This window comes from Chelon labrosus, assembly GCF_963514085.1.
Source record: "Chelon labrosus genome assembly, chromosome: 6".
Classification (NCBI taxonomy): Eukaryota; Metazoa; Chordata; class Actinopteri; order Mugiliformes; family Mugilidae; genus Chelon; species Chelon labrosus.
Genome location: NC_140342.1, coordinates 29650410 through 29720530, shown reverse-complemented (window position 1 = coordinate 29720530; position 70121 = coordinate 29650410). Strand labels below are relative to the sequence as shown.

Here is a 70121-nt window from a genome sequence, read left to right as displayed (position 1 = left end):
ACTCTTGCAGGAGAGGGCCCTTTGGCGGCGGCTGAAATCTACACTTAAATGAGGACACTCACAGGCGTCATAATTTGTGTAAGCTCTCTTGCTTATTTTATTTTTCAAATGTGGTCTGCTCAGTCAATGATGATGATGATCAGCGGACACAACTCCAACCACGTACCTTACTGTAAACGGCCTTTTTCAAAAGGCCGTTTTGGTCCCCTGCACTTTTTACCGTCCAAAAACAACGTTACCATAGTAACCAGAGACCCGTCAAGCACTAGGACCAAGCGGAAAACGGCCGCTCAAGCTGAAGCCTGTTTCCCTTAGTTTAGCCACGCCCACAAGCTCCTCCATTGGCTCTGCCGTCTCTTGTGTGATAGAGAGCCGAAGTCCCGCCCCCTCTACTTCCGGGTTATGGGACCTATCGTTCGAAAAAATATGAACGGCAGTCTATGGCGAAAGATAAATTATTTTCTGGTCCCGATCGACTTGTGCCTTGGATTATACATATGTTGTTTTTCAGAATAAAAAATGATTTTACATGTCAAGAATGTCACAGTTTGTCGCAAGATAGTTAAGTAAAACGCTATGGAAAATACGTAATTAAACGAACTACAAGTCCCGCATGCTGGCGCGTACAGAACCGACCAAAACTCCCTTCGTGTAACTACAGCTCTCGACATGACCCGATTTATAATGATTGTCACCTCGTTTGATGCTTCTGCCTTCGTCCTGGAAGAAGACGGTAAAGCTCAACAAGGAGACAGCCGTAGTTCTCAGACGAGAGATGTAGTTCACTAAGCGATCTCATACAAAACCTAATGTTGTTCAGCTTATTTACGTCAAATAATTTATCTCTTGACGTGAAAAATTATCTTTTAAATTCACACACATCATATGTGAAATTCATGCCACAATTCGATCGGGACCAGAAAATAATTATTATCTCTCCATAGACTGCCGTTCATATTTTTTCGAAAGATAGGTCCCATAACCCGGAAGTAGAGGGGCGGGACTTCGCCTCTCTATTGGCCGTCCCCGCTGTCACTCCACCTTGCTGTCACACCGGTCTGCTCGTCTGCGGAAAGGTTATAATAGTTTTGGATTTTTCATTTTAGTTTAGTTTTTATTTGGTTTTTACCTTTTCCCTCCAATTCAGTTAGTTTTAATTAGTTTTTAATGTGGGTTTGCTATTTTTTATTAGTTTTTATATTTCCAAAAACGCTTATTTTAGTTTAGTTTTTATTAGTTTTAGTATTAGTTTTAGTTTTTTCATGGTTTGGGATATTTGTGCAGGATTCAGAAAGGTCAGGGTGAGTATTGTATAATAAAATTCAACAAAAGATACGTTTAAAAAATGAGGGTGAGTTAATAATGACTGATCTATGATCACTAGATCACCTATAGATCTAGTGATCTATACATATTATATTAATTATATATCTTATATTAATATAATAACTATATTAATTGTTGATACAGTGTTAAAAGCTCTATCCATCTGTTTTTATTTTTAATCAAGAAAAGTTGGTGCACTGCACCTTTAGAACAATACGCTGTCTCTTTAATAAAGACGGTAGTGTAGAGTTGTTGAGTTGTTGAAGTTGTTCGTGGCTGTGGATGTGGATGTGGATGTGGATGTGGCCGCTGAACTGAGGGTATGTTGCAAATATCTTGCTGTTTGTGTTGGAGGTGCAACAGATAAATGTCAGACGAACATCTAAAACATTTTTTTCAATGGCACACGATCTATCCGCACTACCTTCGCGATCTACCGGTCGATCTCGATCGACGTAACGAGCCTCCTGCTTTAATCCTTCTCTGTCGCAGAGGCTAGCTTGCTCTGCTACTCCACATTAGCCGCCTTGTGCGAGCTTCTTAAACGGACTTTGAGATTCGTGGAGTTTCTCCCCTTGAGAAGCAAGACACATACTTTGTCACAGTCTGTTTCCACTACGAGACACTTGCTTTTAACTTTCTCGTCGTCATATTAAAAAAAAGTCCAGGTACACGTACAGGACTTTGCCCCTTCCTCCCAGCCTGTCCTGCCAGGTGACGTCACGGTCCGTGTGGTGCCGTAAAGTGCTGCTGCTGCTGCCAGCTGGCGTAAAACTGCCAGAGCGGAATAAATCGATCATCCAACCAGTTGAGGCTTAAAATTAAACTGACAGAGACGAAAACGAAGGAAATTATATCTATAATTTCAGTTCGTTTTCGTTCGTTTTCTAAACACGCAATACAGTTTCAGTTAGTTATCGTTTTTTTCTTTTAATTTTCGTTTTTATTTACTTCAGTTAACTAAATAGTTTTTTCAATTTTAGTTTTCGTTATTTCGTTCGTTTTCGCTATGATAACCTTGGTCTTTGGTCAGGAGTCCTTGTTAACCTGCTACTGTAAATGGTTCCTTTGTTCTGCCTGGGTCACGTCAGCTAGAAGGATTATAATATCAGAGCTTTCATTTACATTAACCTTTGAATCGGTGTCCATGTGTGTGAGCGTGCCGACATTTGATTCAGTTTCTCTCCACCTGTGATGTCAGTCTGACCTGCCCACCACTGGGTGCTGCTATGTAAATGAGCTCTGTTCACCATAAATCCCATAAATAAGTGTAACATTGGTGGTAGTGAGTTGGAGTGAGGTTGACTAACAAGGTGAAACAGAATGGGGTGATAATGTTTTGCTACATGCTTTACAACCAGTCAAACCAAAAAAGGAACATTAAACTTAAATTTTTGTAAATATTGTGTATAGATTTTTGTTCTTTTTTCAGTTCTCTATTTTTTATTGTTGGTTTTTAGCTTTTTGTTATATTTATGTTGGTGTTGAATGCCTGTACATTGCTGCTGCAACAGAGACATTTCCCAGTTTGGGATTAATTAAAAATTATCTATCTAAAAGTAGCAATAGAAAACTAGATGAACTACTAGAAAACACAGTGAACTGAAAGATTAGAGTTTTATTAAAAATACTCGTGTCCCCCCCACTTCTGAAATCAAGGTGAAGGTGAAGGTGACTGTATTGCGGTGAGCCTGGTCATCTGATGGCAGTCTGTTCTGTGCACTCAAGAGGCAGGGCATTAGTTAGTGGTGAGTCCAACTACTGTCTGAGAATCCAGACTGGAGGAGGAGAGCCATGACTGACTGGACTTTGTGTCTGCTGTGTTTCAGCTTCACTCAGAGACTAAATGGCTTCCAGATCAGAGGAGGATCTCTGCTGTCCAGTCTGTCAGGACGTCTTCAGAGATCCTGTTCTTCTGTCATGTAGCCACAGCTTCTGTAAAGTCTGTCTGAAGAACTGGTGGAGAGAGAAACCAACACACCAGTGTCCAGTTTGTAAGAGAAGATCTTCAAAGGAAAATCCACCTTTAAACTTGGCCTTGAGGAACCTGTGTGAGTCCTTCTTACAGGAGAGAGATCAGAGATCTTCAGAGTCTCTCTGCAGTCTGCACTCTGAGAAACTCAGACTCTTCTGTCTGGACCATCAGCAGCCAGTGTGTCTCGTCTGCAGAGATTCAGACAAACACTCCAACCACAGATTCAGACCCATCGATGAAGCTGCACGACAGCACAAGAAGAACCTTCAGGAAACTCTGGATCCCTTAAAGGAGAAGTTAAAGGTTTGTGAAGAAGTTAAAGTGAAGTTTGATGAAACAGAAAAACACATCAAGGTCCAGGCCCGACACACAGAGAGGCAGATTAAGGAGCAGTTCAAGAAGCTTCACCAGTTTCTAAACGAGGAAGAGGAGGCCAGGATGGCTGCACTGAGGGAGGAAGAGGAGCAGAAGAGTAAGATGATGAAGGAGAAGATGGAGACTCTGAGCAGAGAGATAGCAGCTCTTTCAGACACAGTCAGAGCCACAGAGGAGGAGCTGAGAGCTGAAGACGTCTCATTCCTGAACAACTTCAAGGCTGCAGTGGAAAGAGTCCAGCGCTGCCTCCTGCTGGATGATCCACAGCTGCCCTCAGGAGCTCTGATAGACCAGGCCAAACATCTGGGCAACCTGACCTTCAACATCTGGAACAACATGAAGGACATGGTCTCCTACACTCCTGTCATTCTGGATCCAAACACTGCTCATCCAGATCTGATCCTGTCTGAAGATCTGACCAGTGTGAGACTAGGAAATAAACAACATCTTCCTGATAATCCAGAGAGGTTTGATTATTACCTGTCTGTCCTGGGCTCTGAGGGCTTTAACTCAGGGACTCACAGCTGGGATGTTGAGGTTGGAGATAACAGAGTGTGGACACTGGGTGTGTTAGCAGAGTCTGACCAGAGGAAGGGAAGCATACGAACTGGATTGTGGCGAATAAGGTTAGATGAAGGTAAATACTCAGCACGTTCAGCACCAGATCTTCCCATTGATCTCTCAGTAAAGAAGAAGCTCCAGAGGATCAGAGTGAATCTGGACTGGAACAGAGGAAATCTGTCGTTCTCTGATCTTGATACTAACAAACACATACACACCTTCAGACACACTTTCACTGAGAGGATGTTTCCACATTTTGGAACTAGGGATAAAGTCCCACTGAAGATATTACCAGTGAATCAGATCAGTTAGAGATAAACAGGATGATTATAAATGTGTATTTGGCTGTAACAGGTAATCAATGTCAGTGATCATGAAAATTGTTGTTTTATCAACACAGTGGTAAAGAAGAACAAGATGAATGTTTAGGAACGGCCAAGTCAAAGTCCTGTACTACCACAAACTCCCAAAACATAATACAAGCCACTTTCAACAGAGATGGACACTTACAAAACAAATATTGCAGAACTATTTGTTTTTGTACAGTTTTAATACAAATATATTTTCAATATTTGCACCACGTGCATGTGTGGTATTTTGAACTTTAACCTCCTGAGACCTTCCATCCTCATATGAGAACATTAAGTTTTAGGTTTGTGGCAGTTTATTCTGCATTCTGTGTCATTTAGACCTGTTGTCATCATAAGAAGATACGTTTGTCTGCCATCTAGTGGTAGCAAACGGTCAATACACTAGTCACTGTAAGAACATGATAGCAGTCATTTCAGCAGATTCATTCTACAGCTGATCATGGGCCAAAAGTAGATAAGGTACAAAACCTCATCAAAATAACTTAACTTTTCTAGTTTGATATGACATGCAAATTTAACAAATTCTATCAATAGAAACGTGCTACAATGGCACTAATTAGTAAGTACTCGGACATTGGGATTTCATTGTTTGCAATTCTGGTTTTGCACAGCCATGTTAAGGTATTAAAATAAACCATTTTATATTGTGTTACACATTGGTGACTTTTTTATAATAAACAGTGAGATAATCCCCATGTCCACATATGAGGACATATTTTCTTTCAAAAACTACTTCCTATTCAAAGGCGATGCCTAGTTTTTATACGTCTTAGGTCATAATAATCCCAAATACCTTGGAGAAATTAAAAAATGTATACCAAACAAAAGTTAGTTTATTCCCAGATAGCAAAATCATTATGGCCCAAATTTGGCCCAAAACTGGCTTGCCATTTTGGCAGAGTTTTGGATGGATGTACGGCCCATAAATGGCCCAAATTTGGCATGCCAGAATCAAAACAAAAGTAGGCCAAAAGTAGGCCAAAACTCACCCAAAACCAATTGTGGCATTCCAAAATATGTCCATAACTGCCCCAAAAAGAGCCCAAAATCCCCCAAATCCAGCCAAAAAGGTGCCAAAAAGTAGCCACAAGTGGCCCAAAGTGAGGCCATAAGTATGCCAAATGATTGCTGCTACATTAAAATTCCTCTTAAAAAATATTTTTTTAAATGTTTTTAAAAAAACTTTTAATCTGTCAATGTGAGTTTATTGCTAATAATTATGAATTGCTATGTCCTAGTATCTAGGCTCATACGGTTTAATTATATTGTGTATGTCTATAGTTTGTAAAAAAAAAAAAACAAGAAGATCAAATGCATGTCATGGTAATTTGTATTTATTTATTCAATTATTATTATTATGGGGTTGGGGGAGGAGCGTGTGTGTGCGTGTGTGCGTGCGTGCGTGTGTGCATGAATACATGAATAGATATGTCTGTGCGTGTAAGTGTGTGTGACGAATGTTTTGAATTACATTTTTTTGATTACATTTAAATTAATTAATCGGCTGATTCCTGGTTGGCTGGTGGCAGGCGTTTTTTCCGCCCTCCTTCCCTATCCGCAGCCCAGTAGAACCATCGTTTGATGGACTGTGCAATGTCTGCGTCTGTGGCGGCAGAGCAGGCAGGGTTTCTTCTGACGGCATCTAAGAAAGAAATACAGACAACACACAAAGACAAAGGAAAAATAATTACTGTTTAGTGAAACCTGTTTAAGTCACTAAACAGGTTATCATTTTTAGAGATAGGAATTCAGAGTACATTTATGATCTCACATAACAACGTAAAGCATACCTGCAGGGGCCTTTGGTGTTACAGTGAAAAAAACTTACCCATTACAACTGCTTTAAAGTGCAGCTTTTCAAAGCTGACTTTGCCACTAATTCCCCGCCAGGTAACCATTTTGGCAAGGTCATTTTTGATGGCCGCCTTCAAAATCCTCCAAACTGTTTCCTTGACTGTGGTACCCCCTGACAGTCCGAGAGTGATTGTCTAAAAATAGAAACTGAAAATTACCTACATGGATTTAAATGGGTGGGGGTGAGGGAGGGAGAAGGCGATGGAAGCCAAATAAATAGTTATTGCATAATCAAAGATAGCTCACCAATTGTTTCTTTAATTCAGGAACAGTTTGGAGGTCTCTCTCCAAAGCCATTAGTGCCTGAAGATTTTCGACAGGAAAATAGGCTTGATGCCTGTCAGTGGTGGCGAAATTATTGCTGCCGCTGTTGCTGCCGCTGTTTATGGCAGCATATAGGTTTTGGATCATTCCGATCATGGTCCTTTGCTGTTCCATGATCATCTCCTGTTTCACCAAAACGTCGTGAAGAAGAGCTGAACCCCATTTCAAAGAGAACAAACAAGCGAGACACAAGTTAGTCATATAAGTCAGTTTAAAATCCTGTATGTATGTATTCATCCATCTATTTCACTTCTACTTAGTGTTAAATTGCAATGTGAACGCCAGCCATGGGGAAGACACGTCGGCAGGTTTTAAAAGGCAACTGTGACTACATTGGGCGTCTGCCCTAATTCTGATAGAGTGGGGTCAATAATTTTACTGTGGGGGGCCGCCATGGCAAAATCAGTGTAGAGGAAACACTGCTATTTCAGGACAGTATTTACCTATTCACCTGTTTATCTATTTAGCTATGCAAATCCATATGTAACAAGTAAAGGCTGGAGTGTAACATAATAAATCTTACATCCACACACGTTGCCACAGGTGGGCATGTTTCGTAACCTCTGCCCTGGTGAGACCTCAGGTTGCTCCCAGATGGATGGAGCTGCCTGGCTTGCCTCTACCTCCCTGACAGACTGGCCCTGGTACGGCACTGGCCCTGAGGAGCCCCTCACAGGTCCCTGGCTTCCTACCCCTGAAACCTCCTGATGGCCCATTTGCCCTGTGGTCCCGCTGCTCCTGGCCCCTAACTGTGCTGAACCATTTGTCACCTCAATGGCCTGGCGAAGGGAAGTCCCTATAGTCATTACATGCTAGAAATGGGTATGAAAAATATACATAACAGTCAGGATTTGAATCCTTACATTTGACCGATTTAAACATCTAACAATTATATTTATTTCACTTTTATACAATTATGATTTTACTGCTTATAAAGGACCATACCGATCAAATTGTTTAATTTGTAATTCAGTGAACGAAAACACAGCTGAATAAAGGACAACTTTTTACTTCACTACAAATTACTTATTAGTAAGGAATAGGTCTGAATATAATTCCAAATTTTCCACTACTACCTGATATTCTGGGCTATCCAAACAGCTATCTTTAGGTATCTCAATACATCCCCTGGTATCCTGGGATACCATGTATCTCCTGAAAGATGGCTGCTCTATTGTGGGGGCTTTTGGCAAAGGTCTTTTCACCACAGTGTCATCCTCGCTCTCATCCTCAAGCACGTATCTACTTGGCCTTTCGAGACAAACATATAATAAAAGACAAAGACATAAGTTTAAACAAAGACTGAGTTGAAACATGTTCAAACAACATGGATGCACGGATATGTAAGGATATATACAATATACAATAACTGGGAGAAAAGAAAAAAACACTTTTAGATTCACAAAATTCTTACTTGATCTTCCTCTTTTTGGGCCTTCCAACATCACACTCAGCCTCAGACTGCAGATCGGTCTGCTGCTCTGCGAGGGGCAACTTCCGTCGACACTCATGATAATCATCTGTAACAGAGCTCAATTTTAATATTATGTTACTGACCTTATAACTGTGATCGGTTTATTATTGAAGTATATTTACACATACTTGATGTGTACAACACCCTGGCATTGTACTCCACCCAGGTGTTGTCTGGTGCCTCCATCGTTTTGATGGCCTTCTGCATACAATCCCTCTTGTATGGGGGCCACCGGCAGACCCCATCTCTCACCCACAAGGCTGGCACCACCTCTACCTCCGCTGTATCTTCGAAACTTACGATATGGTACATCCTAATATCTAAACATAACCAACATTAAAAAATGAAAATGGTATAAAGTTTGTGAGTAGAATGAATGGTCTAGGGGTGCTGTGATACACTGCAGAGTCCACACCACATGAAATAACATCACTGATGAAAGCAAGACCTGTTTAGTTGTAAGCCCACTCACCACGTCAAGGTACAGGCTACGAGTGGGGTGTTAGTATGACGAAGACAAGGTTAAGACATTTATGATAATCGGTAAATGTAGGCCTATTAAATGATAATCGGTAAATGTAGGCCTATTAACAATATTTAAGGTAGTAAAGCTTTAGGAACAATATGAGATAAATCTATGAAAATCACTTTTTTTTTTCAATAAACTATTTTACAAATAATAGGCAACAGACCAAACCAGTGGGGTGTTAGTATGACGAAGACAAGGTTAAGACATTTTTTTTCTTTTTGTTTTTTGTGTGTTTTTTCAATAAACTATTTTACAAATAATAGACAACAGACAGTCAAAAAACAAACCAGACAGCACTAGGCTTCACTAGCAAAATACTCTTATCATCTCAATACTCTTATGGTCTAGCTAGACCATGCCATGGTTAGGTTGGTCCGTCCCGTTGATGCGGACTGAACCATAACCCTAAAAACCCTAACCAACCACCGTCGACCCAGGCACGGTCCGTCACAAACACAAAACAAATGAGCCAGTTATCAAATACTCTTAACCAACCTAGGCATGGTCTCTAAGCAAAACTAAAGCCTAATCACCGAGAGAAAAGAACCAAACCAGGAACAAACAACATCACCACCAGAACAGCCATCAAGAGCATTTCACTCTACCAACACATACCAACAACACAGTATGGGAGGTCTAATGAACAAATATATATACTAAAATTGAGGATTAAAGTCAGTTAATAATTAAGGTGTAGTAGAGGTAAAACAACAAAGCTGTCCCTAATCTCAAGTGGAATTCTAACATATTTTCTGATATTCCTGTCAAGCCTTGCACATTTAAAGTGTGGTGACAGACCTGAAACAACCAGGATGCCTAGTTCAGAAGAGTCCACAGGATAACTAAAAAAACTCTCTGTTTTTGTGTACTGCTTATACATCACATAATAAAACCCTTCATGCAGAAGAATGTTTTGCACTAAAGCAACATCATTGTCAATTCTAAGGCAGTTATCACCATATGACGTTCTGATTGTCACACCATCAATAATTACGTGTTTAAATTGTGTGACAGTGCTGTCCATTGACTGAGGCACAGGTCCATCTCTGTGCTGCCTTTTGGCTACGTTTCTGGGTTTTTCATTAATGCTCTCAGCACTAATCCTGTCAATTTCGGAGACACGTCTAATTACTTGAGTCAGAGGACTGTGTGGTTTCCTAACCATTTTCTTTAATGTCTGTAAATAATTTTCAAAAGGAAATCCCGATATGAGGTCTACGTGACCATGAACTTTGACGTCATCACTAAGGTGAACTAGACCATGTATGTTGTATACTACAAACTGGGCACCATACAACTGACTGAAATGGTCCACAAATGAGTACAGTAATGTCTTAGCAAAATCGTTCCACACTAAACATAACGAAGGACTAGCTAAAACATGAATGGCAACGGAAAGCAGCATGAAGTTATTGTAAACCTCCTCAGATAACACACCCCTTAAAACAACTGGACCTGTATACAACAGAAATTGTCTCAGTTCAGTTGCTTTCCACCTCAGTCTCTCTGTAAGCGCTCTTGGTTTCCTGGCAAACTCAGCAGGTACAAAGGCTTTCAAACTAGTCAGTTTGTCAGATACAACACTGCACTGACCAGCAGAAATGCGACAACGTCGAGGCCCAGCAGTACCCATCCATAAATCTAAAAGCTTGCGTACCACACCAAGACAAACCAAATGCATATAATCATGGGGAAAACAGCTGACCATGCCAATATTCAATTCAGAAAAAGGAGAGTGCCCATGATGGTGATCTTCATCACTACATCCCTTGAAAAACTCGTCAGTCCTATGAACAGCATGCATATCAGGGAAAGTCATACGATGGTCAATGTAAACACCTGGCTGAACACATTTATCACATCCGGAATACCCAGTGTGACCCTTAATGGCTTTGACGTAAGCTCTAGCTGGAGCGTCACATATAACTGAACTCACTTGAACAAAAACAGTCTTTCCACCTATGACAACTCCCTCTGCCAACGTTTTCAGCTCATTTATAAGAGCCCCGAGGTACTCTGGCAAGGATGTAGGCTTGGATCTACCACAGAACAGCGCAATCAATACAGGTCTTTTCATGTCTTGTAACATACCCAAGACAGGCCAGAACTGCACAGAGGAACTTTTAAAAAGTGGTAAACCATCAATATTCAGCTGTATTTTAAATAAGTGTCTATCTTGGACTTTGCTTGACAATTTCTCAAAAGTTGTCCTGAGTGTATTCAGAATTCCAAAATAATAGAAAGAGCCACCTGCTAAGTTTTCCACCACATAATGTGTCTGAGTTTTCAGCAAAGACCGACCATCCTTTGGAAGGCAAGGGTGGAAAACTCTGAGTATAGAAAGAAGTGCTGAAAGAGCAACTAAAGAAACATCAAACCTAATGGCCCAGTCTGATAACACAGATGTCAAGTCGGGCTGGGAATCACTGTCATCATCATCATCATCATCATCAGAAGTTTCAGTGCTAAAACCCTCTTCAGCCATAACCAGATCACGGAACTGAGAACTATCAGCACTACTGTTTGCCACATCATTATCCTGAGCTAGCCCTATCTCAGAATTGCCAGATATTTCAGTCTCCAAAGAGCCAAGCATGGCATTTACTCTTTTAAGGGCTCTTTTGCGAATGTTACTCCGCTGACTGTAAGCCATTATGCTCTGAAAATAAAAGAGAAAAATGGAAAACATAATTACTTCTACTGCAGAATGAATAAACAAAAAGAAATTCAACAATAAACAATGCCATAGGCTATAGGTTACATGTGCCATGTTGACAGCCTTAATATTATTGCACTCCATGTACAACTCATATTGGTAAAGTAGCCTATAGGGTTATGTTGTGTAGCCTATAGGCATTTGTGTTAATTTGATATGAAAGTTGGACCGTGATGAGTGTCATATAATCCCCTCCGTGTTTAGGCCTACTGTCGAGTGAGTTTTCCCATGATTCTATGCGAGTGTGACTATGAGTAGAATAATTTTGGATTGTCTCGTAATGAATGTTTCATTGTCTTTCATGGGATTGGCTACCAATTAATGTCGTGTTTCCTTTAGTAATAAATCCCCTACTGCTGTCAATATATCTGCACACCCTTACTGTGTATTGCATGTGTATTAGTGACTACCTCCGAGTTTCACCGTGTATTAACATAAGCCACCTGTCGGACACGAGAGGTAGTTGATAGTCATTTCTCTTTGGCTGAATTATGAATGAAATACGCATGCGAAAGCGATGGAAAGATAAGTGTTAAGTCCTGAACGTGTCAGAAAGGATAGTACCGCTCCAGGATAATTACACCGGCAGCGGTAATTGAAGCTTACACAGGAGAAACACGCTGGCAGCGGTAACTGAAAGTCACACGAACTAATAGGTAAGATACTCAGAATTTTTTAAAGTAAGCGTGACTGACCATCGGATCCGTACTTAATCCTAATTTATTAAATCTGCCCGTTTCATTACTTTGCTTCCATTTAGCTTGCTAACGTTACCTAGGAGCTAACTCACTAGCACACTCAAAACATCATTAATAACGGTATTGTTTGCATAGGGGATCGGTACAAAGCGATTTCTCAAAACGAAGCTATACACATACATTTTCTGTAATGTTTAATGTGTAGATAAAGGCTATTTGTATACAAGTCTAAAGAATATTTAGAGAACGAAAAATGTACTTACCTTCAGTGTTGTTAACGCTGGAAGAGTGATGTAGGCGGGCTCTTCTCTGGGTAGTAATTCTGAAAATTCCCGGTCTTTGCTCCATCTTTTGGCTAACCACAAAGATGCCAAAACGAGCCCATATACGTCAGTAGACGCTGTCCCGCTCTAGACTGTATGGTCCCGCTCTTCACCCAGTGTTATGGCTACCCAGACATATGCCATAACTCACCCGTATAGTTATCTATTCGCTGGCGCCTTTTTATCTTTTATGGCAAACCATAATCATGCCAAAGTTAATACGAAAGCTTTACCTTGCTTACTTTTATGCCAAAACAAAGCCAAAAACACCACATATATGCCAAACTACAGCCAGAATGTTTGCTATCTGGGTTTGTACAGTTGTTAATTTCATTCATCGTATAGGCAGACCTGAAACATACAGTTATCCTGTGTAGTTGTACATATCAATAACAATGTAGAGGTTTTTTTAAATACAGTATACAGTTGTACATGTCGACATCAAAGTACATTCACTGTGTTGTTAAAAGTTAATGTCACAGGGCAGGAAGATAGTTTTAGCTTGGTTGTACTTTTTTTACTTGGGTTTTGTATTTTATTGAGTTTTTATAATTGCATGCTTTTACTTGTGTTGTGCTTTTCATTGTTTTATCGTGTTGAATTTTTAGTGCATGTGTGTGTTTTTATTTACTACTGCCTGTGAACACACCATTTTATTGTTGAGTAGCTGCACCCGGGAGGTTCCGCCCTTTTCCCTAACGGACAGCCACCAACGCAATCAGCAGCAGCGAGAGGGTCTGGCCCGGGTAGTAACAGTGGCTTCAGGGGACATATAGTGGAGAGAGGCACAGACTTGGACAGACCTATCATGTGAGAAGAGGGCTAACAAGAGAAAGCTAACACGTGAAGGCAGCTAATATGGGAGAAGGATGCCAGAGAGTCGCCAGGATGGCACGAGGAGACGAGACTATGAGAACGGAAGACGCCGAGTGGGCTGGAGACAAGGCAAGACAGTGTCAGGACCAACCGAAGGAAGGAAAAACCCAGAACTTTGCAACGTGATGTACTCGCAGCGGCCGAGCATAGCGCTCTGCCTGGTGGGTAAGTATCTCCCTTTGGACCTTAATAATGCTCTGGTGTGTGTTTGTGCAGCAGCACCATAACTCGCGTGTTGTGTGGACACCCGTATTGACCGTGTGTTTTTATTTCCAGGTGACTCCCAGGACGCTCACTGCAAGTAGCCGACTGCTAAGAGACTGAACTCCCATCAGGCCCAATGGCAATCATTCTTCAACTGTTTCAACTTCACCCTGAGTCACTGTCTTGGTACCTGGAATACCAAACCTGACACCCTCTCGCCAATTCTCTCCACAGGACTCCCCTTCTGAGCCCAAGACCGTCCTTCCTCTGTCCTGTCTGGTTGCAGCTGTTACCTGGGGGATTGAGATCAAAGTCAGGGATGCCCAGCGATCTGAACCCAACTCAGGTAACAGTCCTGTCACCCCAGTGTGGGGCGTACACTAGCCCTCGCTTCTGGTGGCCAGCAATGGAGGACATCACCAGGAAGTTTATAGCAGCCTGTTCTGTTTGTTCTCATGGCAAGGCAACTCACTGTCCACCTGCTGGTCAACTTCTCCCACTGCCTGTTCATGTCCCTGGTCACACATCACCCTCAACTTTGTCACAGGTTTGCACCTTTCTGCAGATAGCACAGCCATTCTCACAATTGTTGACAGGTTCTGCAAAGCCGTGCACTTTGTTCCTCTACCCAAACTTCCCTCAGCTCTAGAGGCTGCTCAGCTCCTGGTCCAGAACACGTTCCGCCTCCATGGGATCCCCTGGGACCCGACGAGCCCTTCTACGCACTACTGAGCACAATCGTTGCCTTACAGACCATCACAGGACTCCTGCCCCGCAGTACAAAGTAGGTCAGTCTGTTTTCCACAACAAATATTTCCTTCAAGATTGACTCCAGCAAGCTCAGTGGCCTCTGTCTCATACTAAAGATCATTAATCCCATGACTGTCCAGACGTCTCTCTCTTTGTCCATGAGACCACCCAGTGTTTCATGTGTCACAGTCGAAGCCGGTTGCCAGCAGCCCTCTCTCGTTTGTTGTGGTCAATGTTTTGAGACATTTTAATAAAGAAATCTAGAAAACGCTGAAGGATGCAAAAACTTTTAAGCAGCTCTGTTTATCTCAATACACAACTTAAATACCTTCAACTGACGTTTCATCTAAGATAAAATACTTTGGTCTGAACCACTCCCCTCACCAGCCGGCCCAACAACATTTATCAGATGAGTTCGGATAAACCTCCGCCCCCACACCTGATTTATCTGAGACAAACCAGGAAACAGTTTATTATTGAGTGAGACTAAAGAGAGACACAGACGATCAGATTCACCTTCAGACCAAACTAACACCTTCCTCTGAGTGAGTCAAGCTACAGGAGAGAAAAGTGGAAAACTACAACACTGCTGCTTCAAGCTGCTGACTCTCCACACACTGAAGGTGAGTTTGACCAAAAACAGGACTCAAAGTCAAAGGAAGTTTCAGGGAAGTTAGTAGAAGATGGAGGAGAGCCATGGCTGACTGTACTTTGTGTCTGCTGTGTTTCAGCTTCACTCAGAGACTAAATGGCTTCCAGATCTTCCAGATCTTCCAGATCAGAGGAGGATCTCTGCTGCCCGGTCTGTCAGGAGGTCTTCAGAGATCCCGTTCTTCTGTCATGTAGCCACAGCTTCTGTAAAGTCTGTCTGAAGAACTGGTGGAGAGAGAAACCAACACACCAGTGTCCAGTTTGTAACAGAAGATCTTCAAGAGATGATCCACCTTTAAACTTGGTGTTGCGGAACCTGTGTGAGTCCTTCTTAACTGTAGAGGGTCCTCAGCGATGAGTTCTGTTCAGCTGCAAGAGCTCTGGGGAGTCAGGCTCGGAGGATGAGGGAGACATCGGAAGAGTCAAACCGGGAAGTGAGGTGGGATGCTATATTCTCTTTAACAGGAGAGAGATCAGAGATCTTCAGAGTCTCTCTGCAGTCTGCACTCTGAGAAACTCAGACTCTTCTGTCTGGACCATCTCCAGCCAGTGTGTGTCGTCTGCAGAGATTCAGAAAAACACTTCAACCACAGATTCAAACCCATCGATGAAGCTGCACGACAGCACAAGAAGAACCTTCAGGAAACTCTGAAGCCCTTAAAAAAGAAGTTAAAGGTTTGTGAAGAAGTTAAAGTGAAGTTTGATGAAACAGAAAAACACATCAAGGTCCAGGCCCGACACACAGAGAGGCAGATTAAGGAGCAGTTCAAGAAGCTTCACCAGTTTCTAGCAGAGGAAGAGGAGGCCAGGATGGCTGCACTGAGGGAGGAAGAGGAGCAGAAGAGTCAGATGATGAAGGAGAAGATGGAGACTCTGAGCAGAGAGATAGCAGCTCTTTCAGACACAGTCAGAGCCACAGAGGAGGAGCTGAGAGCTGAAGACGTCTCATTCCTGAACAACTACAAGGCTGCAGTGGAAAGAGTCCAGCGCTGCCCCCTGCTGGATGATCCACAGCTGCCCTCAGGAGCTCTGATAGACCAGGCCAAACATCTGGGCAACCTGACCTTCAACATCTGGAACAACATGAAGGACATGGTCTCCTACACTTCTGTCATTTTGGATCCAAACACTGTTCATCCAGAACTGATCCTGTCTGAAGATCTGACCAGTGTGAGACGAGAAGATGAACAACATCTTCCTGATAATCCTGAGAGGTTTGATCAGTACCTGTCTGTCCTGGGATCTGAGGGCTTTAACTCAGGGACTCACAGCTGGGATGTTGATGTTGGAGATAACACATGGTGGGTACTAGGTGTGTTAGCAGAGTCTGTCCACAGGAAGGGAGATCAGAGTGAATCTGGACTGGAACAGAGGAAATCTGTCGTTCTCTAATCTTGATACTAACAAACACATAAAAACCTTCAGAAACACTTTCACTGAGAGGATGTTTCCATACATTAACAATGGGGATAAAGTCCCACTGAAGATATTACCAGTGAATCAGATCAGTTAGAGATAAACAGGATCATTATAGATGTGTACTGGGCTGTATTGTGATCATAAAAATTGTTGTTTTGTCGACATGAATGTTAAAGAAGAACAAGATGAATGTTTAGGAACGGCCAAGTCAAAGTCCTGACCTTAATCCAATAGAAATGTTGTGGAAGGACCTGAAGCAAGCAGTTGATGTGAGGAAACCCACCAACATCTCAGAACTGAAGTGGTTCTGTTCTGAGGAATGGGCTAAAATTCCTCCAAGCTGCTGTAGACCACTGATCAGCAGTTACCAGAAATGTTTAGTCTCGTTCAAGACAATATTTTATATCAGAATTGGCCCGCGGGTGTTTTGTGTGCGTACTTTTGGCAATAGGCTGGTACGTCAGTTAGCTCCCCCTAACAACTTTATTGACAAACTAATCAGAATCTCATGATTGCCTCGGCAACAGTTCAGCATGTGGCTAGAGTACGAGTACGGCAGCTACATCAGTCCATACGGCTGACCCATAAAAGCTCTATTTATCTCACAGTGTCTTGAAAAATAGCATCGTATTGGCCACAGTTGGTCAAACAGTCAAGGGAAAAGTTTTTGAAACAGACCAGCAGGTCTTTACCTGTTGATGTGGTTGATGTGCTGAAACTAAATGTGTCTTCGCTAGCGTTGTCTCTACCTATGTACAAGGAATGAGGAGGCAGTCTGAAGCCATGTTGGGACCATTGACTGATAGGACAGAGCAAACTAGTTACATCAATAATTAGTCAAATTTAAAATGGCTCACGGAAGGACTCATTTTCATTTTCAGACCGCTCATAATGTGTGCATGGCTCACAGACATGTCACACACGCTGGTAAAAGAAGGAAAAGCTCAAAAAGTGAGATTTGTATCCCCTTTACCTTCATGTCCCCCTTAAATCTGAAAAATACATTTTCATTTGAAATAGGTCATTGGAATTCTCCACTGTTTAATCAGTGAGCTTGGTTTTATTCTAAATTCTTTATTATGACATGGAAAAAGTTGAATTCATATTTCTGTATGAATGTTTTCTGATAATACATCTGAGACAAATTGTGTCTCATTGTAAATAAATATCCATTCAGTTTTACCTGTACGGTGACCTTGGGTGTTCTGAAATGCGCCTATAAATAAAATGTATTATTATTATTATTATTATTCTGGTTGGGCTCTGATTCAGATTGTGGTTTAAATTTAAATTCATTGTTTTCTTTGTGAATTCTTATTGTTTTAATTTAACTTCTCTCAGTTAATAAACTGTTTTTTATTTCTGCCTCTATTCAGCTGCTGCATCAGAACATCAGAACATACTGGGATCTTAATTAGTTAAAGTCAAAGTCAAAGTCAGCTTTATTGTCAATTCTGACATGTGCAACATATAACCGGATTGAAATTACATTCCTCAAAGGCCTACAGTGCAGCAACTTAAACACAAAATGTACAAGTAAAAGGAAGATATATATGTCTATGTATCTATATATGCATACATACACACACCCATATACATATACACATATATACTACACGCACACATACCTAAAAAAAAGTCATTAAAAAAATGTGAAACATGTAAATAAAAGACAGAATAATTAAACTAATCAATAGAGGACATTTTAAAGATGTAAAATACATTTATAATTTAATGGTTGATCAATAAACTCATTAATAAATGTGTTCATGCTCCTGTTTCCTCTGAGTTGCTGCCCTCTGGTGGCTGATCCTAAAAACTACAACATCCAAGGTTCTAAAATGACTTCTATGAAAAACACTTCAGAGGATGTTAACAAGAAAAGGTTCCAGAACCATCTCTAAAGAGTTTGGAACCCACAAATAATCCACAGTCAGACAGATTGAAGACGACTGTTCCCTTCCACAGGAGTGGTCCACCAACAAAGATCACTCCATAATAGTCTGAGAGGTCCCAGAGGAACCCAGGGGAACTTCTAAGCAGCTAAAGGCCTCTCTCTCATTGGCTAATGTTAATGTTGATGAATCCACTGAACAACCATGGTGTGATGGACAAAGACACTGCTCTCCAAGAAGAACATTTCTAAACATCATGTGGACAAGACAGAAGACTATTGGGACAATGTTTAGTGGACAGATGAGACCAAAGTAGAATAGTTTGGTTTAAATGAGATGAAACAACACTGCATCATTCCAGCATCAGAACCTCATCCCTCCATCAAACATGGGGGTGCTAATGTCCTGGTTTGGGCCTGTTCTGCTGCATCTGGACCAGGACGGCTTGTCCTCATTGATGGAGTGATGAGGTTCTGAATTCTACCAGTGAACTCTAAAAGAAAATGTCAGGACATCTGTCCATGAGCTGAATGTGAAGAGCAACTGGGTCATGCAGCAAGACAACGAGCCCAAGAACACAAGTGGTTCTACAAAAGAACGGTTAAAGAAGAACAAGATGAATGTTTAGGAACGGCCAAGTCAAAGTCCTGACCTTAATCCAATAGAAATGTTGTGGAAGGACCTGAAGCAAGCAGTTGATGTGAGGAAACCCACCAACATCTCAGAACTGAAGTAGTTCTGTTTTGACAGACAACCATTTACATTCACACCTACGGTCAATTTAGAATCACCAATGAACCTAACCAGCATGTCTTTGGACGGTGCGAGGAAGCTGGAGTACCTGGAGAGAACCCACGAAGACGATGGAATGGCTTCGCCTCTCATGGATCTGACCACCAAGCCGTTCAATACTCCCCAGTCATGTGAAGTGATTATGGTTTTCGGCGTGTCAGGGCCGAAGGTTTGTCCTGACAGAGGTGATACATACATAGTTCATCGGTGTGGTAGTTGAAAGAATTTCTCAACCGTCTCAAAAACCCACTCTTCCAGGAGAGGGCCCTTCGGCGGCGGCTGAAATCTACACTCAAGTGATGACGCTCACAGGCGTCATAATTTGTGTAAGCTCTCTTGCTTATTTTATTTTTGAAATCTGGTCTGCTCAGTCAATGATGTACTGAAACCAGCTGAGAGCATGGGTGGTACAACGTATAGAAACATGTCCGGACATGTCCACATGGTGAACTTATTAAAGTCCTGTCCTTGTGCCTGAACCCTTGAGTCCTGCAGCAGGATCCATTTCCTTGAGTTGTCCACATCATAACAGAAAGAACTGGCCAAGCAACATAGACCCAGTGGACACAACTCCAACCACGTACCTTAGTGACACCGTCTCACACCAGGGCATTCTCCTCCGGTACCAACAGTCGCTAGAACAAATTCACCTGGTTAGATCTTAATTCAACCAACTAACCAACCAACTAGTCTCCTCCACAGTTCCAGCTCAGCCACCTGCCAAACCCCCATCTACATCTGCTCGTCATTCCCATGTGGCCGATCCTGAGGCAGTGCTGTGGGTTTTTTCTTCAGTGCTCAAATGTCTTCACGCTCAAGCCTCAGGCCTTCCATGTTTTAAGGGGGTGTTTGACCACCCTATCCATTCTGGCAGTGTGGCTCAGCGCCTTTTACACCTATAATTTCACAGAGTTCCATACTCTAACAGAAGATGTGGGTTGGAACGAGAAAGCATCGATGGAGGCTTTTGTTAGGGGATTAAATGAATTGCTGAAGGACAGGCGTGCCAGCAGGGTGAACCAACTATCTAGACTCTCTCATTTCACTAGCCACCAGGCTCAATGATTGCCTGCGAGAGAGGCTTTCTCGCTCCCGGGAGACTACTTCATTGATAGCATCCCACCTCACTTCCCGGTTTGACTCTTCCGATGTCTCCCTCATCCTCCGAGCCTGACTCCCCAGAGCTCTTGCAGCTGAACAGAACTCATCGCTGAGGACCCTCTACAGTTTGCCTACCGGGCAGAGGTTGGTGTAGAGGACGCCGTCCTCTACCTCTTGCACAGAGCCCACTCGCATCTGGACAAGGGAAAAAGCATTGTCAGGATTACCTTCGTGGACTTTTCGAGTGCCTTCAACACGATCCAGCCCCTTGTACTCCAGGAAAAACTTTTCAGAATGCGAGTGGACCCCTGCCCTTAAGGTTATCTCTTCCCCCTGGTCACCCATTGTTGGGTGGCTATCCCTGGTTAAAAATCCATAATCCTTGTATAGGCAAACGTGATCCATCTCTGACTTGAGTTCTCATTGTCACGCTCACTGCTGTTCAACAACTTCCTGTGCAAATTAAGACCTTCGCTGTGTCGGCTGATGTCTCCAACGTGCCAAAGACCTATCATGATTCGGCTGGTGCTTTCAGCAAGTCAAAACCCCTGTCTTTGCCTCCACACCGTCCTTACGACTATGCCATCGACCTTCTCCCGGGCTCGGGTGCAACCCTACTATCTAGAGATATCCATTAGCAAGTCGTTTGCAGCAGAGATTATCAAGCACTCCTCATCTGCTGTTGGTGCCAGATTTTTCTTTGCTGATAAGAAGGATCATACTCTATGCCCTTTCGTTGATTTCAAAGGCCTTAACAACATAATCATTAATAACAAATACCCACCGCCACTGAGATAAAGATAAAGGCAGACCCCAAAATAGTGAGAGCAGTAGTCATGTGGTCTAGAGGCCTCTCTGGGATACCTGCCACCCTTATTCTCTTCTCAGGAAGTTGTCGTTGTCGCCGCATCTGGAAGATGCTGAGCAAAATCGTTGCCTTGCAGACCATCACAGGACTCCTGCCCCACAGTACAAAGTAGATCAGTCTGTTTTCTACGAGAAATATTTCCCTCAAGACTGACTCCAGCAAGCTCTCCCCTCGTTTCATTGCCCCCGTCCCATAGTAAAGATCATTAATCCCATGACTGTCAAGATGTCTCTAACTCCTTTTAAGAGACCACCCAGTGTTTCATGTGTCACAATTGAAGCCGATTGCCAGCAGCCCTCTCTTGTTTGTTGTGGTCAATGTTTTGAGACATTTTAATAAAGAAATCTAAAAAATGCTAAAGGACGCAAAAACTTTTAAGCAGCTCTGTTTATCTCAATACACAATTTAAATACCTTCAACTGATGTTTCCTCTAAGATAAAATACTTTCGACTGAACCACTCCCCTGACCAACTGGTCCAACTACATTTATCAGATGAGTTCTGGTGAAGCTCCACCCCCACATCTGATTTAACTGAGACACAGAAGATCAGATTCACCTTCAGACCAAACTAACACCTTCCTCTGAGTGAGTCCAGCTACAGGAGAGAAAAGTGGAAAACTACAACACTGCTGCTTCAAGCTGCTGACTCTCCACACACTGAAGGTGAGTTTGACCAAAAACAGGACTCAAAGTCAAAGGAAGTTTCAGGGAATTTAGTAGAAGATGGAGGAGAGCCATGACTGACTGTACTTTGTGTCTGCTGTGTTTCAGCTTCACTCAGAGACTAAATGGCTTCCAGATCAGAGGAGGATCTCTGCTGTCCAGTCTGTCAGGACGTCTTCAGAGATCCTGTTCATCTGTCATGTAGCCACAGCTTCTGTAAAGTCTGTCTGAAGAACTGGTGGACAGAGAAACCAACGCACCAGTGTCCAGTTTGTAAGAGAAGATCTTCTAGAGATGATCCACCTTTAAACTTGGTGTTGAGGAACCTGTGTGAGTCCTTCCTACAGGAGAGAGATCAGAGATCTCCAGAGTCTCTCTGCAGTCTGCACTCTGAGAAACTCAGACTCTTCTGTCTGGACCATCAGCAGCCAGTGTGTCTCGTCTGCAGAGATTCAGAAAAACACTTCAACCACAAATTCAGACCCATCGATGAAGCTGCAACAGAACTCAAGAAGAACCTTCAGGAAACTCTGGAGCCCTTAAAGGAGAAGCTAAAGGTTTGTGAAGAAGTTAAAGTGAAGTTTGATGAAACAGAAAAACACATCAAGGTCCAGGCCCGACACACAGAGAGGCAGATTAAGGAGCAGTTCAAGAAGCTTCACCAGTTTCTAGCAGAGGAAGAGGAGGCCAGGATGGCTGCACTGAGGGAGGAAGAGGAGCAGAAGAGTCAGATGATGAAGGAGAAGATGGAGACTCTGAGCAGAGAGATAGCAGCTCTTTCAGACACAGTCAGAGCCACAGAGGAGGAGCTGAGAGCTGAAGACGTCTCATTCCTGGACAACTTCAAGGCTGCAGTGGAAAGAGTCCAGCGCTGCCTCCTGCTGGATGATCCACAGCTGCCCTCAGGAGCTCTGATAGACCAGGCCAAACATCTGGGCAACCTGACCTTCAACATTTGGAACAACATGAAGGACATGGTCTCCTACACTCCTGTCATTCTGGATCCAAACACTACTTATCCAAAACTGATTCTGTCTGAAGATCTGACCAGTGTGAGACGAGAAGATGAACAACATCTTCCTGATAATCCAGAGAGGTTTGATTATAACTGTGGTGTCCTGGGCTCTGAGGGTTTTAACTCAGGGACTCACAGTTGGGATGTTGATGTTGGAGATAACAGAGTGTGGGCACTAGGTGTGTTAGCAGAGTCTGTCCACAGAAAGGGAGACATAGAGTCTGGATTGTGGGGAATAATGTTCATTGAAGGTAAATACTCAGCATGGTCACCACCATCTCCTCCCACTGATCTCTCAGTAAATAAGAAGTTCCAGAGGATCAGAGTGAATCTGGACTGGAACAGAGGAAATCTGTCGTTCTCTGATCTTGATACTAACACAGACATTAAAACCTTCAGGCACACTTTCACTGAGAGGATGTTTCCATTTATTGACACAGGGGATAAAGTCCCACTGAAGATATTACCAGTGAATCAAATCAGTTAGAGATAAACAGGATCATTATAAATGTGTACTGGGCTGTATTGTGATCATAAAAATTGTTGTTAAAGAAGAACAAGATGAATGTTTAGGAATGGCCAAGTCAAAGTCCCATACTACCACGAAGTCCCAAGCAACTTTCAGTTGAGATGGACACTTACACAGCAAAATTGCGATTTGTTTTTGTACAGTTTTAATATAAAAACATTTACAATATTTGCACCATGTTTATCTGTTGTATTTTGAACTTTAACCTCCTGATACCCAGCATCCCCACATGGGGACATTAAGTTTTAGGTTTGTGGCAGCTAATTTTGCATTCTGCTTCATTTAGACCTGTTGTCATCATAAGAAGATATGTTTATGTCTGTGAAGGTTCTCAGTCATCCAGCTCATGGTATGTCCAACAAAGGTTCAAAAAAGGCAACTGGACTTGTAGAGTTTTTTGAGAAGACGTTTCACCACTCATCCGAGTAGCTTCTTCAGTTCTAGGGGACTGGTGGGAAGTCTGAGGTTTAAATAGGAACTCCTCCTTAAACCTCAGACTTCCCATCAGTCCCCTAGAACTGAAGAAGCTACTCAGATGAGTGGTGAAACGTCTTCTCAAAAAACTCCAGTTGCCTTTTTTGAACCTTTGTTGAAGATACTTTTATCTGCCATCTAGTGGTAGCAAATGGTCAATACACTAGTCACTGTAAGAACATGATAGCAGTCATTTCAGTGGATTCATTCTACAGCCGATCACGGGCCAAAAGTAGATAAGATACAAAACCTCATCAAATTTTAAGGTTGAAACGTGTTTATTCACGCTTATTAATTTTACTAGTTTGATATGACATGCTAAGCTAAGCATAGAACTAGAAACTTTGATTTGATGTGATATTTGTTTTTACTGACTTGTTGGGATCGTAAGGTTATAGTATATTTGGCTCTGCCACATTGTTAATAGATAGTAGATAGATAGATAGTTTCTTTATTAATCCCAAACTGGGACATTTCTCGATGTTGATGTTAGTTTAGATTATGCAACACATAGACTCAGGGTCTCTTGCATGCTAAGCTAACCATCCTTCCTCTAACCTGGCACCTCATAAAACACGCACTCTTATTACATTCCACACATACACTCAGCCAGCTCATGGTCTGAGTGTCCCTGCTCAGCAGCCATCTTGTTACCTTTGTTCACACACACACCTGTATAAAGAACACTGTAGTTATATTATATGTTTTTACTTTTATTCATGTTAATAAATGTTTCCTGTTGTCTGTTTAATGTAGCACAAGAAAGAATTTTGCAAACCTCTACACTGTCAAAAACTCCTCGAGGAGTGCCCCGAGGTGGTCTGGTAATTTAGATCCAATTATTTGATAATAAATAATTATTTTTGATAATTATTAATTATTCATGATAGCCAAACCCAAATATTTAGTGTCCTTAGCACAGAGGACACAACATTTTATTATAATAAACAGTGAGATAATCCCCATGTCCACATATGGGGACATATTCTCTTTCAAAAACTACTTCCTATTCAAAGGTGATGCCTAGTTTTTGTACATCTTCGGTCATAATAATCCCAAATACCTTGGAGAAATTAAAAATGTATACCAAACAAAAGCTCGGTTCTCAGGAGGGTATAACTGTCATGTACTCATTCTGTATACACAATATGACAATAATGATGTGCACTCTAGTTAATTTTTTTGTACAGTTGTTCATTTCATTCATCATATAGGCAGCCCTGAAACATACAGTTATCCTGTGTAGTTGTACATATCAATAACAATGTAGAGTTGTTTTTAAATACAGTGCAGTCGTACATGTCAATATCAAAGTACATTCACTGTGTTGTTAAAAGTTACCACTTGACAATAATTTATGCTAAACTAATGTTTTTATTACGTTTTTTCATGCCAACAGGGTTTTAAAATGTTTTTAAGAGAATATTAGGATCTTTATGTCAACTTTAATGTCTATTTATTTCTATTTCACTTAATGTTCAAGCTAAGTTTAATTTTTTGATTGCTAACATTATTTATAATTAGACTGTGTTTGTTGCTGACTTTAACAACATCTACGTTTGCCCCTATTTAATGTTATTTAATGTCACATTTTTATGTTTTGTATTTTTTGTTTGTATTTATTTGTTTATTAGTATTTAAAACCTGTCGTAAACAGTCTGATCCTGGTTATCTGCCCCCTGCTGGATTTATCCAGGCTCTGCAGTCACTAGCTTTTGGCAGCCATTTCCAAAATGGCCACCGTCATGGACTCCCTAGTTTTTTTTTCTTTGCCAGTTTAGAAAAGTTTACGTTAAGAATATAATTTACGTTGTTACTGATGTTTAAGAATGAATATTTACTGTGTTGAATCAACCTATAATGAATTCATACTTTATATATTATGTTAGAGTAAAATTAGATGATACAGCAGCTATATGTGTGGTTATTTACCTCTTTACTTTCAACTTCAGATTGTATTAATTTATTCTTTACCATTCGTCACTGTTTCCTAATGTTTAAAGAGGTGGGGCCCAGGAATGAGGCCTGTAGCTGCAGATGATTTCAAATAGTTGGAAAATGTTCAAAAATGTATAAAAGTAAAGTGTAAAGTAGATTCACTGCAGGAAACTCAGCTGTAGCAGAAGTTATTATCAATATCTGTCCGCTAAACCAGAAAATATTCCTGGTCATTGATGTTTAATCTGATCCAGCAGCATGGAAAATCTCAGAAAACTAAACCAAAGAATATTTTAAACACAGAAGTCAAAGTTCAAGTATTTAGAAGTTGTTCTCAGGTGGGATTTTTATTTATTTTTATTTATTTTTTACTGTGTCTACATAACTCTCTGTTCACCTGTAGAAAGTGAAGTCAAGGAATGTGTTTTTAAAACCGAGCCTGACCGATCAGCATTGTGTGTTTAGGTGTGGCATCGGCACGGCAACTGGCCGGGCGTGGCTCGGTCTGTGTGTGTGTGAACAGGTAGAGGAAAGGTGTGAGTGTGGTGTGTGAGTGTGTGTCTGAGGTTCAGGGTGTGTCGTCTGCCGTCATATCTGCAGCCTGAGGATACGGAAAAATTAAAAGGAGTCAGACCATAAAACTAATAATAAAACTGAGACGGAGCGGTGTCCTCCAGGTCTGCAGCTCTAATCACTGCTGGAGAGTTTATAAATATATAAAAGAGATTTCTATTTCGTCTTCAGCTGAAGAACCTGAAAATATTTAGCTGCACATTTAAGATAAAAAAAAAAAACTAAACTGACAGCAGGTCATTGATCCTCAGCACAAACACTGCAACTGATTTCATTCATTAGAGGTTCAGATATTTTTGTTTCAGCTTGTTTCTCAATTTAGATCATAACCTGAACCACTGAGAACCTCCACAAACATGCAGAACAACATGAACATGAGTCCTTTCCTCTGAGGAATGTGTTTGTTTTGATGCTTTAAATGCAGATTGTATTTTTCTTCAACATCTGGGATTGACTTCCTGTCCACAGAAAAGGGATTTTTAGGTTCTCGGCCTTGTGTTTGTGAGCTGAAAATGTAAATGTGCAAGTCCAGAACAACGCCCTGCTCTGTCTCAGTACACGCCGTCATATCCTCTGACTGAGCGCGCTCAGTGAATCACCCGTGAGCAAGTGTGGCCAGTATGTTGCAGCGAGTTCAGACCTGCAGCAGCAGAGGAGCTAAAAGGCTTCAGCGTCTGAGGACCTGGACTAGATCAGTTTCTGCTGCAGCTCAAGAGCTTCAGCTCAGGATTCAAACATGAGGAACGTCTGCTGGATTTTACTTTTCACGGCGCTCTGTGGCGTCCAGGCGACCTACACCTACCACTGTGAGTGTCTTCTTCTTTGGTTGTTTTCATCCTGAGCATCTTTCAGCTCTATCCACAACTAAGCTGAGACAAAGACAACTGGACTTGTTATGTTTGTAGACGATGTTTCCTCCAAGTGTTCTGCTCTAAATGTCTGGTGGAGAGTTTGGGTCACATGGCTAAAGTCAGATAATGACCTAGACCTGGACCTGGACCTGGACCTGGACATGCAGGAATCATGGATGAAACGTATTCAACAAACCCTAAGAGTCCAGATGTCTTTGTTTCAGCTTGTTCCTTCATTTATATCATGACCTGAACCAATGAGAACCTTATAACAGATGAAGAACTAATCTGCTTATTTCCCAGAAAAACCTTAAATATTTTACTGTTAACTGTTGATTTAATCTTGTAATCATTTCCAGAAAAGTTCTGATATCTGTAGCTTTCTGTTGTTCCCTGCTGCTGTACCAAAGTCCTTTCTTATCTTATCATTCATAAGATAAACAGCTGCAGCCAGTTAAAGAGGAAACTCATTTAATTCTCATTCACATGTGTGACTCACAGCATTCATTCAGATTTAATTCTATTTATTTTATTGTGTCTTCATGCTCGATTTAAACCAGAGTTCATGAAAATATAGAAAAGATATAAATGAATGCGCAGAATAAAGAAGAAGAGACAGAAGGTTAAATAACAGACAGTGATGGGTGAGGCTGCCTCACCTCTGAGGCGTGAGCTGGGAGGAGTCCTCCCCTCAGGGAGAGAAGTTATTATCTGTTAGATCTAATGATATATAGTTTTATACGAAAAAACAGAAGGTAGGAGTGCTGCCTGGAACTATTTTTCTTATTTCTTATCTATTTCTTTTCTAAACGATGGTGCTCCTTGGTTAAGGGCTGTGTCCATAGGTAACAAAAGAAAAAAGTACCAAGGCACTCATCTAGAAATAATATTAAAAAGCCTTTATTAAATCACATGGCTTGGAAAGGTAAAAAAATGCTCCTACGCGTTTCGGCTAGGGGCCTTCATCAGGGAGTGTGTCCTGAATAGTAAAGGAACAAACAATTAAAAGAACTGGTGAGACTGGTACCAGGTGCTGGCACTCAATTCATCAGCACAACAGACAAAGGAAGTCATATTCAAAGTCCAACAGGAGGGGGCCTCGCAGCCTAAAGAAGATTCAAAAAGTATAATATCATAATCCAATATTCCCCAAAAGGGTCACAAGCATATATACCAGCCCATCCATCATAAACATAAAGCTATCAAAGAGTTACAAATGAACAGTTCTTACAAAAAATGATAAAATTCTAAATCCTCATTGAGTCCTGGATATTGTGTTGCTTTTAGCTTAAATATCCAAAAACTCTCCCGTTGGTTGAGTTGCTTTTGTCTATCACCTCCCCTTAAGGTGTGGGGTATATGATCAATACCTATAGCCCTAAGGATGGAGGGATCGCTGTTGTGTTTTTCTCTGAAATGGCGAGCCATTGGGTAGTTATCATTTTCTGTTCTGATTGCATATTTATGTTCAGAAATTCTGTCTTGTAATCTCCGTTTGGTTCTGCCAACATAAAACACCTCACATAGAGGGCATTCCAGCTTGTATATTACAAAAGTGGTTTTACAATTGATAAAGTGTTTGATTTCATAGGTTCTGTTACCATGTATATCTTGAAAGTTTTTGCATTTGGTCACGGTGGAACAGTGATTACACTGGCCACACTGAAAACTGCCTTGAGGTTTAACTGATAACCATGTAGATTTAGGAGATGCTGGTAAGTAGCTATGGACCAGTTTGTCACTCAGAGTAGGTGAACGTTTAAAGCTAAAAATAGGAGGCTCTGAAAAAATCTTTCTTAGAGAGACATCAGAGTCTGAACTATTAGCTTTTCATGAATTTCTTAATAAGACGAATGAAAACATCAAATTGTCTCTGGAATTAGATAAACACAGGATTTGTTTTTTGGATTTGGAAATTTTCAAAGACAAGGAAGGTTTTCTACATTCCACTATATATAGAAAATCTACCTCTCGCAATACCATACTGCATGCTACAAGCTGTCACCCAAAATATCTGAAAGAAAATATCCCCTTTGGTCAATTTCAGAGACTTAGAAGAATTTGTGATCAAACTGATGATTTTGATGAAAAAGCCATAAAGATGGAAGAACGGTTTATACAGAGAGACTACAGTAAAAGTGTTGTCCATACTGCCAAAAATAAAGCAAGAAATCTTGAACGACAGCCACTCCTGAAAAATAGAGCTACTAGGCGGTGCTCAGAAAGAGTTTTCTTCTCTACGAGATTCAGCACAGAGGCCAATCACATTAAAAATATAATTAAAAGAAACTGGAACCTATTACAATGTGATGTCTCTCTAAGAAAGATTTTTTCAGAGCCTCCTATTTTTAGCTTTAAACGTTCACCTACTCTGAGTGACAAACTGGTCCATAGCTACTTACCAGCATCTCCTAAATCTACATGGTTATCAGTTAAACCTCAAGGCAGTTTTCAGTGTGGCCAGTGTAATCACTGTTCCACCGTGACCAAATGCAAAAACTTTCAAGATATACATGGTAACAGAACCTATGAAATCAAACACTTTATCAATTGTAAAACCACTTTTGTAATATACAAGCTGGAATGCCCTCTATGTGAGGTGTTTTATGTTGGCAGAACCAAACGGAGATTACAAGACAGAATTTCTGAACATAAATATGCAATCAGAACAGAAAATGATAACTACCCAATGGCTCGCCATTTCAGAGAAAAACACAACAGCGATCCCTCCATCCTTAGGGCTATAGGTATTGATCATATACCCCACACCTTAAGGGGAGGTGATAGACAAAAGCAACTCAACCAACGGGAGAGTTTTTGGATATTTAAGCTAAAAGCAACACAATATCCAGGACTCAATGAGGATTTAGAATTTTATCATTTTTTGTAAGAACTGTTCATTTGTAACTCTTTGATAGCTTTATGTTTATGATGGATGGGCTGGTATATATGCTTGTGACCCTTTTGGGGAATATTGGATCATGATATTATACTTTTTGAATCTTCTTTAGGCTGCGAGGCCCCCTCCTGTTGGACTTTGAATATGACTTCCTTTGTCTGTTGTGCTGATGAATTGAGTGCCAGCACCTGGTACCAGTCTCACCAGTTCTTTTAATTGTTTGTTTCTTTACTATTCAGGACACACTCCCTGATGAAGGCCCCTAGCCGAAACGCGTAGGAGCATTTTTTTACCTTTCCAAGCCATGTGATTTAATAAAGGCTTTTTAATATTATTTCTAGATGAGTGCCTTGGTACTTTTTTCTTTTGTTACCTATGGACACAGCCCTTAACCAAGGAGCACCATCGTTTAGAAAAGAAATAGATAAGAAATAAGAAAAATAGTTCCAGGCAGCACTCCTACCTTCTGTTTTTTCGTATAAAACTATATATCATTAGATCTAACAGATAATAACTTCTCTCCCTGAGGGGAGGACTCCTCCCAGCTCACGCCTCAGAGGTGAGGCAGCCTCACCCATCACTGTCTGTTATTTAACCTTCTGTCTCTTCTTCTTTATTCTGCGCATTCATTTATATCTTTTCTATATTTACATGAACTCTGGTTTAAATCGAGCATGAAGACACAATAAAATAAATAGAATTAAATCTGAATGAATGCTGTGAGTCACACATGTGAATGAGAATTAAATGAGTTTCCTCTTTAACTGGCTGCAGCTGTTTATCTTATGAATGATAAGATAAGAAAGGACTTTGGTACAGCAGCAGGGAACAACAGAAAGCTGCAGATATCAGAACTTTTCTGGAAATGATTACAAGATTAAATCAACAGTTAACAGTAAAATATTTAAGGTTTTTCTGGGAAATAAGCAGATTAGTTCTTCATCTGTTATAAGGTTCTCATTGGTTCAGGTCACTATTTACTATTCAGGACACACTGCCTGATGAAGGCCCCTAGCCGAAACGCGTAGGAGCATTTTTTTACCTTTCCAAGCCATGTGATTTAATAAAGGCTTTTTAATATTATTTCTAGATGAGTGCCTTGGTACTTTTTTCTTTTGTTACATATAGTTTTATACGCTGACGTCACACAGACTGGAGAATATTACAGAATATCAGCTGTGTGGTCCAGAGTTCATACATATATGCTAACTTTAACTTTTATTTATATCTGCTTCATTTAAGTTTCATGTTTCAGTTTTTATGACAAATACATTTCAAGCTAATGTCAGGATCTTTAACACGTTAATGCTAAACTGAATTTTCTTGTGTGAAGAAGTTTTGGACGCTAAGAAGCTTTTAATGCTAAAGTTTTTATGTTATCGTTCTTCACACCTATTGCTCACGCTAATGCTAACGTTGCTTAAAATGTTAAAACTTCCTAATGCTAACCTTCATTTTTTCGCGTTATGATCATTTATAATTCTAAAATAACTTCCAATGCTAACATTGTTATGCTAACATTCTTCATGTTTCCAAGCTAATGTTGGAGTCTTTATAGTGTTATTTATAATGCTAAAATAGTTTGTAATGCTAATGATGCTAACATTATATTTTGTGCTAGTTTTAATTCTAAAGTCTTTCAATACTTGCGCCATTAGCTACATTAGTGTTTTTAATGTTAACGCGAGTTAAACACTAGTTTTTACTTTAGTTTTTTTATGCTAATGTTTATGCTAAATGTTTAAATCCATACAAGTTACTACTTCTTTAATTAAACCAGCTCCTGTTTTTATTTGATGCATGACGAAAAAGGTTTGACTCCAGAAAGATGGAACGTTTTCTGACAGAAGAGGTTTCACAATCATTAATCTGAGTAAAGTTGTTTTAAAACCTTTCAAAGTCCGGGATCAACAGTTTGTACGTACGGCTATGGAAGACAAACTCTCTCTGGGTGTGTCTGTTATTAGTCGTTCCCTTGGGGGAAAAGAAAAGCTCTGAGTTATGAAACTGTCTCTGATTAGAGACACGACACCTGAACTCATCGCTCCAGGTGAACATTACCTGAGTCACGGTTTATGAAGCTGAATCAGCGGCTGAGTGACCGATGACCAACAAACCAACAAACCTCACCCTCCTCTCAATGAGTCAGAGCCGAGGACCAATCCAAATCTTTTCTTCATCATTTTAAAGAAAAAGGAATCAGTTGCTCATGAATCAGTGGAGCTAAGTCGTCCTCCAACATAATAGAGAAAAAAAAATTAAACTTTTAAATTAAAACTTAAAAAGCTGAAGCTCAAAAATGTAAAAAAAAAAAAAAAGAATTTTAAATAAGTTATAAAATATTAAATTTATTGTAAAATGAGGTGTAAGTTGGAGTTAATTTGTTAAAAGCCGCTGACGTGATAATGTGTAAGATCAACTAAATGTTTGAAAGATCTGATTCATGCTCCCCAGAGGATGAACCCTCAAGATCTGAGAGGCCCGGGTTTGTGTCCTCTAGCGCCACCTTCAAGGTTTACCCACATTTATAAGTTTTAAGTTAACAACTGCACCCAAAGCTCCCCAGAGGACGAACCCTGTTCATATATTTTTTGTGTGTTTTAGTTTTAGTGTCATCAGGATCAGACTCCTTAGAGGATATTTGTTGGAGACTTAAGCTTGTCTTTAAACCAACACAAACCAGTAGAGCTACCTTAAAATGTCTTTATTTAATTCCTGCTCTTCAGAGGTTGAACCCTTCAGAGTTTATCCACCCTCAGGTTAAAGTTTAGCTCCAACACTGGAGTCACTTTAAGAATGGAGGACTTAAAAAAAAAAATGTAGTTTATTTAAGTTTTTAGGATCAGATTCATGATCTTCAGAGGATGAACCCTGAAGATCTGTAGGAGCAGATACCTCCCCAGGATGTGATGCAGCCTGTAGGGGGCGCTAGCCGCTAACTGACTTCCTGTTTCCTCCTGCAGCGACACTGCGCTGCCGCTGTAACGGCAGATCTCGGTACTGCCTGCGGGACGCCTGGGGCCTGCACTGCCTCGACTGCCAGGGAAACACCGAGGGCCGCCACTGCGAGCGCTGCAAGGACGGCTTCTTCCTGCAGGGGGCGGGGCCAAGCTGCACACCTTGTCGCTGCAACTCCACAGGTGAGACCTTACCTGTCTCTGAGGACACAAAGAGAAGCCGCTGTGTGAATTGTGAATGACTGTGAACGTGCTGCTTGACCTCCAGGTTCTGTCGGGGCGTCCTGCGACAGGACGGGGCGCTGCAGCTGTAAAGACGGAGTCACCGGAGACAAATGTGACCGATGTCCTGAAGGAGCCATCGGCCCCAACGGCTGCTCCTCCAGGTGAGACAGGAAGTAGAATAATCTGAGATGAATGTAATCTGATAGATAGATAGATAGATAGATAGATGTCTCTTATTTTGAAGTCTGGACTAACTTCCTGTCCTGTTCCTGTGTTTTCAGTCGTCAGACCAGAGAGGATTCTGGGAGTTTGAGTCTGCCGTGTTTCTGTTATGGTCACAGCAGCAGGTGTTCAGCACAGTCCGGTTACTCTGTCCACAACATCACCTCCACCTTTACCTACGGTAACCTCTCACCCATCCCTTCACAATAAAAGCCCGTCCGTGGGCTGTGTTTCAGAATAAAAGCATACTGACAGACTGTGCTGGGTTTCAGGTAAAGACGGCTGGAGGGCAGCGACGGCGAAGGGCGTGACTCCGCGTGATGCTGACTTCCGCTGGTCGCCCAAACACCAGGATCTGGAGGTGATCTCCAGAAACAGTCTTCCTGTTTACCTGTACGCCCCAGGTGAGACAAGCCCCGCCCCCCTGACTCCTCAAGGCTCCTCCTCTCTCCTCTCCTCCTCCTAACCAACCCCTCCCTCTCTCCTCTCAGACTCTTTCCTGGGGAACCAGCTGTTGAGTTACGGTCAGATCTTTTCCTTCTCGTTGCGTCTGGACCGAGGCGTCCGTCATCCGTCCACCAGTGACGTTGTCCTGGAAGGAGGAGGTTTGTCAGTGTCGTCGTCTCTGGGCGACCTGAGGTCCATCGTCCCGTGTGGACAGAAGATCAGCTACAGCTTCAGGTGAGTCCGGTTTTTACCTGATCTCAGATCAAGTTCAGACATGATGGACGTCGTTTAACCACTTCCTGTTTCCTGTGTCTGATGAGCAGACTGGACGAGCGTCCCGGCGTCTGGAGGCCTCATCTGTCCTCCTTCCAGTTCCAGACTCTCCTCCAGAACCTCAGCGCCGTCAAGATCCGAGCGACGTTTGGTGAAAACGGTGACTTCCTGTTTTATCTTTTATTCCTTCAGCTGAGTCTTCAGTCTGTTGTTCGTCTTTAGGGATTTTATTCTGTCCATGTGAGACGTTTGTCCGTCCCTGCAGCTAAATAAACCAGTAGTTGAACTTCTGTTTGTTCCGTCTCTTCAGGACGTGGTTACCTTGACAACGTGGTGCTGACATCGGCGAGGCGTGGAGACGGCGTCCCGGCCGGTTGGGTCCAGACCTGCATCTGTCCTCAGGGATACGAGGGCGAGTTCTGCGAACGCTGCTCGTCCGGGTTCAGACGCAGCGTCCCGGCGGACGGGGCCTTCAGCGCGTGCGTCCCCTGCAGCTGCAGAGGAGGAAGCTGCGACCCTCAGACCGGAGACTGCTACTCGGCCGACGAGACGCCGGGAGAGAGGAGCTGCTCAGAGGGGTTCTACTCCGACCCCCGGCAGCCTGGCACCTGTGTCAGGTGTCCATGTCCACAGGGAGAGTCCTGCTCTCTGGACGCTGGGTCGGTGGAGCCTCGATGTGAATGTCCTGCAGGAACTAGCGGTGAGTCCAAGACGAACTCCAGAGACACGGGAGGAGGAACAGGAGACAAGAAAACTGGGGGGTTTAATTTAGACGCTGCATCGATGAGACAGCGGGACGCAAACCAAACAAACAGAGAGACGAGAAAAGACAAAAACCTAGAGAAAACCAAACGTCCAGGGAAAGACAGGAGGAGTCAAAGACAGGACGACATGTAGACATGAGGTGACGTTAGATACAACGAGGAAACAGGAAACAGGAAACCAAGCAACTGAAACATGACACAGAGAGTTCAGACGTCTCCTTCTGACTAGATATGAATCCAGATGAAACGACTGATGTTTCATCTGGATTCAAGTTATTAGAAATAAGATTCTTCATTGTTTCTGGGACATTTCTGGTGTTTAATGTCTCTATTTAATCATTTATTTGCCTTTTTGTTTTGGTGGTGACTTGTTATTTGGCCAGGCAGTGTATTTTCTTTGTGCATGTTTTGTGTCACGTTGTGTTTGGTTTGTGAGTTTAAAACCTCCTGTAGTGTCTTCATGTCTTCTCCAGGTTTATAATCAATGAACTAAACTCATGTCTGTGCTCAGGTCGTCGCTGTGACGTCTGTCAGGAAGGTTTTTATTCCGACCCGTCTGGAAGCTGCCGGCCGTGCCAGTGTAACGGTCACATCGACGTCAGCGTGGCGGGAAGCTGCGACGGCGCCACCGGCAAATGTCTGAAGTGTCTGAACAACACGAAGGGCTGGAGCTGTGAGGACTGTGTGAGAGGCTTCTACCACAGCAGAGCCAGCGACGCCTGCAAACGTAAGAATAAACCAGACCTCTTCAACGCTCTGATTTTCACTGAGGACTAAATGTTTAAATGACGTCTTTTCTCTGAGCAGCCTGTAGCTGTGACCTCCAGGGATCTGAGTCTGAACAGTGCGATGACGCCGGTCAGTGTCGGTGCAGACCGGGCTTCGAGGGTCTGAGGTGTCAACGGTCCGACTGTCCCGCCTGTTTCAGCCCCATCAAAGCCAAGGTACGACCGCGAAGACAGAAACGTATCCGGCTCATTAGAGTTGAGGTTGTGCAGCGCCCCCTGCTGTGATGATGCAGACATCCATGGTTTCTATAATCCAAGTTGCTCATGAACCTAAACTGAACTCTGTATCCAGATCCTAGAGTCTGTCGAGGTCTTCACCAACGATACAGAAAAAAGTCCAAAGGATCTTAATGTCTCCTCTCGTGTTGTTGTTGTTACGTCCCTGAGTTGCTGGGATCTCTAAGTTGCCAAAGACAGCAACATCGCAACCAACAATTCAACCGAGTCAAAATGCTGGAACAAATACAACACGTCTTTTATTTCTACAGTTGAACCTGAAATGAACAGATTTAAATTATATACGATGACAAGAGAAACCCTACCGTTTGTTTCAGCAACAGTTCCTGAGTGATTATTGATGTGCTTATTGAGGGTTGATACTTTAACCAGTAGCTGATTCATATACTCTCAGCCTCCAAGCTAAGCTAATAAGTCGACTGGTGGCATCCAAACTACCACTGGTCCAACAGAGCTGGACACACTGCTCTGCTAGCTAAGCTAACTAAAGCTAACGTCAGTGGTCTAGTGGAAGTTATTTTAGATAAGGCTAGGTTAGCAACAATAAGTCAGCTTGTTACTATGAATCCTCATTATGTGCGACAGGCAACAACTCATCACCACAAGAGTTCCTGTTATAAACTAGTCTAAACATGTTTCCTGTGTCTCAGATGGAGGTGTACGGCACCAAGCTGAAGGAGCTGGAGTCACTTTTCTCGGACATGGACGGAGGTTTGAAACCGACCAACGGCGCTGAGATGGAGGCCACTCTGAGAGCCATCGAGGCCCTGGTGGTCAACCTGCAGGACGACACCGAGGAGCTCACAGGTGAGACGATGCTTCATCCACACACCTCCACGTTGACATTCAGTCATCAGGACCAGAAGCCTCGGTCTGTTCTCAGTCACTTCTCAATTTCACTCAAATGAAAATCTTAAAATGATGACATTAGAGACGCTGGACATTGTTTGTTATTAAAATCTGTTGTTTGACGTCTCTTTTCTGCTAAAGACCACGTCACTGTGCCCTGCCCCAAAAAGTTTATTCTGAAAAGAACATACCACAGATTTATACATGACTGCATTATTTAGCACCGTCTAGTGGACATAAGTGGAACTGCAGCTCCTCCTCAGGATGTTAACAGCTCATACAAAGACAGAAACAGATGAACTGAAAAAATAAAGTTTTGTTCTGACGATGTTGCGCTGTGCTCGTCCAATAGAGGTGGAGAAGCAACTGCAGCAACGTCTGTCGTTCATCAGCAGCAGTCAGCTACAGCATGACCGGGACGTCCAGATCCTTGCAGACGCCACCGACGACATCAAACAACAGCAGCGCAAGTACAAGACAGAGATGACAAAGGTCCAGACGCTGATAGAGGAGATGAAATTCAAACTGGAGGACGCCAAAATCCTGCTAGGATCAGTTGTAAGACTTCACACTGATGGACATACAAACATCTGGAATTCACAGGTTTTAGTAAAAAATAGAAACAGGACGACAAAACATTTTCTGATTCTTGTTTTCAGGAGGTTCCAGCTGGAGATGCTCCTCTTGGTTCAGACAACTTCTCTTCTCTGGTGAAGACGGCAACGAGTCTGGCTGACAAGTAAGTCCATCGGGTTGATTTCAGACGTCTTCGTCCTCTTCCACAGACTGATGCGTCTTCACCATCGTCACCGGTTCTCATTCCTTTCCTTCCACCTTTCAGACACGAGACGGATGCAGATGCTGTGGAGCAAACCGCCGACGAGGCTCTGACCGACTCCAAGAAGAGTCTGGCTCTCGTCAGGACCCTCATGAACCGAGAGAACAAAGTCAAAGAACTGATCGGAGATCTGAAGAACATGTGAGTGGCTTCAGCCTTCACCAGCGTTTCAAATGATTCTGATTCACTCCAGTAAGTTCATTGGTTTTAACCTCTGTGTTTACCGTGTCCAGGTACGATCAGGCCTCTGCTCAGGTGAAGGCCATGGAGAAGCAGGCGACACGTCTGAGCGGCGAGGCCAGAGACGAGAGCAAAATGTCCAACAACTTGTTGAAAGACATCGACAACATAGAACGAAACTTCCCATCACCCCCAGAGGTAACGGTCCCGACATTAGAGATGATTAATCTGGAACATGATCCAACGGTTCAGGGAGTCTAACCTCACATGTTGTGCCGTGATTCGAAGGAGGAGATGGACGACATGGTTTCCAGGCTGGCTGTAGTGAAGAAGGCGGTGGACGAGGACGTCTCAGACCTCGAGGATCTGCAGGACGGCGTGCAGCAAGACAAGGTGGCCACGGAGAACATGCTGGCGAAGGGCAAAGCCGCCCAGAAGGTACAGAAGGATTAGAAGACATTTGGTGTCTAAAACCAGTAAACCCAGAGCTAGCGGGGTGAGCTAGCTGTCGGTGGATACACTGGTTTAAATCTCTGTCTAACAGAACTCGTCTCCTGTCTGCAGGTCTTCAACCAACTGGTGGACAGAGTCAACGTTGCCAAAGCCGACACAGAGGACGCCCTTAAACGCATCAACAGCAACGGCAACGAGCTCGAAGACGCCCTCGACACCCTGAGAGGTAAATGAATCAGAACAAATCAGGGAGCAGAGACATTTATTTCATTTCACGTCATCAGACTGAATGTGACTCTTCCTCAACCACAGGCTTCGACCAGCAGGTCAGCGGCGCCAAAGCTCTGGCTAATGACGCCAACAAGCGTCTGCCCGCCATCGACGCCACCATCCAGCAGGCTGTTAGCAACAATGCAGAGACCAACTCAGTCCTGGGAGACGTGTCTGAAGACTACAGCAGTGCTCTGGGAACCATCAGCGCCCTGGAGAACCTGGTCAACGGTTTTCAGGTAATAACCACAAGACCGTTAGCTTAGCACCATCTAAACACGTGACTGTGTTGTAGATGTGTTGAACTAAGAAAACAGGTTAAGGTTCTTTCTTGTTTCTAGTTTTATTCATGATCTTTCAGGAGTTGGTTGTAATTGTTTTTTTGGTTTTATGCTGATGACATCGTCCTTTATTCACCAACTATCTGCAGAGTTTAAGTTTGATATTAGTTTTAACTTTTTAGCTTCTCCCCCTAAGATGAGCATTGATCTTTCCCAACATGCTACAGCGACCACATCTCTGCTCTGCCGTAACTTAATGTTCTGTCGTCTTTCTTCAGGGAACATTTGCTTCATTGCCGCCTCATTCCGGTTTGGTGAATGAAGCCAACAGGCTGAACGGGGAGGCGCTGGACTTGAAGACAAAGGCGAACGCAATGAATGACGACCTGACGGCTGAGCTGGAATACGCCCGGACTCTGGCAACTGATGCTGAGGAGGTAAACTGTCCACACAGACAGATGTCTCAGGGATAAGAGGCACTAATGAAGATGGACACCAGTTAAAAGGTTGTATGTTTTGTCTCTGCAGGCGTCAGTCGGAGCGGAGGCAGCTTTTAACAAAGCCAGAAAAACCAGCGATGCTGTTAGAAAGACACTGAGAGATATCAACAACATGCTGGCTAACATGAGTAAGTGTCTGGTTTTTATATTTGTTAAAATGTCAATGTTTTAGAGGGTGTCCTCTCACCCTGTCTGTCCTCCGTATCCTTCTTCTCAGACCAGTCAAGTATTGATGAAAACCAGCTGAAGAGGCTGGAGGACTCCCTGGCCGACTCTCAGAGGGAGGTGGAGGGCCAGCTGAGGCCCCGGTTCCGGGACATGGAGGAGCAGGAGGCCGCCCAGCGCCGCCAGCTGGACCAGATCAACCTGGACATCGACACCATCATAGCGGACATCGCTAACCTGGAGGACATCCTGAGGGTCGTCCCCAAGAACAAATGCTTCAACACGCAGGTGGAGAAGGCCTAAGGGCCGCCGGCCTGCTAACGCTCGTTAACATGCTAACGCTCGTTAACATGCTAACGCTTGTTAACTTACAGAGGCTCATTAGCCTCCTGAGACTTGTTAGGTTAAAGAAACTCGATGAGACTCGTTAAGGTGACGAGACTTGATGCAACCTGTCCCTCTGTACCAGCTGACACCTGATTAGCCTTGTTAGCTTAACAACACTCGTTAACCTCCTGAGTCTCCTGATAAGACTCGTTAACTTCCTGAGACCTGCTAACCTGCTCTGATTTGTTGACCTGATGAGACTCGTTAACACTCGTTAGCTGCATCCACACCACTATGAACTTTTGCTTTTTTAACACAGAGAAAACGTCCTCATGTAAAATCATCTTTTTTACCAAACACCATGAACCATCCTCTAATTTAAATCTGTTTTTCCTCATTAACAGAACAATTAAGGGACTGTCGTTTGGTATTGTTTCTATAAATATATATATTTTTAGTGATGTGTTTGAATGTAATAGTATTTATAACTAAACATGTAGTCAGATCAGTTTTTTTCATACTTTTTAAATGTCAGTATTTTTATTTGTTTTGTCTGATTTTCTTGATTCCAATAAAAACTGCAGCACTTTCCTCTGATTCACCACAAGTTTCCTTTTTGTTTCACTTAATAATCTGAAACTGATGTTCAGATACTGAGTTCATGACTTTAAGTTTCTTTTTTAATAAAGTCACCAGTTATTCTTTTTAATCTGCGCAGGCTCTGTTCACCATTAGCACCGATAACTAATAAAATATTCAGATATTTGTTACCAAATCCAACAAAACAGGAAAACAAAAGAGAAATAAAAACTAAAACACATGGAATAAAACAAGAGGACAGACGCAAGGGCTGATGGGAAACAGGTGGAAGAAGCAGGTGGACTAACGAGGGCTGAGCTAAAACAGAAATACACCCGAGTTACTCTAGAAATAAAAGAAGAGAACCAGAAGTTACCTGATGATTCATATTTGTAGATGTTTATTCATTTATTTATCAATTTTTTGCAAACACGTTCACAACAGATCAAATCTACTGAGTGAGAAACATTCATGCCAGAACCCGACGGTCTACGCATGCAGTCTACGAACAGGAAAGAAACTCCACAACTACACGGCTGCTTTACAAAAAGGTAACGCCTTCATCGTCATCATCATCATCATCATCATCATCATCATCATCATCACCATCATTATCATCATCTTCATCATCATCATCATCATCATCATCACTTTTCTTCAGTGTTTAAACCTCCTATATGTTTTGTTCTCACCACGGCCTGAAGCGGTCGCTATGGTAACAGTTTTCTGTTTAAACGGCTGGATCAGAGTTTCCCCATCGACAGGTTGCCGTGACAACGCTCTCTAAAAAGAAAGAAAGCGTGACTAAAGATGGACACCTGCCTCCAGAGACCCTCCCGCCGCTCACACGAGGCTAACCGTTAGCTGCTGTCGCTACATCATGCTAACAGCTAATCGAGAACAAATTCTAGACGGAATAAATGAAAATAGAGCACAGCTTTTCACTGTGATGCTGAACTGGAGAAAATTTTAATTTATTTTTCTTTAAGAGAAACTTTACCTCTGGGTCTAATTCATTGTCTTAAATAAAATCCCCCCTTCATCACCTGGATAGTCCTCCAACCAATCAGAGACATTTAAACTAATCAGATGACGTCTATCACTACTGTTCCTCTTCTGTCCATCACCACATTAAGCCCCGCCCACACCATCTGATTGGCCCAGCAGATGTTTGCTGGAGCAGAACCAGTTGGTCTGGAGTCCATGCTAGCTCTGCAGGTTCTCCAGGTTCTGGTTTTACTGGTCTCTGGACTCTAGAGGTTTATCACAGGAGACGTGGAAGAGGTTTGAAGCGAGGGGAAAATGTAGATTATATTTTTGTCTTTACAACGAGGAGGTCGGGAGGTAACTTGTTTGGTCTCGATGCAGCCAGGTATCCCAGAATGCATTTCAAACTCTGCTGTTCCAATTCCAGAGTGACCATCTTCTTGTCCTCCAGAGTTTCTACTTCAGAATCATTAAACTACCAAGGACAGAAACCCAAGGTTCTACTTGATATTGATGAACGAAAGGAAATGAGGAGGAGTTAAAGGAAAAGGAGGTAAAACCTGCAGGAACCTGGTTTCACTTTCAAAGTCAATGATAATCTGTGTTTTCCATCTTTCTCCAACCAAGTAAAGCAGCAGTCAGGATGGAAACAGAAGATAAATAAAACCTCATTTCATTTTTAGATCTAAATCACAGTTTAAATAAACACAGGTGATATTCAGGGACTTTAAATAGTTTTGATCTTTTGGGCTAGAGAAACCTTTTCGCTGCACATTATCAGAGTTTCATCATTTCCTCCGTCACCCTGTCGCTGGTCGGTCTGATACAGAAGAAGAGTTTCACACTGAGCATGCCCGGCTGAGTGTCATGCATCCTGAACTTTAACAAAGAAACTGAGAGAGAAAACGCTGCTGTCACCTCTTTACGTCCCCCCACCCCCACCCCCACTCCCACCCCACCCCACCTGATGGTCACATGACACAGACAGAAGGAGGAAATGCTCCAGCTCAAAGAAGAGTAAATGTTTGACACAGAAGACAGACGAGGATGTTTTAGTTTGAAGGAGGAGGAGAGGTTATATTATTTATATAGATGATGGTTGTAGGTAACCCCCACCCTCCCCCCAACACCCAAACTCTCCCTGTTTTCATGCGACCAGGTGCGACTCTATCCTGATGCGTTGATGTACAGCTGACTCTGCAGGATGTAGTCGATGACGGGCTGACTCAGGTAGTCCACCACGTGGCCGTCACCGTGCTGCAGGGCCAGTCTGAAGGAGGAGAGAGTTTAAACCACAACATTATACATATGTTCATCTGATACCAGCAGTACAAACACCACAGTCTGTCTGGATGTTTACTAATTATGTTTTTTTTCCAAATACATGAAGGAGGCTGAAGGAATGAAAGAGGAGTTAAGACCGTCCACACAAACCTTGACTTTCTCAGTCGTCATGTCAGAGTTTTTTCTTTTGTCTCAATATTTCATCAACAAATGTAACTGATCTAGTTTTATTATCTTCTGTCCTTTAGAGTCTATCCTCATGATTCTACATCAACCATGAACCACATGGTGACTGGACTGATAGAATCTGATAATCGATTTCAAACATGGTCCTTTGTCTCCATCTAGTTGACTCATGGTGGTACTACACATGACTAGGTCAGTGTCACTGTTCTGTACTCAGTTATAGCTTTATAAAAATAATTAGCATGTCCTGGTGACTGGTTTCCCTGTCATACCAAGGTCATATAGACCAGGGTCCATAGAGACCAGGATCATGGAGACCAGGGTCATAGAGACCAGGGTCCATGGAGACCAGGGTCCATTGAGACCAGGGTCATAGAGACCAGGGTCCATGGAGACCAGGGTCAGGAACATGGACCTGATGGTTCTGGAGATGTTCCTGATTGATTTGGTGTTTTCAGGTGATGTTCACCTCCCTTACAGTGGAGAACCAACACTCGCGACTACAGATACAGGACCAACATGGAGGGAAATATCGTCTGTGTTTAATATCTTTAATCCCACCTGCTCTTGGTGGAGCTAACGATGGCCATTGGATGGTTCGTCGCATCTTTCACCACGATGATGTTGTCCTGAAACCAAGAGCAGAGATCAGCTGACGTTATTTGCCCTGGTTGACCAGGAGCTGAGCGGTGAAACGCAGCGCTGACCTTGAACTTGCGGAGAATGGACGAGTGATTCATGATCTTCTCTGTGTCGACGCCGTCACGAGGAACCACCACGATCCCAAAATCCCCCACGATCACCTCCATCTGAAAGAAGAAACGCGACGGTCAGGACTTCAGCTTCAGATCATGAGCTCAACGACTAGTGGCTCAGTCTGACGTCAACGTTTTCAGATCAAACTCCAGTTGATGAATCAGGGAACGTTTCCATCCAGACATTTTTAATGAATGTTGGTTCGTCAAGACAATTGACTCTTTGTCAGGCTTCTGATTGGTCTGCTGTCCACCAATCAGAGGCCTCCAACGCTTTGACTTCCTGTGTTAGTGTTGCTAGGTTACACAAACAAACACTGAAACCCTGTAATCACAGAGTCCAGAGGAAAAATGGAGGTGAGACAGCTAATGTTAGCAGTCATGCTAACAGTTATAGCCACACGTTTCTTTTTCTTTTACTCATAATATGAAGCTTAATGTCTTTTATTTTGAACAAATTCAAAATGTCATGAACAGGACGTGGAACAGGAGTTGTATGGTCATTAAAAACTCAGCACATTACCACTGCTGTGGTTTAAAGCTGTAGTGTAGTAGTTGTTGTTGTGTCTAACCTAGCAACAGTAACACAGGAAGTCAGCAGACCAATCAGACGGCCAACAAAGGGTCAACACTCAGAGTTTTTATGTCCCAACATAAAAACATGTGGATGGAGAAACACCTGCAGTCAGTTAAAGTCTGATCACCTGATCACAGGTGAAACAGGAAGTCACTCTGCGTTCACCGCTGCAGTTGTTGACGCAGGAAAGTTTGCTGCAACGTCTCAATCATCAACGACCAGAACCAAAACAACTTTAGACTGTTGTGTTAAAGTGTTTTACACCTTTAAATCATGACGAGCTAATGCTAACGTAGCTAACTGGCGGTTAGATGATTAACGCTGCAGCTGCTTCCTTTGTCAACAACGTGTTGATCTTTACGCCAGGGAGATAGGTAAAGGGGGCGGGGCTACATGTTGGGGTGGGCGGGGTAAACAGGTCAAAGGGGCGGGGTCACGGTGAGCTTACATCACTGTCCTTCCACAGGCCAGGGATGCAGAAGGACTCCAGGAGGTCACTGCCACACAGGAGCAAGATGCGTAACTCTACAGACAACGAACAGGCAGGAGGAGAGAGACGAGCTCAGTAAACGACAGGTTTACCGGAAACACCGAGGAGAACCAGACGACGCCGTTGGGTCTGACCAACCAACACTCACCGATCTCCTCGTATCGCATCGCTGTCCCCAGGTTAGCGTTTTCATCTGAGACCAGACAGACACAGTTACACATTAAGGTTTAGTTCAGCTTCAGTAAATATCAGATTAAAACCTCAGACTGATGGAGGAGGAGGAGAGGTAGTGGTGGTGGTAACCATGGTAACCTCTACTAATCATCATCAGGTGAGGGACAGAAACATGGAGGTAGAAAAACAAGATGAACCAAGATGGAATCTATGTGGACAGAGACAATGGAGACGTGGAGGCATCTTGGTCGTCTTCTAAGACTCTATAGGAGGACATGGAGGAGGACATGGAGGAGGAAGAGGAGGAGGACATGGAGGAGGAAGAGGAGGAGATACTACTACTACTACTACTACTACTACTTATTCTCTTCCTGCTCCTTCTTCTTCTTCTCTTTTGATTCCAGTAGATGTGATGCTCCTCTTCATTGTCTTCATCAGTAAAGTTCTACAGTGATTGATGTTGTGATGTAAACACGTGTTGCCATGGAAACATTTGATTGATCGATTTCTTACCGACGAAGGTGAAGCGTTCGATGTGTGGATGGACGCAGCAGATTTTACCCAAACTCTCACTGATCTTCCCCCAGAGTTTAACTGAGGACAGAGAAGATCTTCATCATCATCATCATCATCACCATCATCATCATCATCATCATCATCACCATCATCATCATGGTGTGGGCGGAGCTTGAGTCTGACTCACCAGCTGTGGGCTTGTGATTCATGTTGTTGTGGTTCTGGTAAATGGGCGGGGCCTGGTTCTGTGGCTGACCAATCACAGGAGTGGTAGACGGTGTGTTGACGTTGGATAGGATGCAGCCGGTGACTCTCTGAGGGACGGACACAGGATTTAAAGGTTTTTATATTTGGACACATGAGTCTTTGTCTCTTAGTCTAAGCGTGTTCAAACTCACCTTCATGAGGTCGCGGTGATGCTCCAGGACGCTGCAGGTGGGCTGCCAGGTGTCCTGGTAACACTCCCAGGGGTCCACCCTGCACCAGCACCACCACATTAACAGCCACCCAATACAACTTCCTGCTGCCCTTTCACATTAAGAGCCTGATGCCCGAGTTTATTTTCAAGTTAACATTTTGTTTTTATTTTGTATCATGTTTGAAATTTACTGATCACATTTACTTCATATTATTTTAGAACTGATAAGTTTTTATGACCTTTATATTTCTGTCCTTGTTCAAACTAAAAAAACAAATGTCTTCTCTGAAATATTAAATATATTCTGTAGGTTATGATAATTTATTGTGTTACAGCTAAAGATTAATCACATATAAATATCTAAACATTCCACTAATATGAAAGATGACATTTTAAATGAATTATTGTTTGTCTTGTACAGCTGCTGTATCATATCTGATTTTACCATATTACTTGTATGAAGTAATCATATGTTGCTTCAATGAATATAACATCTACCTTTTCAACATTCACAAAGAATTCCCTGAAAAAAAATGGAAAGATCATGTAGGCGGACATTTTGGAAATGGCCGCCAAAAGGCAGACTTGGTGTTAATCAGCTCTGTGAGGATGTAAATCATTTCATCTACCAATAAACTGTCTTTTAATTTAAGTTAAATCTCTGACCTTCACCGACCTTTTAAAAAATCAGAGAATAAAGAAAATAAGATGAAAAACTCAAACACAGAACCCTGGGAGGCTTTTAATGTGAAACACTCAGCAGGAAGTGACGTCTCTATTAATAGATTCTCTGAAGGACGATCTCACCTGATCCAGTCAGATGACTGGACGGCCAGCTGACACATGGTGAGACGATGTCTGCTGGGAACCAGACCCTGGAGACACAGAAAGATCTGGACTCAAACATCTGGACTCAAACATCTGGACTCAAATATTAAGAATTGTGCTTCAGAACCGATAAACTGAGTCTAGTGCTGCCTCCGTGTGAAGTCATGTTCACATCGGGGGGAAAAAAAACACACGTTTGGAACGAACAAAGATTCCTGATGCTGCTGAAAGTAGATTTGTGGAGCATCTATTATTCATGTGTTTCTATGGAGGCAGAGAAAAAGTAGGACAAGACCTTCATTAATTCCAGCAGGAAGCTGCCGAGGGCTGCAGCTGCAAACACTGTCATGTGATCTGAAAGATATATCAGTGAGCTGCTGCACCAAGCAGAACCAGGCAGAACCAGGCAGAACCAGGCAGAACCAAGCAGAACCAAGCAGAACCAGGCAGAACCAGGCAGAACCAAGCAGAACCAGGCAGAACCAGGCAGAACCAGGCAGAACCAAGCAGAACCAGGCAGAACCAGGCAGAACCAAGCAGAACCAAGCAGAACCAGGCAGAACCAGGCAGAACCAAGCAGAACCAGGCAGAACCAGGCAAGACCAGGCAGAACCAGGCAGAACCAAGCAGAACCAAGCAGAACCAGACAGAACCAAGCAGAACCAGGCAGAACCAGGCAGAACCAAGCAGAACCAGGCAGAACCAGGCAGAACCAGACAGAACCAGGCAGAACCAAGCAGAACCAAGCAGAACCAGGCAGAACCAGGCAGAACCAAGCAGAACCAGGCAGAACCAGGCAAGACCAGGCAGAACCAGGCAGAACCAAGCAGAACCAAGCAGAACCAGACAGAACCAAGCAGAACCAGGCAGAACCAGGCAGAACCAAGCAGAACCAGGAAGAACCAGGCAAGACCAGGCAGAACCAGGCAGAACCAAGCAGAACCAGACAGAACCAAGCAGAACCAGGCAGAACCAGGCAGAACCAAGCAGAACCAGTCAGAACCAACCAGAACCAGACAGAACCAGGCAGAACCAAGCAGAACCAGGCAGAACCAAGCAGAACCAGGCAGAACCAGACAGAACCAGACAGAACCAGGCAGAACCAAGCAGAACCAAGCAGAACCAGGCAGAACCAGACAGAACCAGGGAGAACCAGACAGAACCAGGCAGAACCAAGCAGAACCAGGCAGAACCAGGTCGAACCAGACAGAACCAGACATAACCAGGCAGAACCAAGCAGAACCAGGCAGAACCAACCAGAACCAGGCAGAACCAAGCAGAACCAAGCAGAACCAGACAGAACCAGGCAGTCACTCATCATCTGTGTCCAGAATCAGTTCTTCTCAGAATCAGAAACACCTCTACAGTCCTCCAACTAATCAGATGACCTGTATGACTAGTGTTCCTCTTCTGTCCACCACCACATTAAGCCCCGCCCACACTATCTGATTGGCCGGATCAGCATCAGGTCCCATCAGAGAGACTCCAGATCAACTTTCCTTCACTATTACCGTGTAGATGAGGAGGTCAGTCAGTCTTCTAGTCCTGTAACGTTGTTGATCCCACCCTCAGTCGTCATCTTCATCAGCTCGGCTGTAATGTCGACTTTTAGAAGAACCCTCCAGTAAAGGTTCTCCAGGTAAAGTTTTGTTCTAGACCGATGTTCCTCCATCTCGTCTTTGCTTCTCTGCAGCTGAGCTCCTCTGATGCTGATCTGATGCAGACCAGAGTGGAGATACCGTGACAGCTACCAGCTGCTTCTGATGTCTCCCATGATTCCAGAGAAACCTTCTCTTTGTCTCTTTGTGTTGTCTCCATGTCTCCATGTCTCCATGTCTCCATGTTTCCATGTCTCCATGTTTCCAGGTGTCCATGTCGCCAGGTGTCCATGTCTCCATGTCTCCATGTCTCCATGTTTCCATGTCTCCATGTTTCCATGTCTCCATGTCTCCAGGTGTCCATGTCTCCATGTTTCCATGTCTCCATGTTTCCATGTGTCCATGTCTCCAGGTGTCCATGTCCCCATGTCTCCATGTCTCCAGGTGTCTAGCTCGTATGATTCTCATCAGTTCACCTGTTTCTTCAGACGTTCTCTCAGTAGAGTCTGTGTTCAACTGTTCCTGTTGTTTCCTGTCGACTTCATGCTCTGCTTTACTTGTTGCTCTTCGACCTGAACATTTATCTGGAGTCTCTCTGTTGGGAACTGACTCTGCTCCAGCAAAGATCTGCTGGACCAATCAGATCATGTGGGCGGGGCTTAATGTGGTGATGGACAGAAGAGTCACAGCAGTCATGCAGGTCATCTGATTGGTTGGAGGAGGTGATGCTTTAAGGGTTAAATAAACAGTGTGAACGTCGTCGTCTCTACTCACAGGTTTCCCGTAGGAGTCGTGCACCGGTGAAATGATTCCTCCGATCACGATGAAACGACCGGTTTTATGCAGATATTCTCTGGCTCTTTCTGGAGAGACAAGAAACGAAGGTGAGACCAATGAAACATCTGGAATACTATAAACTACAGCAGTGGCAATGAGCCCCCTCCCACCCCCATCAACCCCCCCCCCCCCCCACACACACCCCCACCTCCAGGATCAGGAACACAGTCTGTCAGGAGTCAACGTGGCAGTAAATCCCAGAGTTTTGTCTTCAGGCTATGGTTCCTTCTAACACACAGAGCATTTTGTTGCCACGGCGACAGAGACGCTAACGAGACAGTTACTGTTTCAGTCTGACTCATGATCTGTAATGATCTCCGTTTTATTTTCACTTTTAACGATTAATAATCCAAAATGGCTGCCGTTCCTTTCCTGTCTGATCATTTCCATTTCAGATTTAGAGACGATGAAAGTTGAACAAGTAGATTTAGTTTTTACTTTTAAACTCATCTGAGAAACTGAGATACTGACACGATTAAAGATTTTAAGGAATAAAAATGACGCTTCCTGCTTTAGATTAATCACATGTTTTAATTATTGTTGCTGTTTTTATAGACGTAGAGGTGTCATCAGGTGTCGTCACTTGTCCCTGAGAAGGAGCCTCATCTTCCTCCTCTCTTATCATCATCATCATCACAGCAGCCTTCAGAGGATTGTTCACAAGAAGATTCAACAGAAAGAAAATAAACTGAGGAGGCAACAACACAGGAAGTGGAGCTGACTGACTGAGACTGAGGCTTCAAAACAAAACAGGAAACAGAAAATGATCAAAACTCAAACTGTGACTGGAATTAAACAACAATTCAATCATCCAGATAATAAACTAAGACCTGGAGCCTCCTGGTGAACATCTGTAACACATCTGTCATCTGTCAGACTCCATGTTTGTTTGTGTTGTTACATCAGAAATTATTCATCTTCCTGTTTGGTCTCCTAGTGACGCAGGAACCAGTGGCTCTGGTCCTGGTCCTGGTCCTGGTCCTGGTTCGGTTCTGGGCTACGCCACAGGCCACTCGGAGCCTCTCGGAGCCTCTCGGAGCCTCTCGGAGCTCGGGTTCGTCCCCTGTCGTCTCCTCTCTCTGCCTCTGTCCTGGTTTCGTGTCGGAGCCGTCGCCCATTTCAGCACCACCCTGCTGGACAGCGGCCTAACGCCACCCACCAGACTCCGTTCGTATTTCTGCCGTTTTAAGGTTCGGCTGAGATTCTGATCACCAGAGCCAACACTAACGGGTTCCTATTGATCTCCATCTCCCTAAAAACACCCCCTCCTCCTCCCCGGGTACCCTCCCCATCCCCCGGCCCCCAGAGCCAGACGCTCACCGAACATATGGATGTGTCCCTTGGTGATGGGGTTGAAGCTGCCGCAGGACAGCAGGATGACGTGGGTCTTGGAGCTTTCTGTCATGGTTCTTCCAGTCTCCCGTGTTCCGGTCCGCTCCGGTCCCGGTCCTGTGGTTCTGTCTGAGGAAAGGCAGCCGCCGCAGAGAGAGAGAGAGAGAGAGAGAGAGAGAGAGAGAGAGAGTCTGCGGCAGGAAGCTGAGGACTCTTAAAGAGACACTGACACCGAGCTCCGGTCTCTCTGTGGCTTTAACGGCTCCGTTACTGCGTCACAGCGTCACACAGCTCCGTGGAAACGAGCTGGAAGGAGGGGGGACAGGTCCAGGGACCCCGGAGACCAGCACAAAGAGACAGGGGGTCCTGAGTGGACCGAGAGGTTTGAAGGAGTAAAACAAAAACCTGAATATTTAACCTGAACACAAGAGGATTCTGGGAAATCTGACATGGAAGAAAAAGAAGACAAATAAAGATGGATGCAAACTAAGACCAGACTAGACTAGACTAGACCAGACTACACCAGACTAGACTAGACCAGACAAGACTAGACTAGACTAGACTAGACTAGACTAGACTTGATCTCACTATACCAGACTAGACTAAACTAGACTAGTCTGTTCTAGTCTAGTCTAGTGTAGTCTAGTCTGGTCTAGTCTAGTCTGGTCTGGTCCGGTCTAGTCTGGTCTAGTCTGGTCTAGTCTAGTCTGGTCTGGTCCGGTCTAGTCTGGTGTAGACTAGTCTGGTATAGTCTACTCTGGTCTAGTCTGGTATAGTGTGGTCTGGTCATCCTGTTTCATCCTGAATATAGAATAGAAGCTTTATTGTCATTATATAATAATACAGTGACATTCCGTTTGGTCTCCAGTCTATCCCAGCTGTCATTGGTCTGGGGGGGGGGGGGGGGGGTCCACCCTGGACAGGTCTCCAGTCTATCCCAGCTGTCATTGGTCTAGAGGGGGGGTCCACCCTGGACAGGTCTCCAGTCTATCCCAGAGCTAACACAGAGAGACACTCACACCTACATAATAATAATAATACATTTTATTTATAATGCACTTTACATCAAAGATCACAAAGTGCTACAGGTTAAAAAGAAGAAGAAAAGGTTTAAAAAAAACATCTAAAGGGGACCAAAAGCTTTGCTAAAAAGAAATGTCTTAAGACTGCCAATTTAGAATCACCAATGAACCTAACCAGCATGTCTTTTATTTTATTTCATTTCATTTCATTTCATTTCATTTTATTTTGTTTTATTTTATTTTATTTTATTTTATTTTATTTCATTTCATTTCATTTCATTTCATTTTATTTTATTTTATTTTATTTCATTTTATTTTATTTTATTTTATTTTATTTCATTTTATTTTATTTTATTTTATTTTATTTGACTCAATGACAAACATTTTATTAATGATCTGACTAAAGATTTAAAAGTAGAGCGGAACCAAAAGTCAGCCTCGGTTCTCCGCCGGACCGTGACGGCGGGACATCCGGCGGAAGTGTTTCGTTTTGAGGGGCCGTTAGCTGTGTTGTGTTTGTGTGTGTGTGGACTGAGCTGGAGGACGTTGTGTCGTCGTGTCGCAGATAAATCTCTGAGCTGTTGAAGGAACGATGTCTTCAGCTGAGACAGAGACGTCCAGGTCCAACGCTCATGTCCTCAAAGGTAACATTAGCGCTAGCATTAGCCGCTGTTAGCCTAGCCGCGCTAGCCAGTCTGACTAGTAGAAGACAGAGACGTCGAGCCTCCCCGTTAATACTCGGATTGTTTCTGTGTCCGTGGACCATGAAGACACTGTGACACGTGTCAGGACCCACGGAGCTGTCACATGGATGAGTCAGCTGACTGACCGGCTGCTAGCATCATGCTATGCTAGCTTGATGCTACAAGACGCTCAACTTCCGGCTGTGTTGTGTCGATCAGCTGTCCTGGACTAGTCTGGAATGGTTTGTAGGGACTGGTCCCAACTAGTCCACTTCTACTGTTGGTCTCAACGAGACAGCGTCCTGGATCTGACAGCAGGTGGCGCTGTGGACACGTTTAATGAGTCCTGCAGCATTTACAGCTCCTGGACCAGGTCTAGTCTAGTCTGGTTTAGTTTCATCTGGTCTGGTTTAGTCTAGTCTGGTCTGCTTTAATTATACCAGACTAGACTTTAATCTAGTCTGGACTAATGTAGTTAAATCTAGTCTAGTCCTAGTCTAGTCTGGTTTATTTTAATCTAGTCTGGTCTAATCTCGTCTGGTCTGGTCTGGTCTATCTGGCCTAGTCTGGTTTGGTCTGGTTTAGTCTGGTCTATCTAGTCTATCTAGTCTGTCTAGTCTGGTCTAATCTGGTCTGGTCTGGTCTGGTCTAGGTGAGTCTGGTCTAGTCTGGTCTAGGTGACTCTAGTCTGGTCTGGTCTGGTCTGGTCTAGGTGAGTCTGGTCTAGTCTGGTCTGGTCTGGTCTAGGTGAGTCTGGTCTAGTCTGGTCTAGGTGACTCTGGTCTGGTCTAGTCTGGTCTGGTCTGGTCTAGGTGAGTCTGGTCTAGTCTGGACTGGTCTAGTCTGGACTGGTCTAATCTGGTCTGGTTTAGTCTAATCTGGTCTGGTCTGGTCTAGTCTGGTCTAGTCTAGTCTAGTCTAGTCTAGTCTAGTCTAATCTGGTCTGGTCTGGTCTGGTCTGGTCTGGTTTAGTCTAGTCTAGTCTAGTCTAGTCTAGTCTAGTCTAGTCTAGTCTGGTCTGGTCTGGTCTGATTTAGTCTAGTCTGGTCTGGTCTAGGTGAGTCTAGTCTGGTCTGGTCTGGTCTAGTCTGGTCTGGTCTGGTCTGGTCTGGTTAAGTCTAGTCTGGTCTGGTCTAGGTGAGTCTGGTCTGGTCTGGGTGAGTATAGTCTGGTCTGGTCTGGTCTGGTCTAGTCTAATCTGGTCTGGTCTGGTCTAGGTGAGTCTGGTTTAGTGTAATCTGGCCTGGTCTGGTCTAGTCTGGTCTAGGTGAGTCTGGTCTGGTCTGGTCTGGTCTAGGTGAGTCTGGTCTGATCTGGTCTGGTCTAGTCTGGTCTGGGTGAGTCTAGTCTAGTCTGGTCTGGTCTGGTCTGGTCTGGTCTAGTCTAATCTGGTCTGGTCTGGTCTGGTCTGGTCTGGTCTAGTCTGGTCTGGTCCAGGTGAGTCTGCAGATGTTTTTAAAGTGAGTACATCGGTTCCACAGAGACCCTGACTCTTGTCATTGTAAATAGTTTTATTAGATCGTAGTGAAGAGGTCCAGGAGCAGAGTCCTCCTCTCCTCTCTGAGACCCGGCCAGCCTCAAGCTGATGGGTCTGACCCGGTTCTGAAGGTTTCAGACTCTGTTTCAGTCCTGAGAGTAGACAAATAGAACCCAATAGAACACAATAGAACACATAAACATTAGAGTAAAATGAGCCAATATTACATATCATGTCCTCCTTGTGTCCAGTATCTGCTGTGACCTCCTTGTCACTAAATGTTTCTGTAACAGCTGATCAGTGGTCTACAGCAGCTTGGAGGAATTTTAGCCCATTCCTCAGAACAGAACCACTTCAGTTCTGAGATGTTGGTGGGTTTCTGTCAAAGGTCAGAGGTCAGAGGTCAACAGCTTCATGGAGCTAGTAAAGTTCTTCTTCTTTATCTTCATCGTTCTCTTAGTGACGTGATGGAGGCTGCAGAGATATCAGAGTGATGCTCCTTCCTCCTCATCTGTAGCCACAGGGCTAGTAGCAGCTAGCTAGCTCTGGTAGCTAACGCTAACTGAGACCAGATAAGCTAACGCCAGACATCCTTATCCAGACAAAGCTAACACTGCTTAGCAGCACGCTAGCTCCAACACGCTGCCAGATACATCAACAGTCCGTCTGCATCCTTTGTGTTCGGATCCAAATCCTTAGTTCGTCCATCGTGTCCCCCAGAGACGTCACAGCGTCACAGTCTTAACGTGTCCCCTTAACGTGTCCCCCAGAGACATCACAGCGTCACAGTCTAAACGTGTCCCCCAGAGACATCACAGTCTTAACGTGTCCCCCAGAGACGTCACAGCGTCACAGTCTTAACGTGTCCCCCAGAGACGTCACAGCGTCACAGTCTTAACGTGTCCCCCAGAGACGTCACAGCGTCACAGTCTTAACGTGTCCCCCAGAGACGTCACAGCGTCACAGTCTTAACGTGTCCCCCAGAGACGTCACAGCGTCACAGTCTTAACGTGTCCCCCAGAGACGTCACAGCGTCACAGTCTTAACGTCGACTCTTTCCTGTGATAGAAATAATAGAATAGAAGAGGAATGTTGTTGTGGAGGAACGCTGTAGCTGAGACGTGTTTAGTGTTCTCTGAGGAAAGGTTGATACCACTGAGACATTTATTTAGTTTGACACGTTCATGTTCTGTCTCTTTGTTCCTCCAGATCTATCACAGCAACATGTCTGCAAGGAGGAGGAGCTTCTCAGTGACCTGGAGAGGAACTCCAGTCTGGACCAGGAGGAACCAGAACCTCCACAGATTAAAGAGGAACCAGAGGAACCAGAACCTCCACAGATTAAAGAGGAACTTCAGGAACCAGAACTTCTACAGATTAAAGAGGAACAAGAGGAACTCTGCAGCAGTCAGGAGGTAGAACATCTTGTGGTGAAGCAGGAGACTGATTCCTTGATGGAGACTCCTACTGATGAGGAGACTGAGCACATTGAACCAGAACCAAACAGTGACCAGCTCCTCTCTAACATCTCTCCTGTAGCTGAGGACTCAGATCAGGAAGGAAGCAAACATGTAGACTCAGGATCAACTAGAAATGTAGAGCTGAAACCAAAGAAGAGACGTCACAGAGACACAAGACACAGGAACAACGTGGACATCTCTCCCATGTCAGAGAGTCAGAGTGATACTGACGCAGGTAGAAAGCCTGTAACATGTGACGTCTGTGGAAAAACCTTCAGGTTTAAGTCCAAGATGAAGATTCACTACAGAAGTCACACGGGGGAGAAACCGTACTCTTGTGAAACATGTGGTAAAAGCTTTAGGTATCAGTATGACGTGAAAATCCACATGAGGGCTCACACCGGTGAGAAGCCGTACCTTTGCAAGACCTGTGGGAAAACGTTCTTTGACTTGTCTGAGTTCACACAACACACAGCGATCCACAGAGAGGAGAAGCCGTACTGTTGTGAAATATGCGAGAGACGATTCAGCCTGAGGCATCATCTGAACGTCCACATGAGGGCTCACACCGGGGAGAAGCCGTACTCCTGCAAAACATGCGGCGAGAGTTTCACTCACAGCGGAGGTTTGACTTTCCACATGAGGATTCACAGCGATGAGAAGTCGTCGTCTTGTGAAACATGCGGCAAAACCTTCAGTGAAAGAGTTCAGGAGACCGTTCACAAGGGTTCTCAGACCGGGGAGAGACCAGCGCCTTGCCCCACATGCAGCGCCAGAGAGTCCGTGTCAGAGAGTCAGAGTGATTCTGACTCAGGTAAAAAGTCTGTGATCTGTGACGTCTGTGGGAAAACCTTTAAGTTCATGTATTTAATGAAGATACATCACAGGACTCACACAGGTGAGAAGCCGTTCTCCTGTGAAACCTGTGGTAAAAGCTTCAGCCGGAGCAGTCACCTGAGCGCCCACATGAGGACGCACACAGGTGAGAAGCCGTATAGTTGTGAAACTTGTGGGAAGCGGTTCAGTCAGAGCGTTAATCTGACGGTCCACATAAGGACTCACTCAGGTGAGATGCCGTACAGCTGTGAAATGTGCGGTCAGTACTTTAGGTACAAGTATGACCTGAAAGTCCACGTAGGAACTCACACAGGTGAGACGCCGTACTCCTGTAAAATCTGCGGGAAAAAATTCTTTGACTTGTCAGTGTTCACGAAGCATTCAACGATCCACACCAGTGAGAAGCCACACTGCTGCAAAACATGTGGGAAATGCTTCAGTCGCAGCAGTAACCTGATCTCACACATGAGGACGCACACAGGTGAGAAGCCTTTCACCTGCGAAATGTGCGGAAAGAAATTTAGGTACAACTGCGCCTTAAAGGTCCACATGAGGATCCACACGGGCCAGAAGCCGTACTGTTGCAAGACCTGTGGGAAACGGTTCAGTCACTGCGGCAGTCTGGTCGGACACATCAAGACCCACACAGGTGAGAAGCCTTACTCTTGTAAAGTGTGTGGGAAGCGATTCAGTCGTAATATTCATTTAACCGTGCACACGAGGACGCACACAGGAGAGAAACCGTACTCTTGTAAAACCTGCGGTAAAAGCTACCGGCGGAGTTGGACGCTGCTGCAGCACAAGAGGACGCACACGGGCGAGAGACCGTACTGGTGTGAAACATGCGGGAAAACCTTCAGCAAAAGTCACAGTTTGCTCGTCCACATGAAGACGCACACAGCTGAGCAGCCACCGTCCTGAAGCACTGGTGCTAAAGAAAGTGGGAACCACAGAGGACCCAGGTAGATTCCCTGAGGAACTCCACCAGTCGAACAAAGTGTTTTTGTTCCAGTGTTTGTCTAAACCTTTGTTTAAAAGAAAAAAATCAGTGTTTCAGATCTGACTGTGCTTCAACAACCATCATGTGAGTTTACTGCATCTCACACTGTCTGAGGTCGGTAGACTGAGCTGTGGATATGTGGCGAATCCTCCAGAAGCACTTTGAATATTTATATTTATATATATATATATATATCCACACGATATATATCTGATGTTTATTCCATATTTTTATATTCTTATATATTGTAGCATAACAAGTAAAACATCAGCACAAGTCCTGAACGACGACAAAGAACCCAGTGAACACATGGAACAGAACCATTAGACTGAAATGAGCCAATGTTACTTATCATTTCCTCCTTGTGACTAAATGTTTCTGGTAACTGCTGATCAGTCGTCATAATAGTCTGAGAGGATCCTCTGGGACCTCTCAGACTATTATGGAGTGATCTTTGTTGGTGGACCACTCCTGTGGAGGGGAACAGTCGTCTTCAATCTGTCTGACTGTGGATTATTTGAGGGTTCCAAACTCTTTAGAGATGGTTCTGGAACCTTTTCCAGCCTGATGAGCAACAACAACTCTTTCTCTGAGCTCCTCAGAAAGCTCCTTTGTCCACAAACATGTATTGTGAAGATCAGACTGAGACAAATCCCTGATTTATTGAAACTAAACCAGGAACTGAACCACACCTGAGTCTCATTACATTGATGGAGACACTTCTGAACACATGGACTCTGATTGGATCCTGGAGGAGCTCCTCTCTGATATGTAATATTGGCTCATTTTAGTCTCATATCTCTGTTTCCTGTGTGTGGTTCTTCTCTTTGTCGACTTTCAGGAAATCTGTGAAAATCTGTTGATGTTTTGAATCATTTTTATTCAGAAATGTAGAAAAAACACTAAAACATTTAAGTTGCATTATATATGTGTGTATGTATATATACATTTCTACACATTTTATTAGACGTTTTTATACGTGGTATTATTAGCATGCTAGCTAGTGACCTGTCTGTACTGATGCTACTAGATGATGCAGTATTAGTTTTGTTCTGCTCTGACTCTTACATATAAACACTATATCTCATGTTTACTCCATGTTTTTATATTCGTATATATCATGTTTACATTTGTATATCTCATCGTTGTATTTATGGTATATATTCATTTTATAGCCGTACATATTTATCATAATCAGTTTGTATTCGGTGCATGTTGACCTGTGACTTCCTCTGGACACTGAAACTCCATCAGGATCAATAAATATTTAATCTTTAAACAACGTTGTGGTTTTATTTCAGTGTTCTACTTTATTAACCGACTAGAAAACAAATAAATAGTACTAATGGTAAAAAACTGAATGCTGCTGCTCTGGAGATATTTGAATCAAACAACTTCTACTGTTCTTTCTTTGAGGTTAGCATTAGTTAGCTTAGCTTGTAGGATTCAGACTGGCTGGAGTGAAGCAGTGTGCTGTTTGCACCGGCAGAGGGCGGCAGAGGGACTGTTTGAGTCAGAGACTGATCCAGACTGAGGAGAAGTTAGAAGATTGTTCTTTTTATTATCCTGCTTATCTTGTTTTGTTTTTCTATATATTTTATTTATTTATTTCATCATTTGTTAATGTATATTTTTATTTTTTCTTCATCAGTTTGATTTTATTTAGCCTTAGACTTTATTCATCCACAAGGGTCTCAGTAGCTGAGTGGCACATAAAAAACACTCTGAGGAACCACAAGTAACAGAAAGATCAAATAAAACAAGATTCAAATAAAATAAAATACGATTAAAATGAAATAAAGGTAAAAAAAATTGTATAAGCAAAAAAGAACTAGAGACAGAAGTATATATATATTATATCCATAATTTATATTTTATATATTTTTTTATTTATTGCTATTTATATACAATTTATTTTATTTTTGAATTTATTTTACGTTTCATTGCATATAATTTTAATAAATAAATATAAATTTAATTTAAGTTTTATTTAGGCTTTTGTTTGAGTTAATGAGTTTTATGAGTTTATGTATTTCAACATGTTTTATCAGTGTATAATCTTTATGTCTTTATTTATTTATTTTCTTCCTTTTTTCTTTTTTCTTTCTATTTTTTTCTTTATTTAAATATTTTATATGAATATCTGTTTGTTTGTTTGTTTGTTTGTTTGTTGACGTCTCCATTGTTTTGTTTGTTTGGTTCCGTGACCTCATCACAGATGAGCAGTGATTTCCGGGAACTTCTTTCCCCAGCATCATTTACAGTCAGGACCGGACCGGACCACCCCTCTCTCCCTCTCTACCCACCGCCTCATCCTGCACATACGCGGATTCAGTAAAGTAGTTCCCGAGTTTAACGGCTCTTTCAACGTTTTTTAAACCAAACAGTTTTTATCAGACTTTCATCTCAACATCGAGGTCATTTCACATAAACAAGTTGTTTATTATGAAGGTGGCATTTGGCGGGAAAGCTGAGGCGCATGCGCGGATGGATACGGTCTGTGACTATTAAATGCCCGTGAACAGCTGGAGTCGGTGAGTCAGTGTGAGACAGCGGAGCGTTAACCTTCAGTCTCTGGAGCAGTTTGGACAAAGGTGAGGTTAAACTGTTACTTTTTAATTTTAAGGGAAGTCTGACGAATTCTCCCTGAACTCAGTTTATATTTAGTTTATTAAGTGAATTCTGGCAGTTGACTTTATAAAGGGTGATTTCACGATATTAAAATAGAATCGCAACTTTTCATAGTGGACTTTGGTTTACCTGCGGAACACGCCGGTTTTTAACTTATTAAACTAAGTTAAGTTAATAATGTTTAGAAGCCGAAGTGTTGCTCGTCCTCTACTGCTCATGAATCTGTGTTTGAATCACAATTTAAATCGTTAATCTGGGACCAAATACAAAATGAACTGTTTCATAAGTGAAATTTGGTTTAGCTTGTCTCTGCCGAATTTAACCTCACACTCAGATTTAGCTTCAGTGACAGTCACAGTTCATGTAGCTGCTCATTTAAAGTGGAAACTCTGGAGTTTGTATTATTTTAGAGGCTGTGATGAGTGGAGGCTGGTTGTGTGTCTCTGCAGATTCATCTTAATTTACTCTAAAAAGGAAAATAACTGAATCAATAACACATGAATAATTGATCACTATGAATAGCTTTATATTTGTTATTTATTTATTCAGCTGTAGTTTGTGTTTTATTATTATATCAGAGTTAAACAGTGTCATGTGTTGGTCATGAAGTTTAGTATTTGAGTCATGTGTTAAATCACCTGTTTTTCTGAATGGACTTTGGTGTGATGTCTCTTCTAACTGTGATGTGTTGTTGCTCCTCAGTCTGCCATCATGCCTCCAGTTCTAACCAGCACTAACTACGACTACGACTACGACTCGGTCCAGCCCTACTTCCTGGACGGTGAGGAGGACGAGGACTTTTACCTCCCCACACAGAGTCACCTCCTCCCGGGACCAGGGGAGGACATCTGGAAGAAGTTCGAGCTGCTTCCGACTCCCCCGTTGTCCCCCAGCCGACAACCGTCGCCGTCCGCCGCCGACCACCTGGAGGCGATGTCCGACCTGCTGGACTACGAGTGCGGCCCGTCCGCCGCCTACCTCCAGTCCTTCATCATCCAGGACTGCATGTGGAGCAGCAGCTTCGCCGCCGCCACCAAGCTGGAGAAGGTGGTGTCAGAGCGGCTAGCCTCCCTCCGGGCCCAGCGGGACTCCTCCTCCTCCTCTTCTAGCTCCTCCTCTTCTAGCTCCTCCTCCTCCAAATCTCAGGTGACCCTAGGTTACCTGCAGGACCTCCAGGCTGCAGCCTCCGACTGCATCGACCCCTCCATGGTGTTCCCCTACGCCACCACCCTGGGAGGGAAGCAGGACGGCGCCGGAGCAGCGATGGAGGCGGAGTTAGAGCCGTGTCTGGAGACGCCGCCGCTCAGCAGCAGTGACAGTGAATCAGGTGGGCAGCAGGCTTTTATTGTGAAAGGATTTCTTTTATTTTGAGACGTTTCTGGTAAAGGAAGTGTTTTCTGAGACACGGGGCCCCTGAGCTTCTGATAGAAGGGCCCCTGGCTGTCTCTTTGTTTGTCTGACGTCCTATCAGAGAGGTCTGGGGGCCCGGTGTGTGTCGGGGGCCCTAGACCTGACTAGTTCACTTTCATTTACACCAGAATGTTTGCCTTGTTTTCCCCAGAAGAAGAGGAAGAGGATGATGATGATGAAGAGGTGGACGTGGTGACAGTGGACAGACGAACGGCGGCCCCTCGCTCGGGCCCCTCCCCTCTGGTCCTTAAACGCTCTCACATCAACATCCACCAGCACAACTACGCCGCCCAGGGCCCGTCGGCGCCCCCTCCCAGTAAACGGGCGAAGGCGGCGAGCCCGGCGTCGAGGCCGGGCGGCGGTGGCGGGCGTCGTTGCTGGGGCCCGGGGTCCGACGGCGAGGACGAGGACAAACGCAGGACTCACAACGTTCTGGAGCGGCAGCGACGCAACGAGCTGAAGATGAGCTTCGTGGCTCTGAGGGCCCAGGTCCCCACCGTCGCCCACAACGAGAAGGCGCCGAAGGTGGCGATCCTGAAGAAGGCGGCGGAGTTCGTGGCGGAGATCAGAGAGGACGAGAGGAGGCTGCTGAGGACGAAGGACGAGCTGAGGAAGAGGAGCAGAGAGCTGAAGCTCCGACTGGAGCAGCTCAGGACTTTACACTAACAGACTGACCCTGAACGCAGCACGGCCTCTATTTATTTAGTTCTTACTGACGGCATTTGAACGCACCTTGAACTATTTAGTCTTCTTCTAGTTTTATTTAAAACGTTGAATCTCGTTTATATTTTTATAATGTATCTTTTCAAAATAAAAGATGTGATGGGTTGGTCCTGTCGACGTTGTGAAGTGTACCACTTGTTGTTCAGATTCTTTCCACACGACCGAACCAGAGTCTCCAGAGTTTATTGTGAAATGATTTTCTGTCTGAGCTCGTTGTTGAAAGTCTTGAGTCGACTGAATCTATTTTTTCCTCCTGAACTCAGAGGAAAGAGGTGAAAGTTCAGATGATTCACCTCAAACAAACAAGATCATAAAACACGCGGCATGATCAAAGTGTTGACTAATAAATAATCTGTTCATCTCTGAGAGACTCTGAAACATTCAGGGGTTTATTCTGCTTCGTCTTCTTATTAGAACTAGTAGAACTGAAGCTCTGAGTTGAGGAAGACGGGACCGGGTCGGATCAACTTCCTCTCTTCCCAAAAAACGTGATTAAAAGCTGAGAAGCAGTGACTCTGCGCTGAGTCATGCAGAGACTCTGTCCAGGACCATCAGTAATGTTTTAGGCGTTTCCTGTTTTTAATTTGATCTGGAACCACGTCAACGTTTTAAAAGTTGAGCTTCGTGGTTGGTGGGACTTTCAGAGTAATATGAAGTGGACTCAAAGGTTCATAGAGACGTCTGCTGGACCAAAAGTAAAGACTCAGATGTCCTCTGAGGGACTTTTTAGACAATTTAGGATCCTAAAACTAAACCTTTCTGAAATGAGAAGCTCCTGGTGGACTTCATGGACCAGAGGGATCCTTCCTGATCCTCTAGACTCTGAAGGTGTTCTGTGACGTCAGCATCAGATCCTCTAAGTCCTGCTTCAGGTTGAGAGGTGGAGCCTCCATGGATCAGATTAGTTGGTCCAGGACGTCCCACAGAGTCTGGACTGGACTGAACCAGGGAGCATCATCCTGTCTCCATGGAGTCGGTCTAATTAGTCTCATGAAGTCAAACAGGATTAAGGACATGTATGTTACCTGCCGGGGACACGGAGCCGAAGCTTCCTGAGATATGCCCTGAATCTAACTCCTTGGGTTCCTCCATCTGAACATCGGAGGACCAGCAGTGGACATCTTCCTTCATCCCATCCTCTCTCTTCTCTCTTTCTTCTGTCTGTACCCGGCTGGCCTTAGCCAGATGGGTTCCGAGATATGAGCTCAAGGTTTCTTCCTGCCACCGTCGCCTTCAGGCTGCTCTGGAGGTTTCAGACCAGGTTTTGTAAAGAGTCTTGAGACGATTTGTATTGTTATTGATGAAACAGAAATAAAACTGAATTGAATTCCCTCAACCCCTTCATCCCCTTCATCCCATCTCCTACCTTTCCCTCCCATTAGCCTGGTCAAAATAAACGTCTTCATGTATACTGAGGTCTGGTCCTGTAGAGTCTGACGGAGTCTGAACACCTGGTTGTCAAACGTCATGTTGTTGTTGGATAAATACGTCCTGAGATCAAACCGTTAGAACGAGAACAAACCCTGATGAGACACAGCAGAACATTAAACTTTATTTGATGTCACAACATCCTGGACGGATGTCTCTAAGAGGACATATGAGAGTCTATAAGTATCAGTCAGCCATAACATTATGACCACTGTCTGGTTGGATGTATCAGACATCCGGTGAAAGGATGTGACTTTGACTAAAAGAACAGGATTCTGGGTTCCGTGTTGTTTCAGGTTCTGATAGAAATGAGTCAGAACACTGAGAGGATCTCAGATCAGTCAGGGTGTCCATGCTGTCCTCTGACCTCTGATGAAAGCTCAGAACTGGACCAGGGAGACCTGGAGGAAGGAGGTTCTGGTCTGAAGACCAGCCGGTTTGAGACCTTGAGTCCTTCCATCCATGTAGATGTTCCTTTGACTCGTAGCTCCTCCCCCAGCATCGCTGCAGACCATGTCCACCCTCTCATGGAGACAGGTCAGTGCTCCCTGGTTCAGTCCAGTCCAGACTCTGTGGGACGTCCTGGACCAACTAGTCTGATCCATGGAGGCTCCACCTCTCAACCTGAAGCAGGACTTAGAGGATCTGATGCTGACGTCACAGAACACCTTCAGAGTCTAGAGGAACGAGTTCCTAACGATGAACCGTTGGTTTAGAGCTCGAGGCCACGGCAGCGTCTCTGAGAGGTCACTGTCCCGGTTTGTGTTTATACAGCAGTCAGAGTTTCTGCTGAGTCAAGTAAAGAAGGTTCAACAGCTGATCTGACACAGCAGGTGGTTATATGGGGGAGGGGGGGTGACTGGGAGGGGGTCCACTGAGCAGCTCGGCTAGCTTCGTGCTAAGCTAGGCATTTCATGGGATAGATGATGATAAGTCTTATGACTGAACCTGTTTTCCTTCTTTTAGCCGTTGAGGAGTGAGGTGTGGTGGATGTGTGGTGGTGTAGAGGGGTGGAGGGGTGGAGGGGTGAGGAGGGGAGGGGTGGAGGGTGGTGTAGAGGTGTTTTGTTTGTCAGTGAATCAGAGATCCGTCTCCGCTGAAGCTGTTTAACTGTTCAAACATTAACATGTAAATCAGGCCGGATGTGTTTTCCACAGAAACTTCATGCACGACCAGAACTGGTTTTAGAGCCTGGGGGGGGGGGGCTAGAGTTCATTCACCTGAGATCATAGCAAGTTACATGGTTTATTAAAAGAATCAAATTACAACAGTAATTTCCATTAGTTTACTTTTGATATAAATGATTTGGCCACTTAACATGAAACAGAATCTTGTTGTTCATGAGCTGTGTAGTGTGTTATCTGTCAGTGTGAAGGTCCTGCTGAGGTCTGGATGAGGGACAGTCCTGCTCTGGAACAATGTTCACAGATAAAATGTTGTTCACATTAAAACATTGACATGTTGCACAACGACATGTGTGCTGTAGCACAAGCATGTGATACAGTGTGATACAGGACACTGCCTGTTTGTTAACAATAAGGTGTCAGCACTGTTACCTAGCTAACCTGTAAAACACCAGCGCAGCGGTGCATATGGGCGGGGCACGTACACATAAAGCGCCGCCAATGACACTGATTGGCTGCGTAAGTGAACAGCATCATATCATTGGCTGGACACGTGTCACTCACTGAGTTACACTGAAATGGTCCAGAATAAACTGTTGTTTAATTTATTTTCATGTCGGGTTTTATTTTATGCGCCACGTAGATTTTCTTGTGCACGGAGAACGTGCGAGCAGTGTACGATTGCGCAAGCGCGCAGCTAAGAGGGACATTGGTCAAGAGACGAGAGTTTTGAGTTCAGTTCAATTTTATTTATATAGCGTCAATAACAATACAAATCGTCTCAAGACTCTTTACAAAACCCGGCCTGAAACCTCCAGAGCAGCCAGAAGGCAACGGTGGCAGGAAAAACTCCCTTTTAACAGGAAGAAACCTCGAGCAGAACCAGAACCAGAACCAGCTCATATGGAGGAACCCATCTGCCTGAGGTCAGAGTTGAAGCTGAAGACACAGAACAGGAGAAGAAGAAGTAGTATGTCCTGTCTTAGAAGATGATGATGAAGATGTCTTCACGTCTCCATCGTTGCTGTCCACATGGATTCAGCGTTGATTAGTAAAGGTTACCATGGTTACCACCACCACAGCCTCTACTCCTCATCCATCAGGTCTGGTTCTGGTTCTGGTTCAGGAGATCACATGAGATCAGCAGAGGACACGTCTCAAAGATTCATCCAACAAACAAAACTAGACTAGTCAGGGTGTCTTAGTTTCTTCTGGTCCTTTAATTTCTATCATGACCTCAACGACCTCTTTAAAGACTTGATCCTGCTCCCGTCTCTTTTCAGGACGTCCTGTGCAAACAGTGATGACTCCGCCCCCTCATCAGACCAGATATAAATGCTGATTATAGTCAACACAGATAAGAGGAGGATGATTGACCCACTTTCTCTGCCTCTAAGGTCTGATTGAACTTTAAACTGCTCCTCCTCCTCCTCCTCCTCCTCCTCCTCCTCCTCCTCCTCCAGGTGTTTATCACTTTCTCTGTCAGGTCTGATAGAGATGAGTTTATTGTTTTATATCTACCTCTACTCAACCAGCAGCAGCTCTTGGTTTAACAGCCTGTGGTTTCTCAGAGTATGTTTCTAAACTTAGACATAAAAGTTCAACACCTGTAACAATAACTCCCGTGGGGCACCCGTCCGGTCTCCCCCTTCCCCCTTTAACATCCCCCTAAACCCCCCGTCCTCTCGGTGCGTCTGCAGCAGGGTTTTCCAGAGCGTCAACTCCCCCCACGCTGAGCGGAAAGTGAAACCTTCTCAGTCTGGAGACCACCGGCAGAAAAAAAACGCCGACCACAGCGTTGTGTTTCCACCGACGCGCTGTTGACTCGGTGGTTTTCTGTGGCGGGGGGGTTGTTCATACAGGAGGATTCTAATTTCCTGGAGTAGTGAGGAAATCACTTTCTCTTCTTGGAAATGTAAAGACATTAAACCAGATGTTAGCGCTGAGATCTGGACCAAAGAGGACCAGATCTCCTGCACAGTTAAAGATGTTTGATATGAAGGATCTGAAAATGCTTCAGCTCAGTCTATGCTTCTGCAGAAGATCTCAGGAGACGCTGGAGCAAGAATTAGTTCTTCTTCTGTGGTGTCGGTAGTTGGAGCTGATGGACGACAGAGAAGTTTAACTCTGTCTTTATTGTGAAGCAGCTAAACTACAAACTTCCGGCCGACAGTCTGTCAGGTTGGTAAAGAAGCTTTTATTGTGAAAGAACCAGAGGAAGCAACAAATGAACGTGTCAAGTATCAGCAGCAGTCTGAGAGTTTCCTTCAGAGGAAAATAACGTGACGTGAAGTTAAACAGAGCATCCGAACAAAAACAAAAGTATCTGTGAAGGTCTGAGGAGGAATTTCCCCCCAAGTCAAAAAAAGAAACGAGAACCACACGTGTCAGAAATTAACATGTGAGTAAATGTGTGAGTCATTGGTGTCTCCCCTCCGCCTCCCCTTCGCCTCCCCCAGCTCCTCGTCGCTCCATCGAGCCGTCACCTCCACGACTTCTGCAAAAACACAAACACTGAGTTTCATGTGTTCATGAAGCTCAGAGCAGTGGTTTATAGAACGTCTCCATCGTTCTTCTGGAAGTTCCCGGTGTCTCAGGTACCTAGACCCAGATCTGGTCTGGTCTGAAACCTGGAGGACGTGGGCCGAGGGTTTCCAGTCACAGCTCTGACAGCTCTCATGAATGTTTTTAAACGTTAGCTGGAAGGCTGCTTCATGAAATTAAATAAAGACGTAATGAAACCATGACGTGAGGCTTCCTGGGCGGAGTCACCACCGACCCTCAAGAGGCCACACTGAGATGATGAGTGGGTTCATTAATCCCAGAGTTAACAGGGAAGACATTCTCACTAATCTAAAGATTGGACAGGAATGCATCGGTTTGTTTTTCCGGCTGAAGTCACATTCTCCCAGTCTGTATCTGTGATGTTTGCTTCAGGTTTTATAGCCGCTGGTAAAAGACGGACAGGTGCAGAGGAAGAAATCGAAAGCTTGTTTTTTGTAGAAGTGCATCAGGCCTCTGCTGAGACTCGTCAGGAAGACGGTAACCTAAAAATACTGCAGCGCTTCCTGAACTTCAAACGCACCACTTTGTGTTTTTCTGAGAAGTTTTTGTTTCTGCTGCGGTTTCTGACCTCAGCTCAGTTTGCAGGCGCTCAGCTGACAGCAGACGATTGTTCTGAGGCGAATACATAGATATTTGTCCTTAAACTGCACCTGCTGCCACAGATACTCATCATGTGGATGCATCCGCCTCTGAAAATAGTCCCAACAAACTCCACTGACAGCAGAAGATGAAATCACTTTTAAACTATTTATTTGACTTCCTGACTTCGACAGCTGAAGCCTAAATGCTGCAGACAGGAGCCGACATTTTCCACCGGCTCATGTTTCCTTCATGTGTTGAGATGCAGGACATTATCCTGACCCATCCATCTACCCCCCCCCTCCTCCCTGTGCAGTATTAAGGCACCAACTGCTGGACAGAAAGAATCAACACCTGTAGTTCCTCAGGTGTCCACTAGGTGACTGACTCCAGAACTGAGTCGGTCCTCAGAGACATCCATGTTAAAAAAATATTAGAAACTGTTCATTCACTGGTCAACAGCCAATCAGCACAATGCTACTGTTGTTTCAGAACCATGAACAGCTGCTTGTTGAGTTGGAGACATGATCCAGATTAACGTAGGAGGGAAGGAAAGGAGGTAGGGATGTAGGAAGGAAGGAAGGAAGGAAGGAAGGAAGGAAGGAAGCTTCCATCCTTCAGGTCTCTGCTGAGAAACAAACATCTCTGATAGTAATGTAAATAAATAAATAATCAACATGATCAGATCAGTGATGAACACATGATGAGAGTCACATTTAACCTGTTCATTAGTTAATTATCACCGTGTGTTCACACTAATTACAGAACATGGTCCCAGGTTTCCAGACCAGTTATCAGATCACTAACCCTTTACAGTCTGTTAGCTCCTAGGCTAGCTGCTAGCCGTCTTTAGCCTCCACCTCTTTGAACACTGGTGAATTAGCTGGGAGCTAGGTGGAGTTAGCTAAGATGGAGCTGAGCTTCAGAACAGGAAACAGCCTTCGTCCATCTTTAAATGTCCTCCAGTCCTCCAGCGGACATCAGACCGTTAAATTACTTCAGTAGAATATAAACTAATCACGTGTCATGTGATATTTGAGCTAAATGAGGCTAAAGTAGGTCTGAACTCATGTTTCCAGTGATAAATGAAAGCGCTGGTGTTTGGTTCTAATCTCATCTCACAGCTGCTCGGTGGTTGAGCACAATCCAGGAGTAGACGTCCACACCTGACGGCTCCAACTGCTGCTCCGATAGCGCTGATAAGACGCCACATGTGGCGCCCTGTACCCACAATGCCGAGCAGCGTTATCAGCCAAACAGAGGAGCGGCTTCCTGTTTCTCTCCAACATCAAGGCCTCCGACCCCGAGGAAGGAAGCTCCTTATATGGGCAGCACCTGTTTGTCTGTCACATAATAATGAACAGATAATCGATTCATCAACATCTCAGATATTAAATCAGCTTCTTCTAGTTCATAAAACCATTCAGAATAAAGTGATGACTTGGCTGCGTTTGTTTTTGCTGCACTGAAATAAAAACACTCAGTGACTCATGTTTATTGTTCTGCACTCACTGGCCACTTCATTAGGTACACCAGTAGAAGGATCTGGTGCTTTAGTTCCTCTAAGAACTGAGAGTTTATGTTTTATTTGTTTACTGTGATCACTCCCTGGAGGTCAGAGGTGAGCTAAGCTAGCTGTTTCCCTCAGTCCCCAGTCTTTATGCTAAGCTAACCAGCTAAAATGAGTAGCTCCATATCTGAACATCTCAGCCTCAGAGATGAAGAGTTGAAAATTGTTCTTCTCCCGTTTAAATGAAAATACATGTTATTTATTTATCTGTTCTAAAAGCCTCTCAACACAGTGCTACTGTTGTTTCAGAACCATGAACAGCTGGTTGTTGATCCGGATCCAAAGTCTCTCCCACGTTAAGTTCTTCTTTGTTTTAGAGACAAAGCTCAGATCAGAACCCTGGAAGCTTCCATCCTCAGAGGAACGTCAACGCGTTCATTAACAGCTCAGCGGAAAAAGGAAATGGGTTGGAGGGTTTTCTTTTCTCCTGTGAACGAGCTGACGGCGTCTGAACAGGAAGCAGAAGGAGTCGATCCACCTGTGTGACGGTTCTTTATCGCCAGCGGCTGATAATAAACTCAGGTTTATTTTTAACCGACGCTTATTTGACCTGAATGGAGCCGGTGAAGTCAAATATCTCACAGGTTTATCTCCACTTCTGAGGAAAGTGACACAGAAATAATGTTTTCAGGTTAAAGCTGAGGTCGTTGGTCATCAGAGGTTGGACCGGCTCCCCCTAGTGGCTGCAGCGAGATGAACCTCAACTCTTTACAGTAGATGGAGATAAAACAAGGACCTGATACCTGATACCTTCACCATGCCTTACATCTTTACAGACTGTGTCTATTATTTAACAAACCTTATTTCTGTCACTAGAAAGGAACAGGAATGTGTCATCTTAGAATAGAACCGGGCCCAGACTGGAGCCCTGTGGAACTCCACAAGGATTCATGTGTGAAGCAGGAAGTAGAACTGAATTGTTGACCAAGAATTGTTTCTTGGTCACATGCAGAGTCAGGGATCAATTAAATTATTATTTCTTTACGATAAAAAGTATAAACAGATAAATGAATACAAAATAAAGTATGAAATCATAATCTAAATGTAATGTTGATCACATATTATGGGATGTAATATTTTATTAGTTTGAGCTTCTTTTGACATAATCATAAAAGTGATAAAAGCTCTGTGGAGCAGGAGGTTGTTGGTTCAAAACCCTGCAGACGTTTAAGTCCAGAGAAAAATAAAACAGGCACAGACAAGTCCCGCCCACTCCCCCACCCCATCAGCACCTGTCAATCAGCTGTGG

General features: G+C 43.7%; 7 protein-coding genes across 9 annotated transcripts; 6 read left to right on the top strand and 1 right to left on the bottom strand.

Annotated features, from left to right (window-relative positions):
* Positions 1–1283: 1283 nt before the first annotated feature.
* Positions 1284–5233, top strand: LOC311489729 (nuclear factor 7, brain-like). Its single transcript, XM_084546950.1, has 3 exons — positions 1284–1295; positions 2986–3074; positions 3156–5233. The coding sequence occupies exon 3, from the start codon at positions 3173–3175 to the stop codon at positions 4547–4549; it is 1377 nt and encodes a 458-aa protein (XP_084403076.1). The 5' UTR covers positions 1284–1295; positions 2986–3074; positions 3156–3172; the 3' UTR covers positions 4550–5233.
* Positions 5234–15104: 9871 nt separating this feature from the next.
* On the top strand, positions 15105–17403 carry LOC311488955 (nuclear factor 7, brain-like; the record flags this gene model as incomplete). The annotated part of the gene is made up of 2 exons (XM_084545824.1): positions 15105–15158; positions 15473–17403. The coding sequence occupies 2 exons, from the start codon at positions 15105–15107 to the stop codon at positions 16397–16399; spliced, it is 981 nt and encodes a 326-aa protein (XP_084401950.1). The 3' UTR covers positions 16400–17403.
* Positions 17404–21845: 4442 nt separating this feature from the next.
* LOC311489738 (nuclear factor 7, brain-like) lies at positions 21846–24439 on the top strand. The gene has a single exon (XM_084546963.1). The coding sequence runs from the start codon at positions 21873–21875 to the stop codon at positions 23247–23249; it is 1377 nt and encodes a 458-aa protein (XP_084403089.1). The 5' UTR covers positions 21846–21872; the 3' UTR covers positions 23250–24439.
* A 2239-nt stretch (positions 24440–26678) lies between these two features.
* lamc2 (laminin, gamma 2) lies at positions 26679–40393 on the top strand. Its single transcript, XM_084546922.1, has 21 exons — positions 26679–27082; positions 32990–33166; positions 33252–33369; positions 33490–33611; positions 33703–33834; positions 33922–34111; positions 34201–34310; positions 34461–34850; positions 35426–35641; positions 35722–35858; positions 36590–36746; positions 37141–37346; positions 37448–37527; positions 37630–37767; positions 37860–38004; positions 38095–38244; positions 38371–38485; positions 38572–38768; positions 39089–39247; positions 39339–39438; positions 39528–40393. The coding sequence occupies exons 1-21, from the start codon at positions 27013–27015 to the stop codon at positions 39776–39778; spliced, it is 3360 nt and encodes a 1119-aa protein (XP_084403048.1). The 5' UTR covers positions 26679–27012; the 3' UTR covers positions 39779–40393.
* Positions 40394–42535: 2142 nt separating this feature from the next.
* On the bottom strand, positions 42536–50436 carry nmnat2 (nicotinamide nucleotide adenylyltransferase 2; the record flags this gene model as incomplete). The annotated part of the gene is made up of 11 exons (XM_084545823.1): positions 42536–42638; positions 43400–43467; positions 43546–43647; positions 44619–44695; positions 44809–44853; positions 45348–45428; positions 45538–45664; positions 45749–45827; positions 46576–46643; positions 48969–49057; positions 50352–50436. The coding sequence occupies 11 exons, from the start codon at positions 50434–50436 to the stop codon at positions 42536–42538; spliced, it is 924 nt and encodes a 307-aa protein (XP_084401949.1).
* A 1454-nt stretch (positions 50437–51890) lies between these two features.
* Positions 51891–58116, top strand: LOC311489719 (uncharacterized protein). Its single transcript, XM_084546932.1, has 2 exons — positions 51891–52029; positions 54755–58116. Exons 1-2 carry the CDS (start codon positions 51978–51980, stop codon positions 56761–56763), a joined length of 2061 nt encoding a protein of 686 aa, XP_084403058.1. The 5' UTR covers positions 51891–51977; the 3' UTR covers positions 56764–58116.
* A 1245-nt stretch (positions 58117–59361) lies between these two features.
* Positions 59362–61737, top strand: LOC311489734 (transcriptional regulator Myc-1-like). Of its 3 annotated transcripts, none has more exons than XM_084546957.1 (3): positions 59362–59436; positions 60176–60800; positions 61038–61737. In XM_084546957.1, the coding sequence occupies exons 2-3, from the start codon at positions 60185–60187 to the stop codon at positions 61547–61549; spliced, it is 1128 nt and encodes a 375-aa protein (XP_084403083.1). In that variant the 5' UTR covers positions 59362–59436; positions 60176–60184; the 3' UTR covers positions 61550–61737. The 3 variants fall into 3 exon arrangements, with proteins under 3 accessions (XP_084403083.1, XP_084403081.1, XP_084403082.1); XM_084546955.1 differs by having other exon boundaries at positions 61035–61737; XM_084546956.1 differs by lacking the exon at positions 59362–59436 and having other exon boundaries at positions 60136–60800; positions 61035–61737.
* The last annotated feature ends 8384 nt before the right edge of the window (positions 61738–70121 follow it).

Excerpts from the sequence above, each read along its gene's own strand:
- LOC311489729 (XM_084546950.1), top strand. The coding sequence starts at position 3,173 with ATGGCTTCCAGATCAGAGGAGGATCTCTGCTGTCCAGTCTGTCAGGAC.
- LOC311489738 (XM_084546963.1), top strand. The coding sequence starts at position 21,873 with ATGGCTTCCAGATCAGAGGAGGATCTCTGCTGTCCAGTCTGTCAGGAC.
- lamc2 (XM_084546922.1), top strand. The coding sequence starts at position 27,013 with ATGAGGAACGTCTGCTGGATTTTACTTTTCACGGCGCTCTGTGGCGTC. Across the intron at positions 37,768-37,859 it reads ATCGGAGATCTGAAGAACAT|GTACGATCAGGCCTCTGCTC; the intron begins GTGAGTGGCTTC and ends TACCGTGTCCAG. Across the intron at positions 38,005-38,094 it reads ACTTCCCATCACCCCCAGAG|GAGGAGATGGACGACATGGT; the intron begins GTAACGGTCCCG and ends CGTGATTCGAAG.
- LOC311489719 (XM_084546932.1), top strand. The coding sequence starts at position 51,978 with ATGTCTTCAGCTGAGACAGAGACGTCCAGGTCCAACGCTCATGTCCTC. Across the intron at positions 52,030-54,754 it reads CAACGCTCATGTCCTCAAAG|ATCTATCACAGCAACATGTC; the intron begins GTAACATTAGCG and ends TTGTTCCTCCAG.
- LOC311489734 (XM_084546955.1), top strand. The coding sequence starts at position 60,185 with ATGCCTCCAGTTCTAACCAGCACTAACTACGACTACGACTACGACTCG. Across the intron at positions 60,801-61,034 it reads CAGCAGTGACAGTGAATCAG|AAGAAGAGGAAGAGGATGAT; the intron begins GTGGGCAGCAGG and ends TGTTTTCCCCAG.